Genomic DNA, 68,650 nt, shown 5'->3' with positions numbered 1-68,650 from the left:
AAAGCAGGGATTACTGCAATGGTAAAGAGCTTTACAGGGGCTGGGGTTTTCTTCCGCGTCCTACTGTTGCAGGGGTGGGGGCAGAGGAAGACATGGAAAAGGAGCTTTCAAGTTTGAACAAGTCACTGAGACTCCTGGACTGTTGCTTTGTGTGATCAGTGGGTCTGCTTGGAGTCTCCTGAAGTGCCTTCAGCCACTCCTCTGCCTCTGCACAGCACCAGCATCACCTTTGCTGAACCCATCAGGGTTGTTCTGACCTGCCCTTTTCCACCTGCAAGCACGAACATGCACGCAGCCGGCGCCCTGCAAACAGGCAGGTTTCTGTAGAGCAAAGCCGAGTGCGCAGGGGCTGGGATGAGGACTGTGAGCGCTGACAGGGCAAAGACATGTGACAGGGAAACACCTGGCAGCAGGAAGATCTCCAGGCAGCGGGGATATGATCAGGGAATGAGAAGAAACTAAAACCAGAAAGGTTGTGGGAGGGAAGAAGTCAGAAAACTCCATTTCATCCCCTCCAATGCAGACCCCTTGCTCTGAGCAAGCCCCCTTGCCTCTCTCCAACCCAGCAAAACTTCTGCCCTCAGGGCTCTGGGTCCAAAGCATGAACCTCCCCCCAGCATCTGCAGCCAGAGCTCCAGCAGAGCCGTGGGGCAGCTCTCCAGCATCTTGCCCGTTTCCCTCCAAAGAGCACAGGGCCTGAGAGCAGCTGCCCAGCAATGTTGATGCCATCCCTCAATGAGATACCATTGTTAGGACACTTGGCTGTCTCCTTGAGGTGTCCTTCCAAGCTGTGAGCTGCCCTCCAGGATGCAAAGCTGCCCCATGGCAACTTGGTGTTGCCTGAAAGCCCCATGGAGACGCGCGGAGATGCTATGACTGACGAAATGCTACTGGTCAGTAAAATGGGCCACGACTGTCCTTGGCTAGAAGTGGGTTGCTGAGTCCTTGACAAGAGGTGAGACACACAATGGTCTGCAGTGAATCTCCCCGCTCTCAGAACTGTCTGGTGGCTTTTCAGAGCAGCATGTGAGTGTGCTCTCCCTGCCATCTAAGGTCTGGCACCTGCCCCTACCACTCCCATGAACCCACGGCTGCAGGGCAGGGCTGTCTCCTGGGCAGCCAGGCAGCAGAGGCTCGCCTCCTGACGGCACACTCAGTCACCATAACCAGAGCTCCAGTCCCAAAGCTCAAGGAAGGTCTTCTGCAAAAGGGGAAGGGGGCAAGTGTAGCATGGGGAGGATCCATGAGAAATTCCTTTGGTTTTACTCAGGGAACTCTCCCGTAAGTTCTTACTGACTTTTCCCTCTTAAACAGATCCCCATGCCCTGAGGCTGCAGATGTCCAATAGCAGCTCCATCACCCATTTCCTCCTCCTGGCATTAGCAGAGTCACGGGAGATGCAGCTCTTGCACTTCTGCCTCTTCCTGGGCATCTACCTGGCTGCCCTCCTGAGCAACGGCCTCATCATCACCGCCATAGCCTGTGACCACCGCCTCCACACCCCCATGTACTTCTTCCTCCTCAACCTCTCCCTCCTCGACCTGGGCTCCATCTCCACCACTCTCCCCAAATCCATGGCCAATTCCCTCTGGGATACCAGGGACATTTCCTATGCAGGATGCACTGTCCAAGTCTTTTTCTTTCTCTTTTTGATGTCAGTGGAGTATTTTCTTCTCACCGCCATGGCCTATGACCGCTACGTTGCCATCTGCAAACCCCTGCACTACGGGACCCTCCTGGGCAGCAGAGCTTGTGTCCACATGGCAGCAGCTGCCTGGGGCGCTGGTTTCCTCAATGCCATGCTGCACACGGCCAATACATTTTCACTACCACTCTGCCAAGGCAATGCCATAGACCAGTTCTTCTGTGAAATCCCCCAGATCCTCAAGCTCTCCTGCTCCAACTCCTTCCTCAGGGAATTTGAGGTGCTTATATTTAGTGCTCTGTTAGCTTTTGTGTGTTTTGTTTTCATCGTGCTGTCCTATGTGCAGATCTTCACAGTTGTGCTGAGGATCCCCTCTGAGCAGGGACGGCACAAAGCCTTTTCCACGTGCCCCCCTCACCTGGCTGTGGTCTCTCTATTTCTCTGCACTGGCATGTTTTCCAACCTGAAGCCCCCCTCAATCTCTTCACCATCTTTGAATCTGGTCGTGGCAGTTCTGTACGCGGTGGTGCCCCCAACATTGAACCCCCTCATCTACAGCATGAGGAACAAGGAGCTCAAGGATGCAGTCAAGAAACTGCTTGGATTTATTTCAGCAGCCACAGACTGCCAGCCTTCCTCTGCAAATGGCTCCCACTCTCTGTCGTGACAGGCCAAACCTCTCTTCTTTTTTTGGTTTGTTGGTTTTTTTTTTCCTCTTGTGATGCTGTTGTCTTTAAGGAAATGTCATTATTCATCCCCTCCGGACAATGTATCCACCTGTCTTGTGTGACCCTGAGACTTTGTGTAAATGAGGAGCCAGGCTCTCCGTGTATTTCTCTAAATAAACGAACTTGCTGCAGCAACGTCTTTCTCCAAGGTCCACCCTCAGTGGAGCAGGACGGAATGGGAAATGAAAACCCCTTTGTGGCTGCACCAGGTGGGGGCAGGCTGCTCTGTCCCTGGGGCAGCAGGAGCAGCCTGAGGACCCCCCCAGAGCCCATGGTGTTGTGCTGGTCTGGGGAGAGGGGATGGCACGGGTTGGGTCTCCTGGAGAGAAGAGCAGGAGACACAGGTGTCATTTTAGCCTTTGGGTGTTTTATTTTCATTGTGCTGTCCTTTGTAACGTCTTCAAGGCCATGCTGAGTGTCCTCTCTGAGCAGGGACAGCACAAAATCTCTCCTCTCAAGCACCTGCCACATCCACAGACCCTTAGGGTCCACAGTGATCCTTACACAGCTCAGACCCATCTGAAGAGCACAAGGAGGGGTCCGAAGAGGGTGCCCAGATCAGAGTAAGGACGGGGCGAGATCAGAAGGGAGTTGACCTGGGCTGGGAAATTGCCTCCAATAGAAAAAAGCCAGTCTTCAGCTAATCCGAGGCAATGTCCTGACCCTGGCTCTGTTGGTATCCTACAGCATGCTCATGGTGCAGAGCAACAAGTCCTTGCTGTTCTGGTGCTCTGCTAGGTCTAGGAAGTGGCTGAAGAAGGACTGATGCCCCCCAGACTCTTAGTGCCATCGTTCTCCAGTGTGGAGCTGGCCACAGCAGCCTGCCTGCATGGTCCTAGAGGATCCCAGTGAGGTCGTGCTTGGAGAGTAGCTTGTGGTTAGCCTTGGTGTGAGTAGGTGTGATGATCTGGGTGGGCATTGTGAATGGGAGAAAAGGACATGAGATCAGAAGGTAAAGAAGCAGTATTTCAAATGAGATTAAGGAGAGAAAAAGCCCCAAAACGCACAACGATGGTGGGCCAGCACTGGGTCAGGGACCTGTGACTTTCAAAACTCTAATTTCTACTGAGTTTGAGGAGGAAAAAATTCACTGTAATAGTGGATCAGTGTGGGGCTAGAGACTAGAGTGTGGGGCTAGAGTAGACTCTTGTGCTATATATGGTCAACTCAGGCTGAAAAGATCAAGAGCATGTCACTTCAGGTGGCTGTGGTGGAGGTCCTCAGTTTGCCCCAGTTTGGGAAAACATCCCCTTTGAAAGGGAGCAGTGTGAAAGACCCATCAGGTCGATCCATGTATTAAGGGAAAGTAGTCTTTGTTATGCCACAGATGCCAAAGGCAACAAGCATTGGCTTGTTCCTTAGAGTACTTGAGGAGATCTAATCTGGTTTATCCATGAGCTAAGGCACTCTGAACACCATGAAGGACACTGAGTGGTGGCCTAACCCGAAGAAGGATGTAGAGCTCTGGTGTAAGAATCGTCTTTCATATGCCTGAGCAACACAGATTGGGCTGGAGTAGAAGCCCCAGTCCAGCACCAACATATTGCAGGCCCATGGGCATGCTTGGAGATTGACTGTGAAGGACCTGTGCCAGTGACAGCTTGAAACACCAAGTGCATCATGGTCAGAGTAGATCCATTGTGTAAATGAGCAGAGGCAGCCCTCCATTGCAAAAGCAAGATGGTGGCCACCACTGCAACGCTGCTGTTTAACAACTGTTCCAATGTGGGAAAGCTCGGGCTGGGAAGATTTGTTGTTATACCCGGAGCGAGATTAAGACACAAATGAGGGCATATGCCGCTACCTGGAGGACTTCATTGAAGAAAGTACCTATCAAGAAAGTAGCGATAGGAAAGGGAAAGAGAGACTAGAAAAGGAGGCAATTTAGCAAGCAGTCAGGATAGAGTTGCGCAAGACAGTCACCACCATGGATTCAGCGGCGTCCCATTGGTCCGTAGTCTTTGTGTATTCCAGCAGTGAGAGTCCCCCTCACCATTTGACCGAGCAGTCTTTTATAGGGTGTGGGGGGAGGTTGTTCCTTAGATGACGGCACGTACTGCATACCTGCGCATGCTCTCGACAGGTTGAGGTGGTCGCCCCTGCCTAGGCATACCCCCACCACACACCCCGAAGCAACGTGATTGTTCTTTGACCTCTCTTGGTCTGTCCATGGCAACTGGGCTCGGCCAATCCAGTGGGGAGTCTCGTGAAGACCTTACCAGGGTTGCGAACAAGCTTTGAGACAGTTCACTCAAGACGTGGTCCCTCACAACAACATCTTTTCTTGGAGGGTTCAACTCTACACTGTAGCGTCCGATTTCAGCACCAACGTTGTTGCATGAGCACAAAGTAACACCCTGGCTCTGTCATCCCATGGGACAAGGGAGATGGAGATGCCAGCAAAGGGATGCGTTTGGCTGTTGAATGTGGGATCCAATGTGGGGTGACACAGGTGAAAGAGACCCGCCTGGGTGCTGATTCTGGGGGCAAGGCTGTTGCAGCCACCCGACGGACTGTGCCAGGCAGGAAGGCCGACAGGGCTCATGGCCGCCCTGCTCAGGACTAGCCCTGAGCTGGGTGAAAAATCTTTTACTTATCTCCACATTGACCATCTCTTTCACCCAACACCCGTTGCCGTTCATCTTCCCACCATGCACCATGGTGGAGAGCCTGGCTCTGTATTCTTCATGAACTCAAGCTTCCCTTTGCCAGGCTGAACAAATCTAGCTCCTTCAGCCTCTGCTCACAGGCCAAGTGCTCCAGGCCCTGACCATCTTGGGGGCCCTTTGCTAAAGCTCCTCCAGCTTGCCAACATTTTACCTGTACTAGGGTTCCCAAAGCTTGATGCAGACTTCTAGATAATCCCTTTCCTCGATCTCCTGGCCATGCCCCTGGTCGTACAGCCCAGGACCCTGTTGGCCTCCCTTGCTTCAGGGCGCACGGCTGCCTCCTCTCCAGATTCCTGACCACTAAGACCTACCTTCTCCACAGGTCTGCTTCCCAGCCCGGCAGAAGCTGGCATTTGTCCTTCTGTGATTGCATGAGGTTCCTGACAATCAATGCTCTCCTCCTCCTTCAACCCTTTCCCTAAACATGGAGGCTTGAGTCCCTCAGCCCCATCTGCGTCTGCTCTTATTTAATCACCCTCCCTGTTCAGCAGCAGCCCTGAAGTTTCCTTGTTCAGCCTTGGTGTCTAATGAGCAACAACTAAAGCTCCAGGGTGAGCTCACAACCAGGGTGAGTATGGAAATGGCCAAAGAGAGAGAGGCTGGCAGGTTCCAAGTGCCCTGGGCCACCTTCCTGGTGTGTCCGTGCCACCAAGGGCACAGGCCAGTCTCTTCTCCCCTGACCCTGTATGTCTTGGATCCCCTCCATTAGAACAGGCTCTGCAGCACAAACCCACTGGGCTGTGCCCTCACCCTGCATGGTCACGAGCTATACACTGATGGCTACATCTCCTGGGCACGTTCTTGCCCAGCCCAGATGTGCCCAAACTCTCCCACCTCCCCTGCCCTCTCTCCACCTCGCCTGTCTTCACTGCCCAGCCCAGCCCAGTCTCAGCTGGACCCACGGCAGTGCCTACCGTAGGGTGCTGCAGACCTCCGGGCACTCACACCACACCCCAGACCCTCTGAAGGCCGTAGTGGCTCCTGAGGGTCACACCCAAGCATGGGCGACCTCCATAGCACAGGGAAACAGAGGTCAGTGTCACCCCGTGTCTCCTGCTCTTCTCTCCAGGAGACCCAACCCGTGCCATCCCCTCTCCCCAGACCAGCACAACAGCATGGGCTCTGGGGGGGTCCTCAGGCTGCTCCTGCTGCCCCAGGGACAGAGCAGCCTGCCCCCACCTGGTGCAGCCGCAAAGGGGTTTTCATTTCCCATTCCGTCCTGCTCCACTGAGGGTGGACCTTGGAGAAAGACGTTGCTGCAGCAAGTTCGTTTATTTAGAGAAATACACGGAGAGCCTGGCTCCTCATTTACACAAAGTCTCAGGGTCACACAAGACAGGTGGATACATTGTCCGGAGGGGATGAATAATGACATTTCCTTAAAGACAACAGCATCACAAGAGAAAAAAAAACCAAAACAAACCAAAAAAAGAAGAGAGGTTTGGCCTGTCACGACAGAGAGTGGGAGCCATTTGCAGAGGAAGGCTGGCAGTCTGTGGCTGCTGAAATAAATCCAAGCAGTTTCTTGACTGCATCCTTGAGCTCCTTGTTCCTCATGCTGTAGATGAGGGGGTTCAATGTTGGGGGCACCACCGCGTACAGAACTGCCACGACCAGATTCAAAGATGGTGAAGAGATTGAGGGGGGCTTCAGGTTGGAAAACATGCCAGTGCAGAGAAATAGAGAGACCACGGCCAGGTGAGGGAGGCACGTGGAAAAGGCTTTGCGCCGTCCCTGCTCGGAGGGGATCCTCAGCACAACTGTGAAGATCTGCACATAGGACAGCACGATGAAAACAAAACTCCCCCAAAATAGAAGAGCACTAAACACAAGAAGCCGAACTTCCCTGAGGAAGGAGTTGGAGCAGGAGAGCTTGAGGATCTGGGGGATTTCACAGAAGAACTGGCCTATGGCATTGCCTTGGCAGAGTGGTAGTGAAAATGTATTGGCCGTGTGAAGCATGGCATTGAGGAAACCAGCGCCCCAGGCAGCTGCTGCCATGTGGACACAAGCTCTGCTGCCCAGGAGGGTCCCGTAGTGCAGGGGTTTGCAGATGGCAACGTAGCGGTCATAGGCCATGACAGTGAGAAGAACGTATTCCCCTCCAACCAAGAAGAGAAAGAAAAAGAGCTGTGCAGCACATCCTGCATAGGAAATGTCCCTGGTGTCCCAGAGGGAATTGGCCATGGATTTGGGGAGAGTGGTGGAGATGCAGCCCAGGTCGAGGAGGGAGAGGTTGAGGAGGAAGAAGTACATGGGGGTGTGGAGGCGGTGGTCACAGGCTATGGCGGTGATGATGAGGCCGTTGCTCAGGAGGGCAGCCAGGTAGATGCCCAGGAAGAGGCAGAAGAGCAAGAGCTGTAGTTTCCACGTTTCTGCAAATGCCAGGAGGAGGAAATGTATGATGGAGCTGTTGTTGGATATCTGCAGCCTCAGGGCATGGGGACCTGTGCATGGAGAAAAAAAAAAAAAACGTGAGAAGTTGGGTTTGTTCAGGAGTCAACCCTGCTCTGGAGCCATGGGTTCATGGGAATAGAAGGGGCAGGAGCCTGGCCATTGTATTTGTCAGATCAAACCGCTCCTAATTCAGATGGGCTTGTCAGCATCTGCACTCCTCGTGTTAAGGAACGGGAATGGCAGAAGGCATTTTCAGAGGGGTGGGGGGTGGGGTATTTTCACAGTTCCCCCCATCTCAACTGGGGTGTCTTGTTGGCAGTGAAAAGTTAGGGGAGATTTCTCTGAGCAAAATCAAAGCTATTCTTCATTTACACACACCCCCCCCCCCCAAACTTCCTCTCCCGTTTCAGAGAGCTTTGGGCATCTTCCTTACCTGAGTGCTGGCTTGTTGTGGCTGAGGGTGCCACTGGGAGGAGAGGACTCTGCAGTGGTCTCTGGAGGACTTAGTCCTGCCCTACTGCAATAGGTTATTTGGAAGCTGGAGTGAACTGTGATTAAATCAACCTGTGATGGACTTTACAACATATTCAGCCTCAGTTCACTTGACTGCAGAACAGTGTTGGCTGTTTATTTTGTTCTAGCTGCCTGTGTCCCTCCTAGGAGCTCTTATCACAGGTAGGCAACCCTGGCATTTGTACTGCACTGCAAGCGAGATCTTGAGAGTCCTGGGAGGCAAAGGGACTGTCCCTCAGTGCAGAGTGAGGACAGCCAGTCTGCCCGTCAGTCCAGTCGCAGGCTCGGGCTCATTCCAGCTGCCTACGTGCAACTGCCTGGTTACTCCCTGTCTTCTGTGTTGGGCTCCCAGATATGACAAAGACCTTGATGGAGAGCTGTGCACTTCCATTAGGATATCCTGATGGGAGACTCAGCTTTTTCCCACCCCACTGTTTACAACGGGTTTGGACATCTCCCTGCCATGGAGGCATCAGCATGGCACGACCCACAGGGTGAGCGTCTCAGCTGCAGCTGAAACCCGCATCCCCAGAGAGCCTCCAAACAAGAACAGCAGCGCAGGAGACACAAGGGAAATGCCACAGTGCTTTTGCCAGGGGAGGGAAGGCCAGGAAGGGAAAGATGGACGCTCAGGAGAGTGTGCTCTGCTGAAGGTCTGGCTTCCAAGGAGTTGACCCATGCCCTTCAAAACCATGCCTTTGAGAGCTGACAGGGAGCTTCTCTCATTGTCCTGTCAGACTGTTCCGTTAGCACTGTCCTCTCATTCCCCGCCCATGTCTCTGCTGCCTGCAGATGTCTCTGCCGGGAGCTGTTTCAATATCCCCAGGTCTCCTCCCTGTCAGTGCTCATGGACCCCATCCCACACACTGTGTGCTCAGCTCTGCCCTGCAGACACCTCCTGGCAGCAGGACACTGCCCAGGGCCGTCTCTGTGTGTGCGGGGGCTGAAGGAGCAGCTCAGGCAAGTCCGAAGGAGAAGCATGGTCTCAGTGCCTTCTCCAGAACAGAGAACTAAATTCCCATTTCCCACTGCCCACCCAGACAAACAAGAGGGGAAAATTCAAAGCACAGACACCTGCCCTTTCAAGGAAATGTTCCATTTGTGTCCTTCTTCAAAAGGACCCTCTGCAAATGTTCTGGGGGAGATCTGGAGCTGTGAGCAGCCCTGGCCCATGCAGCGCCCTCTCAACAGCAGAAGGACCCTGCCCTGCCGGGGCTTGCTCCTTCCACTCCCAGCACCTTCCCAAAGTGCTGTGGGGAGCTCCCCGGGCAGGCTGAGTGCTGACCCTGGACGGCGGCAGAGTCCCTGCCCCAGCACACAGCCCCCTGCGGTGCAAGGACCCTGCTCTGAAGGACAGTCCTGGGCACCCCTGGGTGCGCACCTGGATTCACACCCCTGCAGCCCTCCCTGGAAGAAGGGGGTCGCCATGTCCTTTCCCTCTGATCGTGCTCTGCTCTGGAGCACGGCCTTCCTCCGCACAAAAGAAACCCTGAGAGCCATCTTGCCAAATCCGTTTATGGCATGCGCCAGCTCTAGAAGACCCCGCCAGGACACGCGTGTGCATTTCCCTGCTGCCAGAGACTTACTGTCTTATGGACTGTGAAGATTTCTTCCCCAGCCACCTCTCAGTGTCCTCCCACTACTCACTGCCATCTCCCTTGCTTCTCTTCTCTTCCCTGGCTACCTGCAGGCAGGCCCCTCAACCCCACTGCGCTTTGCAGAGGAGCTCCTCCTGGGCAGAGCTGTCTCTCGCAGGCACTGCCCACTTGCCATGAGCTCCCTCCATGCCAGGAGCTCAGCCCAGCTCAGTCGCAGAGGACGGGCCCAACGTGCCAGTTCTTCTGTCCCTTCTGTGCTCCCTGGAGATGTCCCTGGAGCTCCAGGGCTGACAGAGCCTGAAAGGAAACTGTACTTTGAAGCTGACTGAAGTAACTGCCTATAGATTCTTCCCTAATTAGTGAAAAGAGACTGATTTTAAAAGCATGAATTAGCCCAAGCTTCCTTTTGCTGCTGATGCCCTTGTAGAAGCTGATCCTGTTGACCTAAGTGTCCGTGGCCAGATGCAGTTCTGCAGGTGGGGTCTCACTGGCACAGAGTGGAGGGGCAGGATCACCTTCCCTGACCTGCTGGCCACGCTTCTGTTTATGCAGCCCAGGACGCAGTTGGCTTTCTGGGCTGCAAGCGCGCATTGCCAGCTTCTACACGATTTTTCATCCACTAGTCTTTCCAAGTCCTCTGCAGGGCTGCTCTCAATCCATTCATCCCCCAGTCTGTACCGATACTGGGGATTGCCCCGACCTGTGTGCGGGACCTTGAGCTTGGCCTCGTTGAACTTCACACTGGCCTCCTTCTCAAGCCTTTCAAGGTCCCTCTGAATGGCATCCCTTCTCTCAAGCACTAGCAACTTCAGCGCTCACGTTGGTGGTGTCCACCAACTTGCCATTGACTTCAACTCTTTGGATACGGCCTTCCAGCCAATTCCTTATCCATTGAATAGTCCACCCATCAAATCCATCTCTCTCCAATTTAGAGGCAAGGATGCTTTGTTGTGGGACCATGTCAAAGGCTTTGCAGAAGTCAAGGGAGATGACATCAGTTGCTCTTTCCTTGTCCATTGACGTAGTTGCTCCATCGTAGAAGGCCACCAGGTTAGTCAGGCACACTTTGCCCTCAGTGAAGATGACTTGACTGTCACTAACCACCTCCCTGCGTTCCATACGCCTTGACATAGCTTCCAGGTGGCTCTTTTCCACGATCTTACCTGGCACAGAGTTGAGGCTAGCTGGTCAGTAGCTCCCAGGTTCCTCCTTTTTATGCTTTTTAAAAATGGGCATGATGGTTCCCCTTTCTGCAGTCACTGGGGACTTCCTCTGACTGCCAGGACTTTTTGAACAGGATGGGGAGTGGCTTAGCAATGATGCCTGCCAGTTCCCTCAGGACCCTGGGATGCATCTCATCGGGTTCCATGGACTTGTCCAGGTTCCTCAGATGGTCTTGAAACTGATCTTGTCCTACGGTGGGTGGGAATTCACCCCCCCAGTCCTTGCCTTGAGATTCAGGGAACAGAGAGATGTGAGAAGAGCAATCGCCAGTGGAAACAGAGGCAAAAAATGGTGGTGAGTTCATCAGCCTTCTCCATGTCAGTTGTCAGCAAATGCCCTGTCGCGTCTCTTGGGGGAAGAATTCAATTGCTTTTGTCTTCTTTTTCTGACTAACGTACCTGTAGAAGTCCTTCTTACTATTCTTCCTACCCCTTGCCAAATTTAACTCCAGCTCTGCCTTAGCTCTCCCGATCACATCCCTACACTCCGGGCAGTATCCTTATATTCGTCCCAAGACATGTGTTCCTGCTTCCACTGCCTATGCGTTTCCCTCTTGTGTTTCAGTTTGACTGGGCGGTCCTTACTCAGCCATGCTAGTCTCCTGCCTTCCTTGCCCAATTTCTTACACATGGCAAGCAGCAGTTGTTGTGCTCTAAGAATGCCTTTAAAAAGGTGTCAGGTCTCTTCTGCTCCTTTATACCTGAGGGCAGTTTCCCAGGGGCTCCCATCCACCTGTCCCTCAAGCAACTGAAACTCAGCGTCCCTAAAGTTTAGGGTCTTGACTATAGTTTTGCCTGGCCTATATCCCTCGAGTTCATGAGTTCAATCAGGGCATCATCACTGCAGCTCAGGCTAACACAAATCTTTGACCTCTCCGGTAAGGTTTTCTGCATTTGTGAGCAACAGATCCAAAACCACATCTCCTCTCGTTGGGCTTTCTCTCACCTGGATGAGGAAGTGATCCTCAATGCATGCTAGATATTGCTTGCAGCATGCTGTGTCACTTTTCCAACAGACACCGGGGCAGATGAAATCCTCGAGCGGGATCAGTATGATGCTTCCTGTGAGCATGAAGTAAGAATGTTTCACAGACACCCCTTGTCACCAGCCATCTTTCACTAGATCATGCTGCTCAGAGCCTTTTCCACCTTGATGAAGGGGAGCTTTTTAGCTTCCCTTCCGTCCCTCTAGGGAAGGGAGGAAGAGGGCAAGTGAACGAATGAGCGGGTGCTTCATGGCCGGCCAGGGTCAACCCATCAGCCCCCTGAAATGTCACTAAGTGACATTTGCGTGAGCAACTGACTCCATCCATCTCCACTGACTCTCGTGAGAGCTTAGTCAAGGAGCTCCCATGCAGACGCCTGCTTTCTGTGCACATGACCTGAGGGAAAGGGCCTCCCACCTCCTGTAGGTGTGTGGAATGAACTGGAGGGAGAAGAATCGAGATGGGAAGCCTGTAACCAAAGTGCGGTTTCTGCATTGACTCACTTGCATCACTACCTCTCCACGGGGAAAACAACCCCCTCCTCTCGCTGCCTAATATTTGGGGAGGAGTAGGGGTTTTCAGAGGCAGCACTTGTCGCCTCTCTTAGTCAACCATTCTCTGGAAGGACAACTCACACAGCTGGCCTCCACGTCTTTCCCCACAGATCAGAGACATGATGCAGTTATTTTCTTCAGCCTCCTTCCAGGAGGGTTCCCCAGGAGGGACACAGGTGCTTTTTCAGCGCCAGAGACCAGGGAGCATCTCGAGGGAGCGTGTGGGGCAGAGTAAGTCACACCTTCAGCTGCACTTGTGCTCCTGGGCTGCCACAACCTCCTGGGACTGAGAGAGCTCATGGGAATGGATGCATGGCGCCTGCAGAAAGACAGCTTTGTCCAGGAGTAGCTCCTCTGCAAAGAGCGCAGGGCTCAGAGCACTGCCTGCAGGTGACAAGACAGGATGGGCAACTCGGAGGGAGATAAAAGGCAGCCCGGGGTGGGAGGACAGAGGAGGGCTTATAGCAGGGGACATCTTCCCAGTCCTGGACACAGTAAGTCTCTGGCTGCAGGGCGGTATGGCTGATGTTCCCAGAGAGCTCCTCCAAAGCTGCCACATCTGAGAGCTGATGGGACCTGTCAGGATGCCTCTCACAGCTTCTCAGGGGTGCAGGAGAAGAGGAACTACCCAGAGCAGGACAGGGAGAAAGTCTGGGAGGAAGGAGCAGCCCTGGCAGGGCAGCGTCTTTCTTCCGTCTGGAGGGTGTTATGTGGGATTGGGCAGCTCAAAGCTCTAGCTCACCATGGGGACTTTTCAAGGGGAAGGGAAAGTCATCAGGTACCTGAAAGGTCTTTCCTGACTCTGAACTGTTCTGTGCAGGATTTGTTGGTTTCTTTTCAGTTTTCCCGCATGGGCAATAGGGAGATGGAAACAGTTTTGAGGGTTTAGATTTGATAGTGAGAGCTCTAAAACATTACTTTGGAAGATCAAGAGCTCTGTGAGGAACCTCAGGAAGTGCCTTCACCCTCCCCTGACCCCCCAGCCTACAGGCAGCACCAACATCTCCTTGGCAGTGTCCACCTTTCCCAACAGGGCTCTTCTAAATTGCTCCTTAGCAGCTGCAAACACAGAGATGCTCCTGAAACGTGTCCAGCCCTGGGAGGTTTCTGGAGGGCAGATCAGAGCACACAGAGGGTGGGGTGGGCTCTGTGAGCACTGACGGGGAAAAGGCCCAGAGGCAGAAAACAGTTCTGTCTTTCGGTTGTGGGCAATGGGATCCAGGTGATTCCCTTTCAGCCTCTCCAGTGCAGATGCCTGCCTCTGAACGTGCCCCCCCCCACCTCTTGTCTCCTCTCCCACCCAGGAGAGTCCTCTGCCCTCAAAACCGTGGAGTCTAAAGCATGAGTCACCTCCTCTGCAGTCAGATCTCCAGCAGAAGAGAGGGGCATCTCTCCCACAATTGCCCTTTTCCTGCTGCACGACCAAGGGGCTGAGAGCAACAGGCCGGCATCCCTGCTGCAGCAGCAGAGCCCCGCTGCCCCACATGCAGCCCCACAGCCACCCTGTGCAGGCACCCCCTGGTGCTGGGTGCATTCAAGGGTGGGGAAACGTACCCCTGGTCTGCACAACAGATCTTGGTGCCCCAGAGGTTGCAGACAGTCTTCCTCCAGGGTCTGCCAGGGTCTGCGAATGTGTGAGCCTGAGGAAGGCTGGATGCTCCCTCCGTAGAGATGGAGCTGGTCGGCTTTCAAAGATCAGCCCTCCCCTGGACTGGCCAGGACTGGGGGTGACTTTTGCGGGTAAGAGCCAGCACACACGGGGTGGGCGAGGCTGTCTCAAGGACATGCGCTAGGCACAAGGACCGAGTGAGGGACAGCAGCAAACTCAAAGGCTGCTGGGTCTTGCTTCCGTCAGTGCAAGGCCTGACACAGGGTGCCAGCCTCTGTCCCAATGTCACTCTTTGTGAGGGACGATGGCACAAAGGGGTGGCGTGTGTCTGACACCAGCCCTTCTTCAGCCACTTCACAGGCCCCTGGTGGAGCAGCGAGACAGCGAGAACCTCTGGCTCTGCACTGTGAGTATGCTTCAGGGTATCCATGCTCTGGAAACAGTTTTCAATTAGCTGAGCATGGGAATTTTCTCTGACACAAGCTCTCGCCCAGGTCAGATCCCATCTCACCTTTCCCTGATCATTCTGGTCATTCCTGGCCCTCTCTTTGTGCTCCTCACTGGCCCTTGGGAGCTGGGTGGGAATCACTGCTCCTAAGCCCCCTCCCTGGGGCTCTGTGGATGTGGCAGGTGCTTGAAGGGACTATGGTCCATTTCCAAGGACACTCGATGCTCGGTCATGACTGAGGGTGACATGAATGACTCTGGTTTCCTCTCTTCCTTGTGCCTGCTGGGTCCCCATTTCCTCCTTGGGGCCTGCAGAGCCCTTCCTTCCTGCAGATGCCTGGGTGCACGTGCACTGTTCCTGTGAGTGACTCCACCACCTTGGGAAACTTTGTGGGGCTCTAGTCACTGCCCATCCCAGGCACATGCTGTCCACGAAGAGATCCCTGGGCTGTCCAGGCAGCTCCTGACTCCCTTCCTTAAGGACATCATCCACATGTCACATGTGTGACAGCCCTGGGTGTGTACCTCAGTGATTCTTGCTGACCGCTCATTGACTCCACTGTCACTAGACACCAATGGGTAAGTCCTAAATCAAACCCTCAGTCTCTGAAGGGCACCAACATGATAATGAGCTCTGTGATCCTGAACCCATGGAGCAACAGGTCCCTTTGGGGGACATCTGCTGATGCCTGTTCTTGTCAACAGCTTTGGGTGAAGAGTCCAGTCTCCAGGCAGTGCACTGCGGAGATGCCATTTTTATTATCAAGATGCTATGGGAGACTCGGCTCTGATGCAGTGTTAGAAAGATTTTTCATATGACAGTCAGGTGACACAGAGAAAGTTTGTTCATCCTTACCAATGAAATGAATCCAAACATTTATGTTCTACAGATAATAATAACAACATAGATAATTGAACAAAGCACACGCCTGCAATGGGATAGTATGGGGGTCATTTGTGCAGACAGAAGGCAAGTTCATAACTACTGAAAGATTTCCATTAAATCACTTTCCAAATGGCATCCTTGAGCTCCTGGTTCCTCATGCTGTAGATGAGGGGATTCACTGCGGGAGGAACCACCGAATACAGAACTGTTACCATCAGATTCAGGGATTTGGAGGAGGTGGATGGGGGCTTCAGGTAGGCAAACGTGGCAGTGCTGACATACAGGGAGACCACTTTGTGCCGTCCCTGCTCGGAGGGGATCCTCAGCCCAACTGTGAAGATCTGCACATAGGACAGCACGATGAAAACAAAACACACAAAAGCTAACAGAGCACTAAATATAAGCACCTCAAATTCCCTGAGGAAGGAGTTGGAGCAGGAGAGCTTGAGGATCTGGGGGATTTCACAGAAGAACCGGTCTATGGCATTGCCTTGGCAGAGTGGTAGTGAAAATGTATTGGCCGTGTGCAGCATGGCGTAGAGGAAACCAGCGCCCCAGGCAGCTGTTGCCATGTGGACACAAGCTCTGCGGCCCAGGAGGGTCCCGTAGTGCAGGGGTTTGCAGATGGCAACGTAGCGGTCATAGGCCATGGCGGTGAGAAGAAAATACTCCACTGACATCAAAAAGAGAAAGAAAAAGACTTGGACAGTGCATCCTGCATAGGAAATGTCCCTGGTGTCCCAGAGGGAATTGGCCATGGATTTGGGGAGAGTGGTGGAGATGGAGCCCAGGTCGAGGAGGGAGAGGTTGAGGAGGAAGAAGTACATGGGGGTGTGGAGGCGGTGGTCACAGGCTATGGCGGTGATGATGAGGCCGTTGCTCAGGAGGGAAGCCAGGTAGATGCCCAGGAAGAGGCAGAAGTGCAAGAGCTGCATCTCCCGTGACTCTGCAAATGCCAGGAGGAGGAAGTGGGTGATGGAGCTGCTGTTGGACATTTGCTGCCTCTGCGCTTCAGAGCCTGTTTAAGAGGGAAAAGACAATGAGAAGTTTTGAGATAAAGTTCAAGGAAAATACCTTCACTGAGGGTGGTGAAGCACTGGAACAGGTTGCCCAGAGCAGCTGTGGATGTCCCCACCCTGAAGTGTTCAAGACCAGGTTGGATGGGGCTGTGGGCAACGTGGTCTAGTGGAGGGTGTCCCTGCCCGCAGCAGGGGGGTTGGAACTAGATGATCTTTGAGGTCCCTTCCAACCCCAACCATTCTACATTCTAGGATTCTAGCATTCTGTGATCTGCCACTGCCCACCCAGACAAAGAGAAGAAACCTCAAAGCGCAGACACCTTCCCTTTCAAGTAAAGCTCCTTTTGTGTCCTTCTTCAAAAGAACCCTCTGCAAATGTCCTGGGGGTGATCTGGAGCTGTAAGCAGTCGTGCCCCCTCTTGATCACAGAAGGACCCTGCCCTGATGGGAGTCGCTCCGTCCACCCACAGCTTCTCCCTGCAGTGCCATGGGGAGCTCCACGGGCAGGCGGCAGAGTCTCGGTGCCCTGCGGCACCGCAGGACAGTCCTGGGCACCTCTGGGTGCACACTGAGCTGCACACCCTCGCAGCCCTCCTTGAAAGAAGGGAGCTGTCATGCCCTGTCCCTCTGAGGGTGCAGCACAGAATCCCTGCTCTGCAGCACATCCTTCTCCACATTAAGGAAACGCTGAGAGCTATCCTGCTGTGGGACGTGCCAGCCCTAGGAGACCCCTCCAGGAAACTCATGCACGTTGCCATGCAGCCAGAGACTTACTGCGTTAAGGGCTGAGAAGATTTCTCTTCCAGTGAGCTCTCAGCATCCTCCTGTTCCACACTGCCTTTCACATCTCGCTGCCTCGTCTGTCTCTCCTCGCTGCCTGCGGGCAGTGCCCACAGCCCTGCTGTGCTTTGCAGGGGAGCTGCTCCTGGTCAGAGATGTCTCTCACAAGCACTGCCCACTTGCCATGAGCTCCCTCCATCCCAGGAGCTCAGCCCAGGTCAGCAGCAGAGGACCAGCCCAAGGCAGCGCTTTCTCTTTCCTCTATGGGCTCCCTCAAGGTGTCCCTGGGGCTCCAGGGCTGACAGAGATTGAAAGGCAGGAGGGTCATCCCTGGGGAATGTTCTTGGGAGTCAACAAAAGTAATCGCTAATGGACACTCGCTAAACAGTGGAGAGGGACTGATTCCTGCAGCAGAGATTGTCCTACAAGAGCAGGAGTGACTGCGAGAGGTGTAAATGTTCCCCTCTGGACACCGCTGTTCCTGTTCCATACCAAAAAGGACACAGGGACAGGGAGGGGTTGGCTTCCCCTGTGCCGGCCAGTGGTTTAGCGGAGGCAATGCCGGCATCTCATCCCCAGCTGGAAGAAGCAGGATTCAGCTCTTCCATGCACCCCACACAGCCACAGGAGCTGGGGTTGCCCTTGGTTCGGTTCAGGGGGGGCACAAAAGTGTTGCCTGCACAGAATAGAGGCCCTGCTCTCTATTCTGTGGGCACTCGGTTGCTCACCCACACACACTTGGTGATGAGTGAGGGGCCAGGGGTGGTCCAAGACGGGTGCAAGTGTTTGCAAGTTCTGATGGAAAAATCTCTGAGAATAGCCGCATCCTTCCTGGGCATCAGCTGAGGGCCAGAGGGGGAAGGGGGATTTCCTTGGCCATCCAAAATGACACCAGACCTGTGTGTTTAGGGCACCTGAATGCACCTGGTCACACTCAGGAGCGTGCGAAGCTCTTGAGCAGACCAAACATAGGAGTGCCTCAGAAGGAGAGCCGGGACTGTTTCTGTTGAGTGCATTCACTGGAGCACCGGTCACTGCAAAGCTAAGACACGTCCACATTCCTGCACTGAAGACATCCTATTTAGTTTCGTTTATTTAATGACATTAAAATGACATTTCATTTATTTAATGTCATTAACCACGTCCAAAGGCGTCCGGTGCCTGTGTGCCGTCACCTGAACTCCAGTGCCATGGCGCAGATGCAAGGTCCATCCCTTGGTGGTGCCGCAGGACTGGGAGGCAGGTCACACCAGGGTCCCCAGCCCTGCACTTGTGTTCTCCACCCTTGACCATTCTCCTCTCTCTGAACCTCTACTCACCTGCCTGATGGAATGGAGGGGGAAGACAATGATAATGCCCACTGCGTGGATGGGCCAAAGGCTGTCCACCCCCAAAGGCTTTCTCTGCAGCACCCTGTCCTTCCTGCAGTTTCTCTCACAAGCCCCACAGCCCTGCAGACTTTCTGCAGAGTCACCAAATGCCTCCCTGGGCAAGGTGTCACTGCCCAGCCGTGTTTCTCTGGCCTTGGAGACTGCAGGGCACTCTGTGGGCACCTCAGTTCCTTGTTAGGCTGCCATTTGCCAAGCGCTCCAGCACGTGAGGCAGAGTGGGGTCCTGGGTCCCTCTTACCATGTTTGCCTGTAAGGAGTCTGTGCTGAGCCCTGGTGCCACGGCTGAGATGCTGCAGCCCAAATGTGCACAGCCACGGGGAGCCAGAGAACAGACAGACAGGAGGAACTGGAGCCTCACAGCTCTGTGACAGTTTGGGATGAAGTGAGACATGGTGGGACAGCTTCTCACCTGGGGTGCTGCAGTGGAAGGACAGAGGCTCTGCAGGAGAGAGTGGAAGGGGAAGGTGAGCATGTGCCCTGTGTGAAGGGGCAGCTCAGATCTATGGAGCTCTTCCAGGATGGTTAGCTTCTGTCACTGAGGATCCAGTACAGGTGACACTGTGTTGGCAGTTATGGACCACTCCGTGAGGGTGGGGAAGCAGGGAAGGTCTTCTGACGGTAACCCCAGCAAGACTTCAGGTCCATGAGCCAGTTCCTGTGGGGGACTGTAATTGCCCAGCCATTCACGGACCAGGTAAAGCAAGGTGCAAACACTCTGCAGGACCTCAGGGCAACCTCTTCACACGGTGTGCCTATATGGGACCTAGATGCTCACTTGGATCCAGTACTGGCAAAGACGAACGAGCTGGTCAGATATGTGATAGTCAGGAGAGAAAACCACACACACACACAGAGACAGACATACACTGGAGATGGGAATAAAAGACAGAGAGCAGAAATGATTTAGAGGCAATACTAAGAGCTCTTGTAAGTAGATGATAACAGTTAGAACAGAGAGGAAAAGAATTCTTGTCAACACTTTATGCCAGAATATAATGAGAAATTGAAACTACCTTGTCAAGGAGGAGTGAAAGAAAGAAAAACTTCAAAGACATAAATTTTACCGTCATCAAGAAGAAGAAGAAGAAGGAGGAGGTATTATTTTAGAGCACGTTACTGGGTTTAGTGAGAGTAGAAGTAAGGCAAATTACAGGGTGGGATGACCCCAGCAGGCAGCTAAGCCCCCTCCCAGCTCTTCGCTCACTCGCCTCAAGCGGGATGGGGGAGAGCATTGGAAGGGCAGAAAAACTCATGGGTCAAGACAAAGACAGTTTAAGAAGCAAAGCCGAGCTGCGTGCGCAAGCAAAGCAGAATAAGGCATGCCTATCAGTGCGCTTTCCTTCCTCAGACTTTGCTGAGGGCACTGACTAGAGCCTCCTCTTTTTCTGGAACCAAAGAACGGTTTGCCTTGGAAGAGAACTTAGAGCTCATCTGGCTGCAAGCCCCTGCCATGGGCAGAGAAAGGGCAAGGCGTCTCTGGGTGGGCTCGAACCACCAACCTTTCGGTTAACAGCCGAACGCGCTAACCGGTTGCGCCACGGAGACTCCCGAAGGGATGCCTAGAGTGCTTCCCGTCGGCAGGCGGATGGTTGGCCATTTCCAGGCAAGCAGAGCTCCACCACGCCTAATGGTGACCTGGGAAGAGAAACACCAGAACCCTGACTGTCCAGCCTTCGTCCTTCATCCTGCCTTCCCCCCAGCACCGGACTGCCCCTGCCATGGCACTTCTGGTGCCACTTCTGTCTCATTCCCTGGCCACTGCAGACCATCCCTCTGCCCTACAAAGGTGGCACCTCTGGTGACTGGAGAAACGTGGTCGTCCCCTGAGGACGGGATGGAAAGCTGTGAGAGCTTCTTAGCTTCCCAGGGACTAGTCAGCAACCGGCAGTGTGGACGGATGCGAGAGAGGGTGGAGGGAAGTCGGCGAGAAGCGAGGCGATGGCTGAGGGCTTTAGCAAACCCTCCCAACCATGCGTGAGCCCAGAAATGGAAAGCTGCTGATGTCTGTGGGTGGAGGAGGAATAGCTCTGCCCTGGGAACGTGCCTGAAGGCCCCTGCACAAAGGAGAGGTTGCCATCACGCCTGTGTGCCTCAAGCTGGGAGATGGGGAATGCCCACTGCTGGGGGGTGGCCAGACAGTGCTCAACACGCCCCACGAGCTGACCTGCCTCTCTTCCTTTCCCTCACTCCCCACACTGGGAAGGACCTCAGGAAGCCTTTTGCTTGCTTAGGGGCTGGTTCACGCTCTCAGGAGCTGCACCTCAGGAACTTGGCACCAGAGGGCTCCGTAACCTGCAAAATGCCCCAAGGAGCCAAGTCTCCCTCCATAATTCTCCCTAATTCTTCAAGTCTTGCCCGGCTGACTTGAGAGATTCCAGGAGTGTAGCCAAACTGAGAAGATTCCAGTACTAAAAAACAGTAACACAGAATTCCTCCTTCTACCGGTTTCATTCATTTTTCTGCTTACAGAACAGCCTTCCTCAGGTCCTGTTGATCCAGACAGTCTCCAGACGCAGTCCGTAACATGGAGGAAAAGTAAGACCCTTTCTGTACAACGCTGTGCGGGAAAACTCTGTCCCCCCGCCTTCTCCTCCCATAGGAGTCTTTCTTGATTTGGTATTTTGGGATCCAGGAATGCTGAATGGAGAGAGGTGGCCATTTCTGGAAGGGGGGATGGAAGGCCCTGCCGGGAATCCGGGCTGCTGCCTGGTGCAGGTCCAGGGAATCACCCTCCATGAATGCACATGTTGCTCGGGAAGCTGGCCCAAACCAGATACTAACCCCGAGAGCAGCGAGTGCTTTTCAGCCAGGGATCCAGGCATCCTTTCCTTTTCACTCTCCCCAGGAAGTTCTCAATCCACAACATTGGCTTTCCTCATTGATCTCCAACCGTGCTGAAGTTTTATTATTACTGGCATCGTCCATCTAGAAGTTGCATTTAAGCAGTCTTGGTCATTCTGTGGAATTCCTCAGGTAGAGCTGAGGCATCGTAACCGCTTTCCAGAGCATCACAGAGCTGGTGGCCCAGGAACATCTCCCGATGACTTTTAAACATCTCCATGGGTGGAGACTCCACAGCCTCAGTGGGAAACCTGTGCCAGTGCTCGCTCACTCGCCTCAAGCGGGATGGGGGAGAGCATTGGAAGGGCAGAAAAACTCATGGGTCAAGACAAAGACAGTTTAAGAAGCGAAGCCGAGCTGCGTGCGCAAGCAAAGCAGAATAAGGCATGCCTATCAGTGCGCTTTCCTTCCTCAGACTTTGCTGCGGGCACTGACTAGAGCCGCCTCTTTTTCTGGAACCAAAGAACAGTTTGCCTTGGAAGAGAACTTAGAGCTCATCTGGCTGCAAGCCCCTGCCATGGGCAGAGAAAGGGCAAGGCGTCTCTGGGTGGGCTCGAACCACCAACCTTTCGGTTAACAGCCGAACGCGCTAACCGGTTGCGCCACGGAGACTCCCGAAGGGATGCCTAGAGTGCTTCCCGTCGGCAGGCGGATGGTTGGCCATTTCCAGGCAAGCAGAGCTCCACCACGCCTAATGGTGACTTGGGAAGAGAAACACCAGAACCCTGACTGTCCAGCCTTCGTCCTTCATCCTGCCTTCCCCCCAGCACCGGACTGCCCCTGCCATGGCACTTCTGGTGCCACTTCTGCCTCATTCCCTGGCCACTGCAGACCATCCCTCTGCCCTACAAAGGTGGCACCTCTGGTGACTGGAGAAACGTGGTCGTCCCCTGAGGACGGGATGGAAAGCTGTGAGAGCTTCTTAGCTTCCCAGGGACTAGTCAGCAACCGGCAGTGTGGACGGATGCGAGAGAGGGTGGAGGGAACTCGGCGAGAAGCGAGGCGATGGCTGAGGGCTTTAGCAAACCCTCCCAACCATGCGTGAGCCCAGAAATGGAAAGCTGCTGATGTCTGTGGGTGGAGGAGGAATAGCTCTGCTCTGGGAACGTGCCTGAAGGCCCCTGCACAAAGGAGAGGTTGCCATCACGCCTGTGTGCCTCAAGCTGGGAGATGGGGAATGCCCACTGCTGGGGGGTGGCCAGACAGTGCTCAACACGCCCCACGAGCTGACCTGCCTCTCTTCCTTTCCCTCACTCCCCACACTGGGAAGGACCTCAGGAAGCCTTTTGCTTGCTTAGGGGCTGGTTCACGCTCTCAGGAGCTGCACCTCAGGAACTTGGCACCAGAGGGCTCCGTAACCTGCAAAATGCCCCAAGGAGCCAAGTCTCCCTCCATAATTCTCCCTAATTCTTCAAGTCTTGCCCGGCTGACTTGAGAGATTCCAGGAGTGTAGCCAAACTGAGAAGATTCCAGTACTAAAAAACAGTAACACAGAATTCCTCCTTCTACCGGTTTCATTCATTTTTCTGCTTACAGAACAGCCTTCCTCAGGTCCTGTTGATCCAGACAGTCTCCAGACGCAGTCCGTAACATGGAGGAAAAGTAAGACCCTTTCTGTACAACGCTGTGCGGGAAAACTCTGTCCCCCCGCCTTCTCCTCCCATAGGAGTCTTTCTTGATTTGGTATTTTGGGATCCAGGAATGCTGAATGGAGAGAGGTGGCCATTTCTGGAAGGGGGGATGGAAGGCCCTGCCGGGAATCCGGGCTGCTGCCTGGTGCAGGTCCAGGGAATCACCCTCCATGAATGCACATGTTGCTCGGGAAGCTGGCCCAAACCAGATACTAACCCCGAGAGCAGCGAGTGCTTTTCAGCCAGGGATCCAGGCATCCTTTCCTTTTCACTCTCCCCAGGAAGTTCTCAATCCACAACATTGGCTTTCCTCATTGATCTCCAACCGTGCTGAAGTTTTATTATTACTGGCATCGTCCATCTAGAAGTTGCATTTAAGCAGTCTTGGTCATTCTGTGGAATTCCTCAGGTAGAGCTGAGGCATCGTAACCGCTTTCCAGAGCATCACAGAGCTGGTGGCCCAGGAACATCTCCCGATGACTTTTAAACATCTCCATGGGTGGAGACTCCACAGCCTCAGTGGGAAACCTGTGCCAGTGCTCGCTCACTCGCCTCAAGCGGGATGGGGGAGAGCATTGGAAGGGCAGAAAAACTCATGGGTCAAGACAAAGACAGTTTAAGAAGCGAAGCCGAGCTGCGTGCGCAAGCAAAGCAGAATAAGGCATGCCTATCAGTGCGCTTTCCTTCCTCAGACTTTGCTGCGGGCCCTGACTAGAGCCTCCTCTTTTTCTGGAACCAAAGAACGGTTTGCCTTGGAAGAGAACTTAGAGCTCATCTGGCTGCAAGCCCCTGCCATGGGCAGAGAAAGGGCAAGGCGTCTCTGGGTGGGCTCGAACCACCAACCTTTCGGTTAACAGCCGAACGCGCTAACCGGTTGCGCCACGGAGACTCCCGAAGGGATGCCTAGAGTGCTTCCCGTCGGCAGGCGGATGGTTGGCCATTTCCAGGCAAGCAGAGCTCCACCACGCCTAATGGTGACTTGGGAAGAGAAACACCAGAACCCTGACTGTCCAGCCTTCGTCCTTCATCCTGCCTTCCCCCCAGCACCGGACTGCCCCTGCCATGGCACTTCTGGTGCCACTTCTGTCTCATTCCCTGGCCACTGCAGACCATCCCTCTGCCCTACAAAGGTGGCACCTCTGGTGACTGGAGAAACGTGGTCGTCCCCTGAGGACGGGATGGAAAGCTGTGAGAGCTTCTTAGCTTCCCAGGGACTAGTCAGCAACCGGCAGTGTGGACGGATGCGAGAGAGGGTGGAGGGAAGTCGGCGAGAAGCGAGGCGATGGCTGAGGGCTTTAGCAAACCCTCCCAACCATGCGTGAGCCCAGAAATGGAAAGCTGCTGATGTCTGTGGGTGGAGGAGGAATAGCTCTGCCCTGGGAACGTGCCTGAAGGCCCCTGCACAAAGGAGAGGTTGCCATCACGCCTGTGTGCCTCAAGCTGGGAGATGGGGAATGCCCACTGCTGGGGGGTGGCCAGACAGTGCTCAACACGCCCCACGAGCTGACCTGCCTCTCTTCCTTTCCCTCACTCCCCACACTGGGAAGGACCTCAGGAAGCCTTTTGCTTGCTTAGGGGCTGGTTCACGCTCTCAGGAGCTGCACCTCAGGAACTTGGCACCAGAGGGCTCCGTAACCTGCAAAATGCCCCAAGGAGCCAAGTCTCCCTCCATAATTCTCCCTAATTCTTCAAGTCTTGCCCGGCTGACTTGAGAGATTCCAGGAGCGTAGCCAAACTGAGAAGATTCCAGTACTAAAAAACAGTAACACAGAATTCCTCCTTCTACCGGTTTCATTCATTTTTCTGCTTACAGAACAGCCTTCCTCAGGTCCTGTTGATCCGGACAGTCTCCAGACGCAGTCCGTAACATGGAGGAAAAGTAAGACCCTTTCTGTACAACGCTGTGCGGGAAAACTCTGTCCCCCCCCGCCTTCTCCTCCCATAGGAGTCTTTCTTGATTTGGTATTTTGGGATCCAGGAATGCTGAATGGAGAGAGGTGGCCATTTCTGGAAGGGGGGATGGAAGGCCCTGCCGGGAATCCGGGCTGCTGCCTGGTGCAGGTCCAGGGAATCACCCTCCATGAATGCACATGTTGCTCGGGAAGCTGGCCCAAACCAGATACTAACCCCGAGAGCAGCGAGTGCTTTTCAGCCAGGGATCCAGGCATCCTTTCCTTTTCACTCTCCCCAGGAAGTTCTCAATCCACAACATTGGCTTTCCTCATTGATCTCCAACCGTGCTGAAGTTTTATTATTACTGGCATCGTCCATCTAGAAGTTGCATTTAAGCAGTCTTGGTCATTCTGTGGAATTCCTCAGGTAGAGCTGAGGCATCGTAACCGCTTTCCAGAGCATCACAGAGCTGGTGGCCCAGGAACATCTCCCGATGACTTTTAAACATCTCCATGGGTGGAGACTCCACAGCCTCAGTGGGAAACCTGTGCCAGTGCTCGCTCACTCGCCTCAAGCGGGATGGGGGAGAGCATTGGAAGGGCAGAAAAACTCATGGGTCAAGACAAAGACAGTTTAAGAAGCGAAGCCGAGCTGCGTGCGCAAGCAAAGCAGAATAAGGCATGCCTATCAGTGCGCTTTCCTTCCTCAGACTTTGCTGCGGGCACTGACTAGAGCCGCCTCTTTTTCTGGAACCAAAGAACAGTTTGCCTTGGAAGAGAACTTAGAGCTCATCTGGCTGCAAGCCCCTGCCATGGGCAGAGAAAGGGCAAGGCGTCTCTGGGTGGGCTCGAACCACCAACCTTTCGGTTAACAGCCGAACGCGCTAACCGGTTGCGCCACGGAGACTCCCGAAGGGATGCCTAGAGTGCTTCCCGTCGGCAGGCGGATGGTTGGCCATTTCCAGGCAAGCAGAGCTCCACCACGCCTAATGGTGACTTGGGAAGAGAAACACCAGAACCCTGACTGTCCAGCCTTCGTCCTTCATCCTGCCTTCCCCCCAGCACCGGACTGCCCCTGCCATGGCACTTCTGGTGCCACTTCTGCCTCATTCCCTGGCCACTGCAGACCATCCCTCTGCCCTACAAAGGTGGCACCTCTGGTGACTGGAGAAACGTGGTCGTCCCCTGAGGACGGGATGGAAAGCTGTGAGAGCTTCTTAGCTTCCCAGGGACTAGTCAGCAACCGGCAGTGTGGACGGATGCGAGAGAGGGTGGAGGGAAGTCGGCGAGAAGCGAGGCGATGGCTGAGGGCTTTAGCAAACCCTCCCAACCATGTGTGAGCCCAGAAATGGAAAGCTGCTGATGTCTGTGGGTGGAGGAGGAATAGCTCTGCTCTGGGAACGTGCCTGAAGGCCCCTGCACAAAGGAGAGGTTGCCATCACGTTTGTGTGCCTCAAGCTGGGAGATGGGGAATGCCCACTGCTGGGGGGTGGCCAGACAGTGCTCAACACGCCCCACGAGCTGACCTGCCTCTCTTCCTTTCCCTCACTCCCCACACTGGGAAGGACCTCAGGAAGCCTTTTGCTTGCTTAGGGGCTGGTTCACGCTCTCAGGAGCTGCACCTCAGGAACTTGGCACCAGAGGGCTCCGTAACCTGCAAAATGCCCCAAGGAGCCAAGTCTCCCTCCATAATTCTCCCTAGTTCTTCAAGTCTTGCCCGCCTCACTTGAGAGATTCCAGGAGCGTAGCCAAACTGAGAAGATTCCAGTACTAAAAAACAGTAACACAGAATTCCTCCTTCTACCGGTTTCATTCATTTTTCTGCTTACAGAAAAGCCTTCCTCAGGTCCCGTTGATCCGGAGAGTCTCCAGACGCAGTCCGTAACATGGAGGAAAAGTAAGACCCTTTCTGTACAACGCTGTGCGGGAAAACTCTGTCCCCCCCGCCTTCTCCTCCCATAGGAGTCTTTCTTGATTTGGTATTTTGGGATCCAGGAATGCTGAATGGAGAGAGGTGGCCATTTCTGGAAGGGGGGATGGAAGGCCCTGCCGGGAATCCGGGCTGCTGCCTGGTGCAGGTCCAGGGAATCACCCTCCATGAATGCACATGTTGCTCGGGAAGCTGGCCCAAACCAGATACTAACCCCGAGAGCAGCGAGTGCTTTTCAGCCAGGGATCCAGGCATCCTTTCCTTTTCACTCTCCCCAGGAAGTTCTCAATCCACAACATTGGCTTTCCTCATTGATCTCCAACCGTGCTGAAGTTTTATTATTACTGGCATCGTCCATCTAGAAGTTGCATTTAAGCAGTCTTGGTCATTCTGTGGAATTCCTCAGGTAGAGCTGAGGCATCGTAACCGCTTTCCAGAGCATCACAGAGCTGGTGGCCCAGGAACATCTCCCGATGACTTTTAAACATCTCCATGGGTGGAGACTCCACAGCCTCAGTGGGAAACCTGTGCCAGTGCTCGCTCACTCGCCTCAAGCGGGATGGGGGAGAGCATTGGAAGGGCAGAAAAACTCATGGGTCAAGACAAAGACAGTTTAAGAAGCGAAGCCGAGCTGCGTGCGCAAGCAAAGCAGAATAAGGCATGCCTATCAGTGCGCTTTCCTTCCTCAGACTTTGCTGCGGGCCCTGACTAGAGCCTCCTCTTTTTCTGGAACCAAAGAACGGTTTGCCTTGGAAGAGAACTTAGAGCTCATCTGGCTGCAAGCCCCTGCCATGGGCAGAGAAAGGGCAAGGCGTCTCTGGGTGGGCTCGAACCACCAACCTTTCGGTTAACAGCCGAACGCGCTAACCGGTTGCGCCACGGAGACTCCCGCAGGGATGCCTAGAGTGCTTCCCGTCGGCAGGCGGATGGTTGGCCATTTCCAGGCAAGCAGAGCTCCACCACGCCTAATGGTGACTTGGGAAGAGAAACACCAGAACCCTGACTGTCCAGCCTTCATCCTTCATCCTGCCTTCCCCCCAGCACCGGACTGCCCCTGCCATGGCACTTCTGGTGCCACTTCTGTCTCATTCCCTGGCCACTGCAGACCATCCCTCTGCCCTACAAAGGTGGCACCTCTGGTGACTGGAGAAACGTGGTCGTCCCCTGAGGACGGGATGGAAAGCTGTGAGAGCTTCTTAGCTTCCCAGGGACTAGTCAGCAACCGGCAGTGTGGACGGATGCGAGAGAGGGTGGAGGGAAGTCGGCGAGAAGCAAGGCGATGGCTGAGGGCTTTAGCAAATCCTCCCAACCATGCGTGAGCCCAGAAATGGAAAGCTGCTGATGTCTGTGGGTGGAGGAGGAATAGCTCTGCCCTGGGAATGTGCCTGAAGGCCCCTGCACAAAGGAGAGGTTGCCATCACGCCTGTGTGCCTCAAGCTGGGAGATGGGGAATGCCCACTGCTGGGGGGTGGCCAGACAGTGCTCAACACGCCCCACGAGCTGACCTGCCTCTCTTCCTTTCCCTCACTCCCCACACTGGGAAGGACCTCAGGAAGCCTTTTGCTTGCTTAGGGGCTGGTTCACGCTCTCAGGAGCTGCACCTCAGGAACTTGGCACCAGAGGGCTCCGTAACCTGCAAAATGCCCCAAGGAGCCAAGTCTCCCTCCATAATTCTCCCTAATTCTTCCAGTCTTGCCCGCCTCACTTGAGAGATTCCAGGAGCGTAGCCAAACTGAGAAGATTCCAGTACTAAAAAACAGTAACACAGAATTCCTCCTTCTACCGGTTTCATTCATTTTTCTGCTTACAGAAAAGCCTTCCTCAGGTCCCGTTGATCCGGAGAGTCTCCAGACGCAGTCCGTAACATGGGGGAAAAGTAAGACCCTTTCTGTACAACGCTGTGCGGGAAAACTCTGTCCCCCCCCGCCTTCTCCTCCCATAGGAGTCTTTCTTGATTTGGTATTTTGGGATCCAGGAATGCTGAATGGAGAGAGGTGGCCATTTCTGGAAGGGGGGATGGAAGGCCCTGCCGGGAATCCGGGCTGCTGCCTGGTGCAGGTCCAGGGAATCACCCTCCATGAATGCACATGTTGCTCAGGAAGCTGGCCCAAACCAGATACTAACCCCGAGAGCAGCGAGTGCTTTTCAGCCAGGGATCCAGGCATCCTTTCCTTTTCACTCTCCCCAGGAAGTTCTCAATCCACAACATTGGCTTTCCTCATTGATCTCCAACCGTGCTGAAGTTTTATTATTACTGGCATCGTCCATCTAGAAGTTGCATTTAAGCAGTCTTGGTCATTCTGTGGAATTCCTCAGGTAGAGCTGAGGCATCGTAACCGCTTTCCAGAGCATCACAGAGCTGGTGGCCCAGGAACATCTCCCAATGACTTTTAAACATCTCCATGGGTGGAGACTCCACAGCCTCAGTGGGAAACCTGTGCCAGTGCTCGCTCACTCGCCTCAAGCGGGATGGGGGAGAGCATTGGAAGGGCAGAAAAACTCATGGGTCAAGACAAAGACAGTTTAAGAAGCGAAGCCGAGCTGCGTGCGCAAGCAAAGCAGAATAAGGCATGCCTATCAGTGCGCTTTCCTTCCTCAGACTTTGCTGCGGGCACTGACTAGAGCCTCCTCTTTTTCTGGAACCAAAGAACGGTTTGCCTTGGAAGAGAACTTAGAGCTCATCTGGCTGCAAGCCCCTGCCATGGGCAGAGAAAGGGCAAGGCGTCTCTGGGTGGGCTCGAACCACCAACCTTTCGGTTAACAGCCGAACGCGCTAACCGGTTGTGCCACGGAGACTCCCGAAGGGATGCCTAGAGTGCTTCCCGTCGGCAGGCGGATGGTTGGCCATTTCCAGGCAAGCAGAGCTCCACCACGCCTAATGGTGACTTGGGAAGAGAAACACCAGAACCCTGACTGTCCAGCCTTCGTCCTTCATCCTGCCTTCCCCCCAGCACCGGACTGCCCCTGCCATGGCACTTCTGGTGCCACTTCTGTCTCATTCCCTGGCCACTGCAGACCATCCCTCTGCCCTACAAAGGTGGCACCTCTGGTGACTGGAGAAACGTGGTCGTCCCCTGAGGACGGGATGGAAAGCTGTGAGAGCTTCTTAGCTTCCCAGGGACTAGTCAGCAACCGGCAGTGTGGACGGATGCGAGAGAGGGTGGAGGGAAGTCGGCGAGAAGCAAGGCGATGGCTGAGGGCTTTAGCAAATCCTCCCAACCATGCGTGAGCCCAGAAATGGAAAGCTGCTGATGTCTGTGGGTGGAGGAGGAATAGCTCTGCCCTGGGAATGTGCCTGAAGGCCCCTGCACAAAGGAGAGGTTGCCATCACGCCTGTGTGCCTCAAGCTGGGAGATGGGGAATGCCCACTGCTGGGGGGTGGCCAGACAGTGCTCAACACGCCCCACGAGCTGACCTGCCTCTCTTCCTTTCCCTCACTCCCCACACTGGGAAGGACCTCAGGAAGCCTTTTGCTTGCTTAGGGGCTGGTTCACGCTCTCAGGAGCTGCACCTCAGGAACTTGGCACCAGAGGGCTCCGTAACCTGCAAAATGCCCCAAGGAGCCAAGTCTCCCTCCATAATTCTCCCTAATTCTTCCAGTCTTGCCCGCCTCACTTGAGAGATTCCAGGAGCGTAGCCAAACTGAGAAGATTCCAGTACTAAAAAACAGTAACACAGAATTCCTCCTTCTACCGGTTTCATTCATTTTTCTGCTTACAGAAAAGCCTTCCTCAGGTCCCGTTGATCCGGAGAGTCTCCAGACGCAGTCCGTAACATGGAGGAAAAGTAAGACCCTTTCTGTACAACGCTGTGCGGGAAAACTCTGTCCCCCCCCGCCTTCTCCTCCCATAGGAGTCTTTCTTGATTTGGTATTTTGGGATCCAGGAATGCTGAATGGAGAGAGGTGGCCATTTCTGGAAGGGGGGATGGAAGGCCCTGCCGGGAATCCGGGCTGCTGCCTGGTGCAGGTCCAGGGAATCACCCTCCATGAATGCACATGTTGCTCGGGAAGCTGGCCCAAACCAGATACTAACCCCGAGAGCAGCGAGTGCTTTTCAGCCAGGGATCCAGGCATCCTTTCCTTTTCACTCTCCCCAGGAAGTTCTCAATCCACAACATTGGCTTTCCTCATTGATCTCCAACCGTGCTGAAGTTTTATTATTACTGGCATCGTCCATCTAGAAGTTGCATTTAAGCAGTCTTGGTCATTCTGTGGAATTCCTCAGGTAGAGCTGAGGCATCGTAACCGCTTTCCAGAGCATCACAGAGCTGGTGGCCCAGGAACATCTCCCGATGACTTTTAAACATCTCCATGGGTGGAGACTCCACAGCCTCAGTGGGAAACCTGTGCCAGTGCTCGCTCACTCGCCTCAAGCGGGATGGGGGAGAGCATTGGAAGGGCAGAAAAACTCATGGGTCAAGACAAAGACAGTTTAAGAAGCGAAGCCGAGCTGCGTGCGCAAGCAAAGCAGAATAAGGCATGCCTATCAGTGCGCTTTCCTTCCTCAGACTTTGCTGCGGGCCCTGACTAGAGCCTCCTCTTTTTCTGGAACCAAAGAACGGTTTGCCTTGGAAGAGAACTTAGAGCTCATCTGGCTGCAAGCCCCTGCCATGGGCAGAGAAAGGGCAAGGCGTCTCTGGGTGGGCTCGAACCACCAACCTTTCGGTTAACAGCCGAACGCGCTAACCGGTTGCGCCACGGAGACTCCCGCAGGGATGCCTAGAGTGCTTCCCGTCGGCAGGCGGATGGTTGGCCATTTCCAGGCAAGCAGAGCTCCACCACGCCTAATGGTGACTTGGGAAGAGAAACACCAGAACCCTGACTGTCCAGCCTTCGTCCTTCATCCTGCCTTCCCCCCAGCACCGGACTGCCCCTGCCATGGCACTTCTGGTGCCACTTCTGTCTCATTCCCTGGCCACTGCAGACCATCCCTCTGCCCTACAAAGGTGGCACCTCTGGTGACTGGAGAAACGTGGTCGTCCCCTGAGGACGGGATGGAAAGCTGTGAGAGCTTCTTAGCTTCCCAGGGACTAGTCAGCAACCGGCAGTGTGGACGGATGCGAGAGAGGGTGGAGGGAAGTCGGCGAGAAGCAAGGCGATGGCTGAGGGCTTTAGCAAATCCTCCCAACCATGCGTGAGCCCAGAAATGGAAAGCTGCTGATGTCTGTGGGTGGAGGAGGAATAGCTCTGCCCTGGGAATGTGCCTGAAGGCCCCTGCACAAAGGAGAGGTTGCCATCACGCCTGTGTGCCTCAAGCTGGGAGATGGGGAATGCCCACTGCTTGGGGGTGGCCAGACAGTGCTCAACTCGCCCCACGAGCTGACCTGCCTCTCTTCCTTTCCCTCACTCCCCACACTGGGAAGGACCTCAGGAAGCCTTTTGCTTGCTTAGGGGCTGGTTCACGCTCTCAGGAGCTGCACCTCAGGAACTTGGCACCAGAGGGCTCCGTAACCTGCAAAATGCCCCAAGGAGCCAAGTCTCCCTCCATAATTCTCCCTAATTCTTCAAGTCTTGCCCGCCTCACTTGAGAGATTCCAGGAGTGTAGCCAAACTGAGAAGATTCCAGTACTAAAAAACAGTAACACAGAATTCCTCCTTCTACCGGTTTCATTCATTTTTCTGCTTACAGAACAGCCTTCCTCAGGTCCTGTTGATCCGGACAGTCTCCAGACGAAGTCCGTAACATGGAGGAAAAGTAAGACCCTTTCTGTACAACGCTGTGCGGGAAAACTCTGTCCCCCCCCGCCTTCTCCTCCCATAGGAGTCTTTCTTGATTTGGTATTTTGGGATCCAGGAATGCTGAATGGAGAGAGGTGGCCATTTCTGGAAGGGGGGATGGAAGGCCCTGCCGGGAATCCGGGCTGCTGCCTGGTGCAGGTCCAGGGAATCACCCTCCATGAATGCACATGTTGCTCGGGAAGCTGGCCCAAACCAGATACTAACCCCGAGAGCAGCGAGTGCTTTTCAGCCAGGGATCCAGGCATCCTTTCCTTTTCACTCTCCCCAGGAAGTTCTCAATCCACAACATTGGCTTTCCTCATTGATCTCCAACCCTGCTGAAGTTTTATTGTTACTGGCATCGTCCATCTAGAAGTTGCATTTAAGCAGTCTTGGTCATTCTGTGGAATTCCTCAGGTAGAGCTGAGGCATCGTAACCGCTTTCCAGAGCATCACAGAGCTGGTGGCCCAGGAACATCTCCCGATGACTTTTAAACATCTCCATGGGTGGAGACTCCACAGCCTCAGTGGGAAACCTGTGCCAGTGCTCGCTCACTCGCCTCAAGCGGGATGGGGGAGAGCATTGGAAGGGCAGAAAAACTCATGGGTCAAGACAAAGACAGTTTAAGAAGCGAAGCCGAGCTGCGTGCGCAAGCAAAGCAGAATAAGGCATGCCTATCAGTGCGCTTTCCTTCCTCAGACTTTGCTGCGGGCCCTGACTAGAGCCTCCTCTTTTTCTGGAACCAAAGAACGGTTTGCCTTGGAAGAGAACTTAGAGCTCATCTGGCTGCAAGCCCCTGCCATGGGCAGAGAAAGGGCAAGGCGTCTCTGGGTGGGCTCGAACCACCAACCTTTCGGTTAACAGCCGAACACGCTAACCGGTTGCGCCACGGAGACTCCCGAAGGGATGCCTAGAGTGCTTCCCGTCGGCAGGCGGATGGTTGGCCATTTCCAGGCAAGCAGAGCTCCACCACGCCTAATGGTGACTTGGGAAGAGAAACACCAGAACCCTGACTGTCCAGCCCTCGTCCTTCATCCTGCCTTCCCCCCAGCACCGGACTGCCCCTGCCATGGCACTTCTGGTGCCACTTCTGTCTCATTCCCTGGCCACTGCAGACCATCCCTCTGCCCTACAAAGGTGGCACCTCTGGTGACTGGAGAAACGTGGTCGTCCCCTGAGGACGGGATGGAAAGCTGTGAGAGCTTCTTAGCTTCCCAGGGACTAGTCAGCAACCGGCAGTGTGGACGGATGCGAGAGAGGGTGGAGGGAAGTCGGCGAGAAGCAAGGCGATGGCTGAGGGCTTTAGCAAATCCTCCCAACCATGCGTGAGCCCAGAAATGGAAAGCTGCTGATGTCTGTGGGTGGAGGAGGAATAGCTCTGCCCTGGGAATGTGCCTGAAGGCCCCTGCACAAAGGAGAGGTTGCCATCACGCCTGTGTGCCTCAAGCTGGGAGATGGGGAATGCCCACTGCTTGGGGGTGGCCAGACAGTGCTCAACTCGCCCCACGAGCTGACCTGCCTCTCTTCCTTTCCCTCACTCCCCACACTGGGAAGGACCTCAGGAAGCCTTTTGCTTGCTTTGGGGCTGGTTCACGCTCTCAGGAGCTGCACCTCAGGAACTTGGCACCAGAGGGCTCCGTAACCTGCAAAATGCCCCAAGGAGCCAAGTCTCCCTCCATAATTCTCCCTAATTCTTCCAGTCTTGCCCGCCTCACTTGAGAGATTCCAGGAGCGTAGCCAAACTGAGAAGATTCCAGTACTAAAAAACAGTAACACAGAATTCCTCCTTCTACCGGTTTCATTCATTTTTCTGCTTACAGAACAGCCTTCCTCAGGTCCTGTTGATCCAGACAGTCTCCAGACGCAGTCCGTAACATGGAGGAAAAGTAAGACCCTTTCTGTACAACGCTGTGCGGGAAAACTCTGTCCCCCCCGCCTTCTCCTCCCATAGGAGTCTTTCTTGATTTGGTATTTTGGGATCCAGGAATGCTGAATGGAGAGAGGTGGCCATTTCTGGAAGGGGGGATGGAAGGCCCTGCCGGGAATCCGGGCTGCTGCCTGGTGCAGGTCCAGGGAATCACCCTCCATGAATGCACATGTTGCTCGGGAAGCTGGCCCAAACCAGATACTAACCCCGAGAGCAGCGAGTGCTTTTCAGCCAGGGATCCAGGCATCCTTTCCTTTTCACTCTCCCCAGGAAGTTCTCAATCCACAACATTGGCTTTCCTCATTGATCTCCAACCGTGCTGAAGTTTTATTATTACTGGCATCGTCCATCTAGAAGTTGCATTTAAGCAGTCTTGGTCATTCTGTGGAATTCCTCAGGTAGAGCTGAGGCATCGTAACCGCTTTCCAGAGCATCACAGAGCTGGTGGCCCAGGAACATCTCCCGATGACTTTTAAACATCTCCATGGGTGGAGACTCCACAGCCTCAGTGGGAAACCTGTGCCAGTGCTCGCTCACTCGCCTCAAGCGGGATGGGGGAGAGCATTGGAAGGGCAGAAAAACTCATGGGTCAAGACAAAGACAATTTAAGAAGCGAAGCCGAGCTGCGTGCGCAAGCAAAGCAGAATAAGGCATGCCTATCAGTGCGCTTTCCTTCCTCAGACTTTGCTGCGGGCACTGACTAGAGCCGCCTCTTTTTCTGGAACCAAAGAACGGTTTGCCTTGGAAGAGAACTTAGAGCTCATCTGGCTGCAAGCCCCTGCCATGGGCAGAGAAAGGGCAAGGCGTCTCTGGGTGGGCTCGAACCACCAACCTTTCGGTTAACAGCCGAACGCGCTAACCGGTTGCGCCACGGAGACTCCCGAAGGGATGCCTAGAGTGCTTCCCGTCGGCAGGCGGATGGTTGGCCATTTCCAGGCAAGCAGAGCTCCACCACGCCTAATGGTGACTTGGGAAGAGAAACACCAGAACCCTGACTGTCCAGCCTTCGTCCTTCATCCTGCCTTCCCCCCAGCACCGGACTGCCCCTGCCATGGCACTTCTGGTGCCACTTCTGTCTCATTCCCTGGCCACTGCAGACCATCCCTCTGCCCTACAAAGGTGGCACCTCTGGTGACTGGAGAAACGTGGTCGTCCCCTGAGGATGGGATGGAAAGCTGTGAGAGCTTCTTAGCTTCCCAGGGACTAGTCAGCAACCGGCAGTGTGGACGGATGCGAGAGAGGGTGGAGGGAAGTCGGCGAGAAGCAAGGCGATGGCTGAGGGCTTTAGCAAATCCTCCCAACCATGCGTGAGCCCAGAAATGGAAAGCTGCTGATGTCTGTGGGTGGAGGAGGAATAGCTCTGCCCTGGGAATGTGCCTGAAGGCCCCTGCACAAAGGAGAGGTTGCCATCACGCCTGTGTGCCTCAAGCTGGGAGATGGGGAATGCCCACTGCTGGGGGGTGGCCAGACAGTGCTCAACACGCCCCATGAGCTGACCTGCCTCTCTTCCTTTCCCTCACTCCCCACACTGGGAAGGACCTCAGGAAGCCTTTTGCTTGCTTAGGGGCTGGTTCACGCTCTCAGGAGCTGCACCTCAGGAACTTGGCACCAGAGGGCTCCGTAACCTGCAAAATGCCCCAAGGAGCCAAGTCTCCCTCCATAATTCTCCCTAATTCTTCAAGTCTTGCCCGCCTCACTTGAGAGATTCCAGGAGCGTAGCCAAACTGAGAAGATTCCAGTACTAAAAAACAGTAACACAGAATTCCTCCTTCTACCGGTTTCATTCATTTTTCTGCTTACAGAACAGCCTTCCTCAGGTCCTGTTGATCCGGACAGTCTCCAGACGAAGTCCGTAACATGGAGGAAAAGTAAGACCCTTTCTGTACAACGCTGTGCGGGAAAACTCTGTCCCCCCCGCCTTCTCCTCCCATAGGAGTCTTTCTTGATTTGGTATTTTGGGATCCAGGAATGCTGAATGGAGAGAGGTGGCCATTTCTGGAAGGGGGGATGGAAGGCCCTGCCGGGAATCCGGGCTGCTGCCTGGTGCAGGTCCAGGGAATCACCCTCCATGAATGCACATGTTGCTCGGGAAGCTGGCCCAAACCAGATACTAACCCCGAGAGCAGCGAGTGCTTTTCAGCCAGGGATCCAGGCATCCTTTCCTTTTCACTCTCCCCAGGAAGTTCTCAATCCACAACATTGGCTTTCCTCATTGATCTCCAACCGTGCTGAAGTTTTATTATTACTGGCATCGTCCATCTAGAAGTTGCATTTAAGCAGTCTTGGTCATTCTGTGGAATTCCTCAGGTAGAGCTGAGGCATCGTAACCGCTTTCCAGAGCATCACAGAGCTGGTGGCCCAGGAACATCTCCCGATGACTTTTAAACATCTCCATGGGTGGAGACTCCACAGCCTCAGTGGGAAACCTGTGCCAGTGCTCGCTCACTCGCCTCAAGCGGGAGGGGGGAGAGCATTGGAAGGGCAGAAAAACTCATGGGTCAAGACAAAGACAGTTTAAGAAGCGAAGCCGAGCTGCGTGCGCAAGCAAAGCAGAATAAGGCATGCCTATCAGTGCGCTTTCCTTCCTCAGACTTTGCTGCGGGCACTGACTAGAACCGCCTCTTTTTCTGGAACCAAAGAACGGTTTGCCTTGGAAGAGAACTTAGAGCTCATCTGGCTGCAAGCCCCTGCCATGGGCAGAGAAAGGGCAAGGCGTCTCTGGGTGGGCTCGAACCACCAACCTTTCGGTTAACAGCCGAACGCGCTAACCGGTTGCGCCACGGAGACTCCCGCAGGGATGCCTAGAGTGCTTCCCGTCGGCAGGCGGATGGTTGGCCATTTCCAGGGAAGCAGAGCTCCACCACGCCTAATGGTGACTTGGGAAGAGAAACACCAGAACCCTGACTGTCCAGCCTTCGTCCTTCATCCTGCCTTCCCCCCAGCACCGGACTGCCCCTGCCATGGCACTTCTGGTGCCACTTCTGTCTCATTCCCTGGCCACTGCAGACCATCCCTCTGCCCTACAAAGGTGGCACCTCTGGTGACTGGAGAAACGTGGTCGTCCCCTGAGGACGGGATGGAAAGCTGTGAGAGCTTCTTAGCTTCCCAGGGACTAGTCAGCAACCGGCAGTGTGGACGGATGCGAGAGAGGGTGGAGGGAAGTCGGCGAGAAGCAAGGCGATGGCTGAGGGCTTTAGCAAATCCTCCCAACCATGCGTGAGCCCAGAAATGGAAAGCTGCTGATGTCTGTGGGTGGAGGAGGAATAGCTCTGCCCTGGGAATGTGCCTGAAGGCCCCTGCACAAAGGAGAGGTTGCCATCACGCCTGTGTGCCTCAAGCTGGGAGATGGGGAATGCCCACTGCTGGGGGGTGGCCAGACAGTGCTCAACACGCCCCACGAGCTGACCTGCCTCTCTTCCTTTCCCTCACTCCCCACACTGGGAAGGACCTCAGGAAGCCTTTTGCTTGCTTTGGGGCTGGTTCACGCTCTCAGGAGCTGCACCTCAGGAACTTGGCACCAGAGGGCTCCGTAACCTGCAAAATGCCCCAAGGAGCCAAGTCTCCCTCCATAATTCTCCCTAATTCTTCCAGTCTTGCCCGCCTCACTTGAGAGATTCCAGGAGCGTAGCCAAACTGAGAAGATTCCAGTACTAAAAAACAGTAACACAGAATTCCTCCTTCTACCGGTTTCATTCATTTTTCTGCTTACAGAACAGCCTTCCTCAGGTCCTGTTGATCCAGACAGTCTCCAGACGCAGTCCGTAACATGGAGGAAAAGTAAGACCCTTTCTGTACAACGCTGTGCGGGAAAACTCTGTCCCCCCCGCCTTCTCCTCCCATAGGAGTCTTTCTTGATTTGGTATTTTGGGATCCAGGAATGCTGAATGGAGAGAGGTGGCCATTTCTGGAAGGGGGGATGGAAGGCCCTGCCGGGAATCCGGGCTGCTGCCTGGTGCAGGTCCAGGGAATCACCCTCCATGAATGCACATGTTGCTCGGGAAGCTGGCCCAAACCAGATACTAACCCCGAGAGCAGCGAGTGCTTTTCAGCCAGGGATCCAGGCATCCTTTCCTTTTCACTCTCCCCAGGAAGTTCTCAATCCACAACATTGGCTTTCCTCATTGATCTCCAACCGTGCTGAAGTTTTATTATTACTGGCATCGTCCATCTAGAAGTTGCATTTAAGCAGTCTTGGTCATTCTGTGGAATTCCTCAGGTAGAGCTGAGGCATCGTAACCGCTTTCCAGAGCATCACAGAGCTGGTGGCCCAGGAACATCTCCCGATGACTTTTAAACATCTCCATGGGTGGAGACTCCACAGCCTCAGTGGGAAACCTGTGCCAGTGCTCGCTCACTCGCCTCAAGCGGGATGGGGGAGAGCATTGGAAGGGCAGAAAAACTCATGGGTCAAGACAAAGACAGTTTAAGAAGCGAAGCCGAGCTGCGTGCGCAAGCAAAGCAGAATAAGGCATGCCTATCAGTGCGCTTTCCTTCCTCAGACTTTGCTGCGGGCACTGACTAGAACCGCCTCTTTTTCTGGAACCAAAGAACGGTTTGCCTTGGAAGAGAACTTAGAGCTCATCTGGCTGCAAGCCCCTGCCATGGGCAGAGAAAGGGCAAGGCGTCTCTGGGTGGGCTCGAACCACCAACCTTTCGGTTAACAGCCGAACGCGCTAACCGGTTGCGCCACGGAGACTCCCGCAGGGATGCCTAGAGTGCTTCCCGTCGGCAGGCGGATGGTTGGCCATTTCCAGGCAAGCAGAGCTCCACCACGCCTAATGGTGACTTGGGAAGAGAAACACCAGAACCCTGACTGTCCAGCCTTCGTCCTTCATCCTGCCTTCCCCCCAGCACCGGACTGCCCCTGCCATGGCACTTCTGGTGCCACTTCTGTCTCATTCCCTGGCCACTGCAGACCATCCCTCTGCCCTACAAAGGTGGCACCTCTGGTGACTGGAGAAACGTGGTCGTCCCCTGAGGACGGGATGGAAAGCTGTGAGAGCTTCTTAGCTTCCCAGGGACTAGTCAGCAACCGGCAGTGTGGACGGATGCGAGAGAGGGTGGAGGGAAGTCGGCGAGAAGCGAGGCGATGGCTGAGGGCTTTAGCAAACCCTCCCAACCATGCGTGAGCCCAGAAATGGAAAGCTGCTGATGTCTGTGGGTGGAGGAGGAATAGCTCTGCCCTGGGAATGTGCCTGAAGGCCCCTGCACAAAGGAGAGGTTGCCATCACGCCTGTGTGCCTCAAGCTGGGAGATGGGGAATGCCCACTGCTGGGGGGTGGCCAGACAGTGCTCAACACGCCCCACGAGCTGACCTGCCTCTCTTCCTTTCCCTCACTCCCCACACTGGGAAGGACCTCAGGAAGCCTTTTGCTTGCTTAGGGGCTGGTTCACGCTCTCAGGAGCTGCACCTCAGGAACTTGGCACCAGAGGGCTCCGTAACCTGCAAAATGCCCCAAGGAGCCAAGTCTCCCTCCATAATTCTCCCTAATTCTTCAAGTCTTGCCCGCCTCACTTGAGAGATTCCAGGAGCGTAGCCAAACTGAGAAGATTCCAGTACTAAAAAACAGTAACACAGAATTCCTCCTTCTACCGGTTTCATTCATTTTTCTGCTTACAGAACAGCCTTCCTCAGGTCCCGTTGATCCGGACAGTCTCCAGACGAAGTCCGTAACATGGGGGAAAAGTAAGACCCTTTCTGTACAACGCTGTGCGGGAAAACTCTGTCCCCCCCGCCTTCTCCTCCCATAGGAGTCTTTCTTGATTTGGTATTTTGGGATCCAGGAATGCTGAATGGAGAGAGGTGGCCATTTCTGGAAGGGGGGATGGAAGGCCCTGCCGGGAATCCGGGCTGCTGCCTGGTGCAGGTCCAGGGAATCACCCTCCATGAATGCACATGTTGCTCGGGAAGCTGGCCCAAACCAGATACTAACCCCGAGAGCAGCGAGTGCTTTTCAGCCAGGGATCCAGGCATCCTTTCCTTTTCACTCTCCCCAGGAAGTTCTCAATCCACAACATTGGCTTTCCTCATTGATCTCCAACCGTGCTGAAGTTTTATTATTACTGGCATCGTCCATCTAGAAGTTGCATTTAAGCAGTCTTGGTCATTCTGTGGAATTCCTCAGGTAGAGCTGAGGCATCGTAACCGCTTTCCAGAGCATCACAGAGCTGGTGGCCCAGGAACATCTCCCGATGACTTTTAAACATCTCCATGGGTGGAGACTCCACAGCCTCAGTGGGAAACCTGTGCCAGTGCTCGCTCACTCGCCTCAAGCGGGATGGGGGAGAGCATTGGAAGGGCAGAAAAACTCATGGGTCAAGACAAAGACAATTTAAGAAGCGAAGCCGAGCTGCGTGCGCAAGCAAAGCAGAATAAGGCATGCCTATCAGTGCGCTTTCCTTCCTCAGACTTTGCTGCGGGCACTGACTAGAGCCGCCTCTTTTTCTGGAACCAAAGAACGGTTTGCCTTGGAAGAGAACTTAGAGCTCATCTGGCTGCAAGCCCCTGCCATGGGCAGAGAAAGGGCAAGGCGTCTCTGGGTGGGCTCGAACCACCAACCTTTCGGTTAACAGCCGAACGCGCTAACCGGTTGCGCCACGGAGACTCCCGAAGGGATGCCTAGAGTGCTTCCCGTCGGCAGGCGGATGGTTGGCCATTTCCAGGCAAGCAGAGCTCCACCACGCCTAATGGTGACTTGGGAAGAGAAACACCAGAACCCTGACTGTCCAGCCTTCGTCCTTCATCCTGCCTTCCCCCCAGCACCGGACTGCCCCTGCCATGGCACTTCTGGTGCCACTTCTGTCTCATTCCCTGGCCACTGCAGACCATCCCTCTGCCCTACAAAGGTGGCACCTCTGGTGACTGGAGAAACGTGGTCGTCCCCTGAGGATGGGATGGAAAGCTGTGAGAGCTTCTTAGCTTCCCAGGGACTAGTCAGCAACCGGCAGTGTGGACGGATGCGAGAGAGGGTGGAGGGAACTTGGCGAGAAGCAAGGCGATGGCTGAGGGCTTTAGCAAATCCTCCCAACCATGCGTGAGCCCAGAAATGGAAAGCTGCTGATGTCTGTGGGTGGAGGAGGAATAGCTCTGCCCTGGGAATGTGCCTGAAGGCCCCTGCACAAAGGAGAGGTTGCCATCACGCCTGTGTGCCTCAAGCTGGGAGATGGGGAATGCCCACTGCTGGGGGGTGGCCAGACAGTGCTCAACACGCCCCATGAGCTGACCTGCCTCTCTTCCTTTCCCTCACTCCCCACACTGGGAAGGACCTCAGGAAGCCTTTTGCTTGCTTAGGGGCTGGTTCACGCTCTCAGGAGCTGCACCTCAGGAACTTGGCACCAGAGGGCTCCGTAACCTGCAAAATGCCCCAAGGAGCCAAGTCTCCCTCCATAATTCTCCCTAATTCTTCCAGTCTTGCCCGCCTCACTTGAGAGATTCCAGGAGCGTAGCCAAACTGAGAAGATTCCAGTACTAAAAAACAGTAACACAGAATTCCTCCTTCTACCGGTTTCATTCATTTTTCTGCTTACAGAACAGCCTTCCTCAGGTCCTGTTGATCCGGACAGTCTCCAGACGAAGTCCGTAACATGGAGGAAAAGTAAGACCCTTTCTGTACAACGCTGTGCGGGAAAACTCTGTCCCCCCCGCCTTCTCCTCCCATAGGAGTCTTTCTTGATTTGGTATTTTGGGATCCAGGAATGCTGAATGGAGAGAGGTGGCCATTTCTGGAAGGGGGGATGGAAGGCCCTGCCGGGAATCCGGGCTGCTGCCTGGTGCAGGTCCAGGGAATCACCCTCCATGAATGCACATGTTGCTCGGGAAGCTGGCCCAAACCAGATACTAACCCCGAGAGCAGCGAGTGCTTTTCAGCCAGGGATCCAGGCATCCTTTCCTTTTCACTCTCCCCAGGAAGTTCTCAATCCACAACATTGGCTTTCCTCATTGATCTCCAACCGTGCTGAAGTTTTATTATTACTGGCATCGTCCATCTAGAAGTTGCATTTAAGCAGTCTTGGTCATTCTGTGGAATTCCTCAGGTAGAGCTGAGGCATCGTAACCGCTTTCCAGAGCATCACAGAGCTGGTGGCCCAGGAACATCTCCCGATGACTTTTAAACATCTCCATGGGTGGAGACTCCACAGCCTCAGTGGGAAACCTGTGCCAGTGCTCGCTCACTCGCCTCAAGCGGGAGGGGGGAGAGCATTGGAAGGGCAGAAAAACTCATGGGTCAAGACAAAGACAGTTTAAGAAGCGAAGCCGAGCTGCGTGCGCAAGCAAAGCAGAATAAGGCATGCCTATCAGTGCGCTTTCCTTCCTCAGACTTTGCTGCGGGCACTGACTAGAACCGCCTCTTTTTCTGGAACCAAAGAACGGTTTGCCTTGGAAGAGAACTTAGAGCTCATCTGGCTGCAAGCCCCTGCCATGGGCAGAGAAAGGGCAAGGCGTCTCTGGGTGGGCTCGAACCACCAACCTTTCGGTTAACAGCCGAACGCGCTAACCGGTTGCGCCACGGAGACTCCCGCAGGGATGCCTAGAGTGCTTCCCGTCGGCAGGCGGATGGTTGGCCATTTCCAGGGAAGCAGAGCTCCACCACGCCTAATGGTGACTTGGGAAGAGAAACACCAGAACCCTGACTGTCCAGCCTTCGTCCTTCATCCTGCCTTCCCCCCAGCACCGGACTGCCCCTGCCATGGCACTTCTGGTGCCACTTCTGTCTCATTCCCTGGCCACTGCAGACCATCCCTCTGCCCTACAAAGGTGGCACCTCTGGTGACTGGAGAAACGTGGTCGTCCCCTGAGGACGGGATGGAAAGCTGTGAGAGCTTCTTAGCTTCCCAGGGACTAGTCAGCAACCGGCAGTGTGGACGGATGCGAGAGAGGGTGGAGGGAAGTCGGCGAGAAGCAAGGCGATGGCTGAGGGCTTTAGCAAATCCTCCCAACCATGCGTGAGCCCAGAAATGGAAAGCTGCTGATGTCTGTGGGTGGAGGAGGAATAGCTCTGCCCTGGGAATGTGCCTGAAGGCCCCTGCACAAAGGAGAGGTTGCCATCACGCCTGTGTGCCTCAAGCTGGGAGATGGGGAATGCCCACTGCTGGGGGGTGGCCAGACAGTGCTCAACACGCCCCACGAGCTGACCTGCCTCTCTTCCTTTCCCTCACTCCCCACACTGGGAAGGACCTCAGGAAGCCTTTTGCTTGCTTTGGGGCTGGTTCACGCTCTCAGGAGCTGCACCTCAGGAACTTGGCACCAGAGGGCTCCGTAACCTGCAAAATGCCCCAAGGAGCCAAGTCTCCCTCCATAATTCTCCCTAATTCTTCCAGTCTTGCCCGCCTCACTTGAGAGATTCCAGGAGCGTAGCCAAACTGAGAAGATTCCAGTACTAAAAAACAGTAACACAGAATTCCTCCTTCTACCGGTTTCATTCATTTTTCTGCTTACAGAACAGCCTTCCTCAGGTCCTGTTGATCCAGACAGTCTCCAGACGCAGTCCGTAACATGGAGGAAAAGTAAGACCCTTTCTGTACAACGCTGTGCGGGAAAACTCTGTCCCCCCCGCCTTCTCCTCCCATAGGAGTCTTTCTTGATTTGGTATTTTGGGATCCAGGAATGCTGAATGGAGAGAGGTGGCCATTTCTGGAAGGGGGGATGGAAGGCCCTGCCGGGAATCCGGGCTGCTGCCTGGTGCAGGTCCAGGGAATCACCCTCCATGAATGCACATGTTGCTCGGGAAGCTGGCCCAAACCAGATACTAACCCCGAGAGCAGCGAGTGCTTTTCAGCCAGGGATCCAGGCATCCTTTCCTTTTCACTCTCCCCAGGAAGTTCTCAATCCACAACATTGGCTTTCCTCATTGATCTCCAACCGTGCTGAAGTTTTATTATTACTGGCATCGTCCATCTAGAAGTTGCATTTAAGCAGTCTTGGTCATTCTGTGGAATTCCTCAGGTAGAGCTGAGGCATCGTAACCGCTTTCCAGAGCATCACAGAGCTGGTGGCCCAGGAACATCTCCCGATGACTTTTAAACATCTCCATGGGTGGAGACTCCACAGCCTCAGTGGGAAACCTGTGCCAGTGCTCGCTCACTCGCCTCAAGCGGGATGGGGGAGAGCATTGGAAGGGCAGAAAAACTCATGGGTCAAGACAAAGACAGTTTAAGAAGCGAAGCCGAGCTGCGTGCGCAAGCAAAGCAGAATAAGGCATGCCTATCAGTGCGCTTTCCTTCCTCAGACTTTGCTGCGGGCACTGACTAGAACCGCCTCTTTTTCTGGAACCAAAGAACGGTTTGCCTTGGAAGAGAACTTAGAGCTCATCTGGCTGCAAGCCCCTGCCATGGGCAGAGAAAGGGCAAGGCGTCTCTGGGTGGGCTCGAACCACCAACCTTTCGGTTAACAGCCGAACGCGCTAACCGGTTGCGCCACGGAGACTCCCGCAGGGATGCCTAGAGTGCTTCCCGTCGGCAGGCGGATGGTTGGCCATTTCCAGGCAAGCAGAGCTCCACCACGCCTAATGGTGACTTGGGAAGAGAAACACCAGAACCCTGACTGTCCAGCCTTCGTCCTTCATCCTGCCTTCCCCCCAGCACCGGACTGCCCCTGCCATGGCACTTCTGGTGCCACTTCTGTCTCATTCCCTGGCCACTGCAGACCATCCCTCTGCCCTACAAAGGTGGCACCTCTGGTGACTGGAGAAACGTGGTCGTCCCCTGAGGACGGGATGGAAAGCTGTGAGAGCTTCTTAGCTTCCCAGGGACTAGTCAGCAACCGGCAGTGTGGACGGATGCGAGAGAGGGTGGAGGGAAGTCGGCGAGAAGCAAGGCGATGGCTGAGGGCTTTAGCAAATCCTCCCAACCATGCGTGAGCCCAGAAATGGAAAGCTGCTGATGTCTGTGGGTGGAGGAGGAATAGCTCTGCCCTGGGAATGTGCCTGAAGGCCCCTGCACAAAGGAGAGGTTGCCATCACGCCTGTGTGCCTCAAGCTGGGAGATGGGGAATGCCCACTGCTGGGGGGTGGCCAGACAGTGCTCAACACGCCCCACGAGCTGACCTGCCTCTCTTCCTTTCCCTCACTCCCCACACTGGGAAGGACCTCAGGAAGCCTTTTGCTTGCTTAGGGGCTGGTTCACGCTCTCAGGAGCTGCACCTCAGGAACTTGGCACCAGAGGGCTCCGTAACCTGCAAAATGCCCCAAGGAGCCAAGTCTCCCTCCATAATTCTCCCTAATTCTTCCAGTCTTGCCCGCCTCACTTGAGAGATTCCAGGAGCGTAGCCAAACTGAGAAGATTCCAGTACTAAAAAACAGTAACACAGAATTCCTCCTTCTACCGGTTTCATTCATTTTTCTGCTTACAGAACAGCCTTCCTCAGGTCCCGTTGATCCGGAGAGTCTCCAGACGCAGTCCGTAACATGGAGGAAAAGTAAGACCCTTTCTGTACAACGCTGTGCGGGAAAACTCTGTCCCCCCCGCCTTCTCCTCCCATAGGAGTCTTTCTTGATTTGGTATTTTGGGATCCAGGAATGCTGAATGGAGAGAGGTGGCCATTTCTGGAAGGGGGGATGGAAGGCCCTGCCGGGAATCCGGGCTGCTGCCTGGTGCAGGTCCAGGGAATCACCCTCCATGAATGCACATGTTGCTCGGGAAGCTGGCCCAAACCAGATACTAACCCCGAGAGCAGCGAGTGCTTTTCAGCCAGGGATCCAGGCATCCTTTCCTTTTCACTCTCCCCAGGAAGTTCTCAATCCACAACATTGGCTTTCCTCATTGATCTCCAACCGTGCTGAAGTTTTATTATTACTGGCATCGTCCATCTAGAAGTTGCATTTAAGCAGTCTTGGTCATTCTGTGGAATTCCTCAGGTAGAGCTGAGGTATCGTAACCGCTTTCCAGAGCATCACAGAGCTGGTGGCCCAGGAACATCTCCCGATGACTTTTAAACATCTCCATGGGTGGAGACTCCACAGCCTCAGTGGGAAACCTGTGCCAGTGCTCGCTCACTCGCCTCAAGCGGGATGGGGGAGAGCATTGGAAGGGCAGAAAAACTCATGGGTCAAGACAAAGACAGTTTAAGAAGCGAAGCCGAGCTGCGTGCGCAAGCAAAGCAGAATAAGGCATGCCTATCAGTGCGCTTTCCTTCCTCAGACTTTGCTGCGGGCACTGACTAGAACCGCCTCTTTTTCTGGAACCAAAGAACGGTTTGCCTTGGAAGAGAACTTAGAGCTCATCTGGCTGCAAGCCCCTGCCATGGGCAGAGAAAGGGCAAGGCGTCTCTGGGTGGGCTCGAACCACCAACCTTTCGGTTAACAGCCGAACGCGCTAACCGGTTGCGCCACGGAGACTCCCGCAGGGATGCCTAGAGTGCTTCCCGTCGGCAGGCGGATGGTTGGCCATTTCCAGGGAAGCAGAGCTCCACCACGCCTAATGGTGACTTGGGAAGAGAAACACCAGAACCCTGACTGTCCAGCCTTCGTCCTTCATCCTGCCTTCCCCCCAGCACCGGACTGCCCCTGCCATGGCACTTCTGGTGCCACTTCTGTCTCATTCCCTGGCCACTGCAGACCATCCCTCTGCCCTACAAAGGTGGCACCTCTGGTGACTGGAGAAACGTGGTCGTCCCCTGAGGACGGGATGGAAAGCTGTGAGAGCTTCTTAGCTTCCCAGGGACTAGTCAGCAACCGGCAGTGTGGACGGATGCGAGAGAGGGTGGAGGGAAGTCGGCGAGAAGCAAGGCGATGGCTGAGGGCTTTAGCAAATCCTCCCAACCATGCGTGAGCCCAGAAATGGAAAGCTGCTGATGTCTGTGGGTGGAGGAGGAATAGCTCTGCCCTGGGAATGTGCCTGAAGGCCCCTGCACAAAGGAGAGGTTGCCATCACGCCTGTGTGCCTCAAGCTGGGAGATGGGGAATGCCCACTGCTGGGGGGTGGCCAGACAGTGCTCAACACGCCCCACGAGCTGACCTGCCTCTCTTCCTTTCCCTCACTCCCCACACTGGGAAGGACCTCAGGAAGCCTTTTGCTTGCTTAGGGGCTGGTTCACGCTCTCAGGAGCTGCACCTCAGGAACTTGGCACCAGAGGGCTCCGTAACCTGCAAAATGCCCCAAGGAGCCAAGTCTCCCTCCATAATTCTCCCTAATTCTTCCAGTCTTGCCCGCCTCACTTGAGAGATTCCAGGAGCGTAGCCAAACTGAGAAGATTCCAGTACTAAAAAACAGTAACACAGAATTCCTCCTTCTACCGGTTTCATTCATTTTTCTGCTTACAGAACAGCCTTCCTCAGGTCCCGTTGATCCGGAGAGTCTCCAGACGCAGTCCGTAACATGGAGGAAAAGTAAGACCCTTTCTGTACAACGCTGTGCGGGAAAACTCTGTCCCCCCCCGCCTTCTCCTCCCATAGGAGTCTTTCTTGATTTGGTATTTTGGGATCCAGGAATGCTGAATGGAGAGAGGTGGCCATTTCTGGAAGGGGGGATGGAAGGCCCTGCCGGGAATCCGGGCTGCTGCCTGGTGCAGGTCCAGGGAATCACCCTCCATGAATGCACATGTTGCTCGGGAAGCTGGCCCAAACCAGATACTAACCCCGAGAGCAGCGAGTGCTTTTCAGCCAGGGATCCAGGCATCCTTTCCTTTTCACTCTCCCCAGGAAGTTCTCAATCCACAACATTGGCTTTCCTCATTGATCTCCAACCGTGCTGAAGTTTTATTATTACTGGCATCGTCCATCTAGAAGTTGCATTTAAGCAGTCTTGGTCATTCTGTGGAATTCCTCAGGTAGAGCTGAGGCATCGTAACCGCTTTCCAGAGCATCACAGAGCTGGTGGCCCAGGAACATCTCCCGATGACTTTTAAACATCTCCATGGGTGGAGACTCCACAGCCTCAGTGGGAAACCTGTGCCAGTGCTCGCTCACTCGCCTCAAGCGGGAGGGGGGAGAGCATTGGAAGGGCAGAAAAACTCATGGGTCAAGACAAAGACAGTTTAAGAAGCGAAGCCGAGCTGCGTGCGCAAGCAAAGCAGAATAAGGCATGCCTATCAGTGCGCTTTCCTTCCTCAGACTTTGCTGCGGGCACTGACTAGAGCCGCCTCTTTTTCTGGAACCAAAGAACGGTTTGCCTTGGAAGAGAACTTAGAGCTCATCTGGCTGCGAGCCCCTGCCATGGGCAGAGAAAGGGCAAGGCGTCTCTGGGTGGGCTCGAACCACCAACCTTTCGGTTAACAGCCGAACGCGCTAACCGGTTGCGCCACGGAGACTCCCGCAGGGATGCCTAGAGTGCTTCCCGTCGGCAGGCGGATGGTTGGCCATTTCCAGGCAAGCAGAGCTCCACCACGCCTAATGGTGACCTGGGAAGAGAAACACCAGAACCCTGACTGTCCAGCCTTCGTCCTTCATCCTGCCTTCCCCCCAGCACCGGACTGCCCCTGCCATGGCACTTCTGGTGCCACTTCTGTCTCATTCCCTGGCCACTGCAGACCATCCCTCTGCCCTACAAAGGTGGCACCTCTGGTGACTGGAGAAACGTGGTCGTCCCCTGAGGACGGGATGGAAAGCTGTGAGAGCTTCTTAGCTTCCCAGGGACTAGTCAGCAACCGGCAGTGTGGACGGATGCGAGAGAGGGTGGAGGGAAGTCGGCGAGAAGCAAGGCGATGGCTGAGGGCTTTAGCAAATCCTCCCAACCATGCGTGAGCCCAGAAATGGAAAGCTGCTGATGTCTGTGGGTGGAGGAGGAATAGCTCTGCCCTGGGAATGTGCCTGAAGGCCCCTGCACAAAGGAGAGGTTGCCATCACGCCTGTGTGCCTCAAGCTGGGAGATGGGGAATGCCCACTGCTGGGGGGTGGCCAGACAGTGCTCAACACGCCCCACGAGCTGACCTGCCTCTCTTCCTTTCCCTCACTCCCCACACTGGGAAGGACCTCAGGAAGCCTTTTGCTTGCTTAGGGGCTGGTTCACGCTCTCAGGAGCTGCACCTCAGGAACTTGGCACCAGAGGGCTCCGTAACCTGCAAAATGCCCCAAGGAGCCAAGTCTCCCTCCATAATTCTCCCTAATTCTTCAAGTCTTGCCCGCCTCACTTGAGAGATTCCAGGAGCGTAGCCAAACTGAGAAGATTCCAGTACTAAAAAACAGTAACACAGAATTCCTCCTTCTACCGGTTTCATTCATTTTTCTGCTTACAGAACAGCCTTCCTCAGGTCCCGTTGATCCGGACAGTCTCCAGACGAAGTCCGTAACATGGGGGAAAAGTAAGACCCTTTCTGTACAACGCTGTGCGGGAAAACTCTGTCCCCCCCGCCTTCTCCTCCCATAGGAGTCTTTCTTGATTTGGTATTTTGGGATCCAGGAATGCTGAATGGAGAGAGGTGGCCATTTCTGGAAGGGGGGATGGAAGGCCCTGCCGGGAATCCGGGCTGCTGCCTGGTGCAGGTCCAGGGAATCACCCTCCATGAATGCACATGTTGCTCGGGAAGCTGGCCCAAACCAGATACTAACCCCGAGAGCAGCGAGTGCTTTTCAGCCAGGGATCCAGGCATCCTTTCCTTTTCACTCTCCCCAGGAAGTTCTCAATCCACAACATTGGCTTTCCTCATTGATCTCCAACCCTGCTGAAGTTTTATTATTACTGGCATCGTCCATCTAGAAGTTGCATTTAAGCAGTCTTGGTCATTCTGTGGAATTCCTCAGGTAGAGCTGAGGCATCGTAACCGCTTTCCAGAGCATCACAGAGCTGGTGGCCCAGGAACATCTCCCGATGACTTTTAAACATCTCCATGGGTGGAGACTCCACAGCCTCAGTGGGAAACCTGTGCCAGTGCTCGCTCACTCGCCTCAAGCGGGATGGGGGAGAGCATTGGAAGGGCAGAAAAACTCATGGGTCAAGACAAAGACAATTTAAGAAGCGAAGCCGAGCTGCGTGCGCAAGCAAAGCAGAATAAGGCATGCCTATCAGTGCGCTTTCCTTCCTCAGACTTTGCTGCGGGCACTGACTAGAGCCGCCTCTTTTTCTGGAACCAAAGAACGGTTTGCCTTGGAAGAGAACTTAGAGCTCATCTGGCTGCAAGCCCCTGCCATGGGCAGAGAAAGGGCAAGGCGTCTCTGGGTGGGCTCGAACCACCAACCTTTCGGTTAACAGCCGAACGCGCTAACCGGTTGCGCCACGGAGACTCCCGAAGGGATGCCTAGAGTGCTTCCCGTCGGCAGGCGGATGGTTGGCCATTTCCAGGCAAGCAGAGCTCCACCACGCCTAATGGTGACTTGGGAAGAGAAACACCAGAACCCTGACTGTCCAGCCTTCGTCCTTCATCCTGCCTTCCCCCCAGCACCGGACTGCCCCTGCCATGGCACTTCTGGTGCCACTTCTGTCTCATTCCCTGGCCACTGCAGACCATCCCTCTGCCCTACAAAGGTGGCACCTCTGGTGACTGGAGAAACGTGGTCGTCCCCTGAGGACGGGATGGAAAGCTGTGAGAGCTTCTTAGCTTCCCAGGGACTAGTCAGCAACCGGCAGTGTGGACGGATGCGAGAGAGGGTGGAGGGAAGTCGGCGAGAAGCAAGGCGATGGCTGAGGGCTTTAGCAAATCCTCCCAACCATGCGTGAGCCCAGAAATGGAAAGCTGCTGATGTCTGTGGGTGGAGGAGGAATAGCTCTGCCCTGGGAATGTGCCTGAAGGCCCCTGCACAAAGGAGAGGTTGCCATCACGCCTGTGTGCCTCAAGCTGGGAGATGGGGAATGCCCACTGCTGGGGGGTGGCCAGACAGTGCTCAACACGCCCCACGAGCTGACCTGCCTCTCTTCCTTTCCCTCACTCCCCACACTGGGAAGGACCTCAGGAAGCCTTTTGCTTGCTTAGGGGCTGGTTCACGCTCTCAGGAGCTGCACCTCAGGAACTTGGCACCAGAGGGCTCCGTAACCTGCAAAATGCCCCAAGGAGCCAAGTCTCCCTCCATAATTCTCCCTAATTCTTCAAGTCTTGCCCGCCTCACTTGAGAGATTCCAGGAGCGTAGCCAAACTGAGAAGATTCCAGTACTAAAAAACAGTAACACAGAATTCCTCCTTCTACCGGTTTCATTCATTTTTCTGCTTACAGAACAGCCTTCCTCAGGTCCTGTTGATCCGGACAGTCTCCAGACGAAGTCCGTAACATGGAGGAAAAGTAAGACCCTTTCTGTACAACGCTGTGCGGGAAAACTCTGTCCCCCCCGCCTTCTCCTCCCATAGGAGTCTTTCTTGATTTGGTATTTTGGGATCCAGGAATGCTGAATGGAGAGAGGTGGCCATTTCTGGAAGGGGGGATGGAAGGCCCTGCCGGGAATCCGGGCTGCTGCCTGGTGCAGGTCCAGGGAATCACCCTCCATGAATGCACATGTTGCTCGGGAAGCTGGCCCAAACCAGATACTAACCCCGAGAGCAGCGAGTGCTTTTCAGCCAGGGATCCAGGCATCCTTTCCTTTTCACTCTCCCCAGGAAGTTCTCAATCCAGAACATTGGCTTTCCTCATTGATCTCCAACCGTGCTGAAGTTTTATTATTACTGGCATCGTCCATCTAGAAGTTGCATTTAAGCAGTCTTGGTCATTCTGTGGAATTCCTCAGGTAGAGCTGAGGCATCGTAACCGCTTTCCAGAGCATCACAGAGCTGGTGGCCCAGGAACATCTCCCGATGACTTTTAAACATCTCCATGGGTGGAGACTCCACAGCCTCAGTGGGAAACCTGTGCCAGTGCTCGCTCACTCGCCTCAAGCGGGATGGGGGAGAGCATTGGAAGGGCAGAAAAACTCATGGGTCAAGACAAAGACAGTTTAAGAAGCGAAGCCGAGCTGCGTGCGCAAGCAAAGCAGAATAAGGCATGCCTATCAGTGCGCTTTCCTTCCTCAGACTTTGCTGCGGGCACTGACTAGAACCGCCTCTTTTTCTGGAACCAAAGAACGGTTTGCCTTGGAAGAGAACTTAGAGCTCATCTGGCTGCAAGCCCCTGCCATGGGCAGAGAAAGGGCAAGGCGTCTCTGGGTGGGCTCGAACCACCAACCTTTCGGTTAACAGCCGAACGCGCTAACCGGTTGCGCCACGGAGACTCCCGCAGGGATGCCTAGAGTGCTTCCCGTCGGCAGGCGGATGGTTGGCCATTTCCAGGGAAGCAGAGCTCCACCACGCCTAATGGTGACTTGGGAAGAGAAACACCAGAACCCTGACTGTCCAGCCTTCGTCCTTCATCCTGCCTTCCCCCCAGCACCGGACTGCCCCTGCCATGGCACTTCTGGTGCCACTTCTGTCTCATTCCCTGGCCACTGCAGACCATCCCTCTGCCCTACAAAGGTGGCACCTCTGGTGACTGGAGAAACGTGGTCGTCCCCTGAGGACGGGATGGAAAGCTGTGAGAGCTTCTTAGCTTCCCAGGGACTAGTCAGCAACCGGCAGTGTGGACGGATGCGAGAGAGGGTGGAGGGAAGTCGGCGAGAAGCAAGGCGATGGCTGAGGGCTTTAGCAAATCCTCCCAACCATGCGTGAGCCCAGAAATGGAAAGCTGCTGATGTCTGTGGGTGGAGGAGGAATAGCTCTGCCCTGGGAATGTGCCTGAAGGCCCCTGCACAAAGGAGAGGTTGCCATCACGCCTGTGTGCCTCAAGCTGGGAGATGGGGAATGCCCACTGCTGGGGGGTGGCCAGACAGTGCTCAACACGCCCCACGAGCTGACCTGCCTCTCTTCCTTTCCCTCACTCCCCACACTGGGAAGGACCTCAGGAAGCCTTTTGCTTGCTTTGGGGCTGGTTCACGCTCTCAGGAGCTGCACCTCAGGAACTTGGCACCAGAGGGCTCCGTAACCTGCAAAATGCCCCAAGGAGCCAAGTCTCCCTCCATAATTCTCCCTAATTCTTCAAGTCTTGCCCGCCTCACTTGAGAGATTCCAGGAGCGTAGCCAAACTGAGAAGATTCCAGTACTAAAAAACAGTAACACAGAATTCCTCCTTCTACCGGTTTCATTCATTTTTCTGCTTACAGAACAGCCTTCCTCAGGTCCTGTTGATCCGGACAGTCTCCAGACGAAGTCCGTAACATGGAGGAAAAGTAAGACCCTTTCTGTACAACGCTGTGCGGGAAAACTCTGTCCCCCCCGCCTTCTCCTCCCATAGGAGTCTTTCTTGATTTGGTATTTTGGGATCCAGGAATGCTGAATGGAGAGAGGTGGCCATTTCTGGAAGGGGGGATGGAAGGCCCTGCCGGGAATCCGGGCTGCTGCCTGGTGCAGGTCCAGGGAATCACCCTCCATGAATGCACATGTTGCTCGGGAAGCTGGCCCAAACCAGATACTAACCCCGAGAGCAGCGAGTGCTTTTCAGCCAGGGATCCAGGCATCCTTTCCTTTTCACTCTCCCCAGGAAGTTCTCAATCCAGAACATTGGCTTTCCTCATTGATCTCCAACCGTGCTGAAGTTTTATTATTACTGGCATCGTCCATCTAGAAGTTGCATTTAAGCAGTCTTGGTCATTCTGTGGAATTCCTCAGGTAGAGCTGAGGCATCGTAACCGCTTTCCAGAGCATCACAGAGCTGGTGGCCCAGGAACATCTCCCGATGACTTTTAAACATCTCCATGGGTGGAGACTCCACAGCCTCAGTGGGAAACCTGTGCCAGTGCTCGCTCACTCGCCTCAAGCGGGATGGGGGAGAGCATTGGAAGGGCAGAAAAACTCATGGGTCAAGACAAAGACAGTTTAAGAAGCGAAGCCGAGCTGCGTGCGCAAGCAAAGCAGAATAAGGCATGCCTATCAGTGCGCTTTCCTTCCTCAGACTTTGCTGCGGGCACTGACTAGAACCGCCTCTTTTTCTGGAACCAAAGAACGGTTTGCCTTGGAAGAGAACTTAGAGCTCATCTGGCTGCAAGCCCCTGCCATGGGCAGAGAAAGGGCAAGGCGTCTCTGGGTGGGCTCGAACCACCAACCTTTCGGTTAACAGCCGAACGCGCTAACCGGTTGCGCCACGGAGACTCCCGCAGGGATGCCTAGAGTGCTTCCCGTCGGCAGGCGGATGGTTGGCCATTTCCAGGGAAGCAGAGCTCCACCACGCCTAATGGTGACTTGGGAAGAGAAACACCAGAACCCTGACTGTCCAGCCTTCGTCCTTCATCCTGCCTTCCCCCCAGCACCGGACTGCCCCTGCCATGGCACTTCTGGTGCCACTTCTGTCTCATTCCCTGGCCACTGCAGACCATCCCTCTGCCCTACAAAGGTGGCACCTCTGGTGACTGGAGAAACGTGGTCGTCCCCTGAGGACGGGATGGAAAGCTGTGAGAGCTTCTTAGCTTCCCAGGGACTAGTCAGCAACCGGCAGTGTGGACGGATGCGAGAGAGGGTGGAGGGAAGTCGGCGAGAAGCAAGGCGATGGCTGAGGGCTTTAGCAAATCCTCCCAACCATGCGTGAGCCCAGAAATGGAAAGCTGCTGATGTCTGTGGGTGGAGGAGGAATAGCTCTGCCCTGGGAATGTGCCTGAAGGCCCCTGCACAAAGGAGAGGTTGCCATCACGCCTGTGTGCCTCAAGCTGGGAGATGGGGAATGCCCACTGCTGGGGGGTGGCCAGACAGTGCTCAACACGCCCCACGAGCTGACCTGCCTCTCTTCCTTTCCCTCACTCCCCACACTGGGAAGGACCTCAGGAAGCCTTTTGCTTGCTTAGGGGCTGGTTCACGCTCTCAGGAGCTGCACCTCAGGAACTTGGCACCAGAGGGCTCCGTAACCTGCAAAATGCCCCAAGGAGCCAAGTCTCCCTCCATAATTCTCCCTAATTCTTCCAGTCTTGCCCGCCTCACTTGAGAGATTCCAGGAGCGTAGCCAAACTGAGAAGATTCCAGTACTAAAAAACAGTAACACAGAATTCCTCCTTCTACCGGTTTCATTCATTTTTCTGCTTACAGAACAGCCTTCCTCAGGTCCCGTTGATCCGGAGAGTCTCCAGACGCAGTCCGTAACATGGAGGAAAAGTAAGACCCTTTCTGTACAACGCTGTGCGGGAAAACTCTGTCCCCCCCGCCTTCTCCTCCCATAGGAGTCTTTCTTGATTTGGTATTTTGGGATCCAGGAATGCTGAATGGAGAGAGGTGGCCATTTCTGGAAGGGGGGATGGAAGGCCCTGCCGGGAATCCGGGCTGCTGCCTGGTGCAGGTCCAGGGAATCACCCTCCATGAATGCACATGTTGCTCGGGAAGCTGGCCCAAACCAGATACTAACCCCGAGAGCAGCGAGTGCTTTTCAGCCAGGGATCCAGGCATCCTTTCCTTTTCACTCTCCCCAGGAAGTTCTCAATCCACAACATTGGCTTTCCTCATTGATCTCCAACCCTGCTGAAGTTTTATTATTACTGGCATCGTCCATCTAGAAGTTGCATTTAAGCAGTCTTGGTCATTCTGTGGAATTCCTCAGGTAGAGCTGAGGCATCGTAACCGCTTTCCAGAGCATCACAGAGCTGGTGGCCCAGGAACATCTCCCGATGACTTTTAAACATCTCCATGGGTGGAGACTCCACAGCCTCAGTGGGAAACCTGTGCCAGTGCTCGCTCACTCGCCTCAAGCGGGATGGGGGAGAGCATTGGAAGGGCAGAAAAACTCATGGGTCAAGACAAAGACAGTTTAAGAAGCGAAGCCGAGCTGCGTGCGCAAGCAAAGCAGAATAAGGCATGCCTATCAGTGCGCTTTCCTTCCTCAGACTTTGCTGCGGGCACTGACTAGAACCGCCTCTTTTTCTGGAACCAAAGAACGGTTTGCCTTGGAAGAGAACTTAGAGCTCATCTGGCTGCAAGCCCCTGCCATGGGCAGAGAAAGGGCAAGGCGTCTCTGGGTGGGCTCGAACCACCAACCTTTCGGTTAACAGCCGAACGCGCTAACCGGTTGCGCCACGGAGACTCCCGCAGGGATGCCTAGAGTGCTTCCCGTCGGCAGGCGGATGGTTGGCCATTTCCAGGGAAGCAGAGCTCCACCACGCCTAATGGTGACTTGGGAAGAGAAACACCAGAACCCTGACTGTCCAGCCTTCGTCCTTCATCCTGCCTTCCCCCCAGCACCGGACTGCCCCTGCCATGGCACTTCTGGTGCCACTTCTGTCTCATTCCCTGGCCACTGCAGACCATCCCTCTGCCCTACAAAGGTGGCACCTCTGGTGACTGGAGAAACGTGGTCGTCCCCTGAGGACGGGATGGAAAGCTGTGAGAGCTTCTTAGCTTCCCAGGGACTAGTCAGCAACCGGCAGTGTGGACGGATGCGAGAGAGGGTGGAGGGAAGTCGGCGAGAAGCAAGGCGATGGCTGAGGGCTTTAGCAAATCCTCCCAACCATGCGTGAGCCCAGAAATGGAAAGCTGCTGATGTCTGTGGGTGGAGGAGGAATAGCTCTGCCCTGGGAATGTGCCTGAAGGCCCCTGCACAAAGGAGAGGTTGCCATCACGCCTGTGTGCCTCAAGCTGGGAGATGGGGAATGCCCACTGCTGGGGGGTGGCCAGACAGTGCTCAACACGCCCCACGAGCTGACCTGCCTCTCTTCCTTTCCCTCACTCCCCACACTGGGAAGGACCTCAGGAAGCCTTTTGCTTGCTTAGGGGCTGGTTCACGCTCTCAGGAGCTGCACCTCAGGAACTTGGCACCAGAGGGCTCCGTAACCTGCAAAATGCCCCAAGGAGCCAAGTCTCCCTCCATAATTCTCCCTAATTCTTCCAGTCTTGCCCGCCTCACTTGAGAGATTCCAGGAGCGTAGCCAAACTGAGAAGATTCCAGTACTAAAAAACAGTAACACAGAATTCCTCCTTCTACCGGTTTCATTCATTTTTCTGCTTACAGAACAGCCTTCCTCAGGTCCCGTTGATCCGGAGAGTCTCCAGACGCAGTCCGTAACATGGAGGAAAAGTAAGACCCTTTCTGTACAACGCTGTGCGGGAAAACTCTGTCCCCCCCGCCTTCTCCTCCCATAGGAGTCTTTCTTGATTTGGTATTTTGGGATCCAGGAATGCTGAATGGAGAGAGGTGGCCATTTCTGGAAGGGGGGATGGAAGGCCCTGCCGGGAATCCGGGCTGCTGCCTGGTGCAGGTCCAGGGAATCACCCTCCATGAATGCACATGTTGCTCGGGAAGCTGGCCCAAACCAGATACTAACCCCGAGAGCAGCGAGTGCTTTTCAGCCAGGGATCCAGGCATCCTTTCCTTTTCACTCTCCCCAGGAAGTTCTCAATCCACAACATTGGCTTTCCTCATTGATCTCCAACCCTGCTGAAGTTTTATTGTTACTGGCATCGTCCATCTAGAAGTTGCATTTAAGCAGTCTTGGTCATTCTGTGGAATTCCTCAGGTAGAGCTGAGGCATCGTAACCGCTTTCCAGAGCATCACAGAGCTGGTGGCCCAGGAACATCTCCCGATGACTTTTAAACATCTCCATGGGTGGAGACTCCACAGCCTCAGTGGGAAACCTGTGCCAGTGCTCGCTCACTCGCCTCAAGCGGGAGGGGGGAGAGCATTGGAAGGGCAGAAAAACTCATGGGTCAAGACAAAGACAGTTTAAGAAGCGAAGCCGAGCTGCGTGCGCAAGCAAAGCAGAATAAGGCATGCCTATCAGTGCGCTTTCCTTCCTCAGACTTTGCTGCGGGCACTGACTAGAGCCGCCTCTTTTTCTGGAACCAAAGAACGGTTTGCCTTGGAAGAGAACTTAGAGCTCATCTGGCTGCGAGCCCCTGCCATGGGCAGAGAAAGGGCAAGGCGTCTCTGGGTGGGCTCGAACCACCAACCTTTCGGTTAACAGCCGAACGCGCTAACCGGTTGCGCCACGGAGACTCCCGCAGGGATGCCTAGAGTGCTTCCCGTCGGCAGGCGGATGGTTGGCCATTTCCAGGCAAGCAGAGCTCCACCACGCCTAATGGTGACCTGGGAAGAGAAACACCAGAACCCTGACTGTCCAGCCTTCGTCCTTCATCCTGCCTTCCCCCCAGCACCGGACTGCCCCTGCCATGGCACTTCTGGTGCCACTTCTGTCTCATTCCCTGGCCACTGCAGACCATCCCTCTGCCCTACAAAGGTGGCACCTCTGGTGACTGGAGAAACGTGGTCGTCCCCCGAGGACGGGATGGAAAGCTGTGAGAGCTTCTTAGCTTCCCAGGGACTAGTCAGCAACCGGCAGTGTGGACGGATGCGAGAGAGGGTGGAGGGAAGTCGGCGAGAAGCAAGGCGATGGCTGAGGGCTTTAGCAAATCCTCCCAACCATGCGTGAGCCCAGAAATGGAAAGCTGCTGATGTCTGTGGGTGGAGGAGGAATAGCTCTGCCCTGGGAATGTGCCTGAAGGCCCCTGCACAAAGGAGAGGTTGCCATCACGCCTGTGTGCCTCAAGCTGGGAGATGGGGAATGCCCACTGCTGGGGGGTGGCCAGACAGTGCTCAACACGCCCCACGAGCTGACCTGCCTCTCTTCCTTTCCCTCACTCCCCACACTGGGAAGGACCTCAGGAAGCCTTTTGCTTGCTTAGGGGCTGGTTCACGCTCTCAGGAGCTGCACCTCAGGAACTTGGCACCAGAGGGCTCCGTAACCTGCAAAATGCCCCAAGGAGCCAAGTCTCCCTCCATAATTCTCCCTAATTCTTCAAGTCTTGCCCGCCTCACTTGAGAGATTCCAGGAGCGTAGCCAAACTGAGAAGATTCCAGTACTAAAAAACAGTAACACAGAATTCCTCCTTCTACCGGTTTCATTCATTTTTCTGCTTACAGAACAGCCTTCCTCAGGTCCTGTTGATCCGGACAGTCTCCAGACGAAGTCCGTAACATGGAGGAAAAGTAAGACCCTTTCTGTACAACGCTGTGCGGGAAAACTCTGTCCCCCCCGCCTTCTCCTCCCATAGGAGTCTTTCTTGATTTGGTATTTTGGGATCCAGGAATGCTGAATGGAGAGAGGTGGCCATTTCTGGAAGGGGGGATGGAAGGCCCTGCCAGGAATCCGGGCTGCTGCCTGGTGCAGGTCCAGGGAATCACCCTCCATGAATGCACATGTTGCTCGGGAAGCTGGCCCAAACCAGATACTAACCCCAAGAGCAGCGAGTGCTTTTCAGCCAGGGATCATCCAGGCATCCTTTCCTTTTCACTCTCCCCAGGAAGTTCTCAATCCAGAACATTGGCTTTCCTCATTGATCTCCAACCCTGCTGAAGTTTTATTGTTACTGGCATCGTCCATCTAGAAGTTGCATTTAAGCAGTCTTGGTCATTCTGTGGAATTCCTCAGGTAGAGCTGAGGCATCGTAACCGCTTTCCAGAGCATCACAGAGCTGGTGGCCCAGGAACATCTCCCGATGACTTTTAAACATCTCCATGGGTGGAGACTCCACAGCCTCAGTGGGAAACCTGTGCCAGTGCTCGCTCACTCGCCTCAAGCGGGATGGGGGAGAGCATTGGAAGGGCAGAAAAACTCATGGGTCAAGACAAAGACAGTTTAAGAAGCGAAGCCGAGCTGCGTGCGCAAGCAAAGCAGAATAAGGCATGCCTATCAGTGCGCTTTCCTTCCTCAGACTTTGCTGCGGGCACTGACTAGAGCCTCCTCTTTTTCTGGAACCAAAGAACGGTTTGCCTTGGAAGAGAACTTAGAGCTCATCTGGCTGCAAGCCCCTGCCATGGGCAGAGAAAGGGCAAGGCGTCTCTGGGTGGGCTCGAACCACCAACCTTTCGGTTAACAGCCGAACGCGCTAACCGGTTGCGCCACGGAGACTCCCGCAGGGATGCCTAGAGTGCTTCCCGTCGGCAGGCGGATGGTTGGCCATTTCCAGGGAAGCAGAGCTCCACCACGCCTAATGGTGACTTGGGAAGAGAAACACCAGAACCCTGACTGTCCAGCCTTCGTCCTTCATCCTGCCTTCCCCCCAGCACCGGACTGCCCCTGCCATGGCACTTCTGGTGCCACTTCTGTCTCATTCCCTGGCCACTGCAGACCATCCCTCTGCCCTACAAAGGTGGCACCTCTGGTGACTGGAGAAACGTGGTCATCCCCTGAGGACGGGATGGAAAGCTGTGAGAGCTTCTTAGCTTCCCAGGGACTAGTCAGCAACCGGCAGTGTGGACGGATGCGAGAGAGGGTGGAGGGAAGTCGGCGAGAAGCAAGGCGATGGCTGAGGGCTTTAGCAAATCCTCCCAACCATGCGTGAGCCCAGAAATGGAAAGCTGCTGATGTCTGTGGGTGGAGGAGGAATAGCTCTGCCCTGGGAATGTGCCTGAAGGCCCCTGCACAAAGGAGAGGTTGCCATCACGCCTGTGTGCCTCAAGCTGGGAGATGGGGAATGCCCACTGCTTGGGGGTGGCCAGACAGTGCTCAACTCGCCCCACGAGCTGACCTGCCTCTCTTCCTTTCCCTCACTCCCCACACTGGGAAGGACCTCAGGAAGCCTTTTGCTTGCTTAGGGGCTGGTTCACGCTCTCAGGAGCTGCACCTCAGGAACTTGGCACCAGAGGGCTCCGTAACCTGCAAAATGCCCCAAGGAGCCAAGTCTCCCTCCATAATTCTCCCTAATTCTTCCAGTCTTGCCCGCCTCACTTGAGAGATTCCAGGAGCGTAGCCAAACTGAGAAGATTCCAGTACTAAAAAACAGTAACACAGAATTCCTCCTTCTACCGGTTTCATTCATTTTTCTGCTTACAGAACAGCCTTCCTCAGGTCCTGTTGATCCGGACAGTCTCCAGACGAAGTCCGTAACATGGAGGAAAAGTAAGACCCTTTCTGTACAACGCTGTGCGGGAAAACTCTGTCCCCCCCCGCCTTCTCCTCCCATAGGAGTCTTTCTTGATTTGGTATTTTGGGATCCAGGAATGCTGAATGGAGAGAGGTGGCCATTTCTGGAAGGGGGGATGGAAGGCCCTGCCGGGAATCCGGGCTGCTGCCTGGTGCAGGTCCAGGGAATCACCCTCCATGAATGCACATGTTGCTCGGGAAGCTGGCCCAAACCAGATACTAACCCCAAGAGCAGCGAGTGCTTTTCAGCCAGGGATCCAGGCATCCTTTCCTTTTCACTCTCCCCAGGAAGTTCTCAATCCAGAACATTGGCTTTCCTCATTGATCTCCAACCCTGCTGAAGTTTTATTGTTACTGGCATCGTCCATCTAGAAGTTGCATTTAAGCAGTCTTGGTCATTCTGTGGAATTCCTCAGGTAGAGCTGAGGCATCGTAACCGCTTTCCAGAGCATCACAGAGCTGGTGGCCCAGGAACATCTCCCGATGACTTTTAAACATCTCCATGGGTGGAGACTCCACAGCCTCAGTGGGAAACCTGTGCCAGTGCTCGCTCACTCGCCTCAAGCGGGATGGGGGAGAGCATTGGAAGGGCAGAAAAACTCATGGGTCAAGACAAAGTTTAAGAAGCGAAGCCGAGCTGCGTGCGCAAGCAAAGCAGAATAAGGCATGCCTGTCAGTGCGCTTTCCTTCCTCAGGCTTTACTGCGGGCACTGACTAGAGCCGCCTCTTTTTCTGGAACCAAAGAACAGTTTGCCTTGGAAGAGAACTTAGAGCTCATCTGGCTGCAAGCCCCTGCCATGGGCAGAGAAAGGGCAAGGCGTCTCTGGGTGGGCTCGAACCACCAACCTTTCGGTTAACAGCCGAACGCGCTAACCGGTTGCGCCACGGAGACTCCCGCAGGGATGCCTAGAGTGCTTCCCGTCGGCAGGCGGATGGTTGGCCATTTCCAGGGAAGCAGAGCTCCACCACGCCTAATGGTGACTTGGGAAGAGAAACACCAGAACCCTGACTGTCCAGCCTTCGTCCTTCATCCTGCCTTCCCCCCAGCACCGGACTGCCCCTGCCATGGCACTTCTGGTGCCACTTCTGTCTCATTCCCTGGCCACCGCAGACCATCCCTCTGCCCTACAAAGGTGGCACCTCTGGTGACTGGAGAAACGTGGTCGTCCCCTGAGGACGGGATGGAAAGCTGTGAGAGCTTCTTAGCTTCCCAGGGACTAGTCAGCAACCGGCAGTGTGGACGGATGCGAGAGAGGGTGGAGGGAACTTGGCGAGAAGCAAGGCGATGGCTGAGGGCTTTAGCAAATCCTCCCAACCATGCGTGAGCCCAGAAATGGAAAGCTGCTGATGTCTGTGGGTGGAGGAGGAATAGCTCTGCTTTGGGAACGTGCCTGAAGGCCCCTGCACAAAGGAGAGGTTGCCATCACGCCTGTGTGCCTCAAGCTGGGAGATGGGCAATGCCCACTGCTGGGGGGTGGCCAGACAGTGCTCAACACGCCCCACGAGCTGACCTGCCTCTCTTCCTTTCCCTCACTCCCCACACTGGGAAGGACCTCAGGAAGCCTTTTGCTTGCTTAGGGGCTGGTTCACGCTCTCAGGAGCTGCACCTCAGGAACTTGGCACCAGAGGGCTCCGTAACCTGCAAAATGCCCCAAGGAGCCAAGTCTCCCTCCATAATTCTCCCTAATTCTTCCAGTCTTGCCCGCCTCACTTGAGAGATTCCAGGAGCGTAGCCAAACTGAGAAGATTCCAGTACTAAAAAACAGTAACACAGAATTCCTCCTTCTACCGGTTTCATTCATTTTTCTGCTTACAGAACTCCAAGTCCTATTGGTCTCCAGAGCCTGGCTCCGTCCTCTTCACACCTTCCATTCGGGTATTTATATACTTCGATAAGATGCCCCTCCTGAGATGTCTCTTCTCCACGCTGAACAGTCCCAGGTCTCTCAGCCTCGTCTCGTGGGACACATGCTCCAGTCCTTTCACCATCTTCATGGGCCTTTGTTGGACTCTCTCCACTATAACCATTGCTCTCCTCTTGTCTCCAAAGGCCATCATTTCATTGGAGAAGGTTGTCAGGTCAGTCAAGCACGACTTCCCCCTGCTGAATTCATGCTGACTACACCTCATGGTTTTCCTGCTGTTGATGTGCCTGGAAGTAGTTTCCAGAATTCGCTGCTCCATCATGTTCCCATGGATGAAGATGAGGCAGAGCGGTCTGTATCTCCCTGGGTCCTCCTTCTTGCCCTTCTTGATTGTAGGACCGACATTTCATTTCCTCCACTCTTCGGGCACTTCTCCCAGGCACAGACTCATAGAATCATAGAATCCTTTAGGTTGGAAAAGACCTTTAAGTTCATCAAGTCCAACTGTTAACATCACACTGCCAACTCAACCACTAAACCATGCCCCTGAGCCCTACGTCTACACATCTTTCAAACACCTCTAGGGATGGTGACTCAACCTCTTCCCTGGGCAGCCTGTTCCAATGCTTGGTAACCCTTTCAGTGAAGAAGTTTTTCCTAATAGCCAACCTAAACCTTCTCTCACACACCTTGAGGCCGTTTCCTCCTGTCCTATCACCTGTTACTTGGGAGAAGAGACCAACACCCACCTCACCACAACCTCCTTTCAGGGAGTTGTAGAGAGCAATAAGGTCTCCCCTCAGCCTCCTCTTCTCCAGGCTAAACAACCCCAGTTCCCTCAGCCTCATAAGACACGTGCTCCAGACCCTTCACCGCTTTGCTGCTCTTCTCTGGACACGCTCCAGCACCTCAATGTCCTGCTTGTACTCAGCGGCCCCAAACTGAACACACCACTCGAGGTGCAACCTCGCCAGAGCTGAGTACAGGGTGACAATCACTCCCCAGGTCCTACTGGCCACGCTATTTCTGGTACAAGACAGGGTGCTGTTGGCCTTCTTGGCCACGGGGGCATACTGCTGGCTCATGTTCAGCAAGCTGTCGACCAACAGCCCCAGGTCCTTTTCCACGGGGCAGCTTTCCAGCCACTCTTCCACAAGCCTGTAGCGCTGCCTGGGGTTGTTCTGACCCAAGTGCAGGACCTGGTGCTCAGCCTTGTTGAACCTCATACAATTGGCCTGGGCCCATCGATCCAGCCTGTCCAGAGCCCTCTGTAGAGTCTTCCTACTCACCAGCAGATCAACACTCCTGCCCAACTTGGTCTCGTCTCCAATCTTACTGAGGGTGCGCTCGATCCCCTCGCCCAGATCATTGATACAGACATTAAAGAGAACCGGCCCCAGTGCTGAGCCCCGGCGAACGCCGCTTATGACCGGCCACCAACTGGAGTTAACTCCATTCACCGCAACTCTCCGGGCCTGGCCTTCCTGCCAGTTTTTTACCCAGCAAAGAGTCATGATGATGGATCACAGATTATCAAGAGTGGCTTTGCAATGACATCTGCCAGCTCCCTCAGTATGCAGGAGTACATCCCATCAGGGCCCATGGACTTAGGTATGTCCCGTTGGCTTAAGTATTCCCTGACCTGATCCTCTTCCACTAAGGTTATGTGTTCCTTGCTCCAGCCTTACCCCCTGGCCTCTGGGACCCGGCATTCCTGAAGGTTGGTCTTGCTGGTAAAGGCTGAGGTGAAGGCGGTGTTCAGTACCTCAGCCTTTCCTCTGTCCTGTGTCACAGGGTGCCCTGCCTCATCCAGCAGCGAGCCCTCATTTTCCCTAACCTTCCTTTCATCACCCATGTACTTCTAGAAGCCCTTCTTGATGCCTTGGACATCCCAGGACAGATTCAATTCTCCTTGGGCTTTGGCTTTCCCAGCCCTCTCTCTGCGCGCTTGGACAATGTCTCTCTAGTCCTCCCAGGTTACCTGTCCCTGCTTCCACCCTATGAAGGCTTCCTCCTTCTGTCTGAGTTTTGCCAGGTAATCCTTGCTCGTCCCTGCAGGCATTTTTGCCCAATTGCCTGGACGTAAAATCATGTAGCTGCCGTGAATTAGCTTTGGCATTGCAGGGACGTCCGTGAGACAAGTGCCATCACAGTCAGTGTAGTTCGAGAAAATACAGCTGATGGAGACTCTTCAGGAGAGAGGTTGAGCTCTCCCGATGGCACATGACGCTAACTGGTCAGCTGAATACTTGTACGTGCTGCCATGAACGGGATGGATGAGAAGAGATTCCGTTGCCAATTCAATTGGGCACCTGCTGTCGTTTCAGTTAGAATCAGGGAATCATAGAACAGTGCAGGTTGGGAGGGACCTTGAAAGATCATCTGGTCCAGCCTTTCATGGCAAAGGGACCCTAGGTGAGATTGTCTAGCTCCCTGTCCAATTGGACTACAAACCCGGAAGGAGATGCCTTGATTGACTCCGCTGAATCACTTCCCTCGGTCTGGATAAATCAGGTCCCTCCTCATAACCTTCCTGGTTTCCTACCTAATGCTGGGACAAGAAGAGTTGATTCTCATGGCCAGCTCTGTCTCTGATAGGAGAAATGGCAGTGCTGGCAATGAGTGTCTCTCCCCAGCTGAGGGAGGGAACATCAGGGATTCCTTCAGCCTGTTTCACAGCAGGTTCCCCTGGAGCCACAGGGGCACCTCGAGGGAGCCTAGGGGGGACAGAGAAAGTGGCACCTTGGGCTGGTCCTCTGCTGCTCAGCTGGGCTGGGCTCCTGGGATGGAGGAGGCTCATGGCAAGCGGGCGGTGCTTGTGAGAGGCAGCTCGGCCCAGGAGCAGCTCCCTTGCAAAGCACAGCAGGGCTGCGGGCACTGCCTGCGGGCAGCGAGGGGAGAGGAGGGGGGTGAGGCAGGGAGAGGTTGAAGTCAGCGTGGGGTGGGAAGATGCTGAGAGCTCACTGGAGGAGAAGTCGTCACAACCTTCTGCTTGGTAAGTCTGTGGGTGCAGGGCAATGAAGCTGTGGTTCCTGGAGGTGTCTCCTGAAGCTGGCACATGCAACGGATCTGCAGTGAGGACTCAGGGCAGCAACTCTGCCACCTGCCAGGGTCAGCACTCAGCGTGCCCGGGGAGCTCCCCATGGCACTGCAGGGAGAAGCTGTGGGAGAAGGAGCGACCCCCAGCAGGGCAGCGTCCTTCTGCTGTTGAGAGGGTGCAGCGTGGGTCAGGGCTGCTCACAGCTCCAGATCACCCCCAGGGCATTTCCTGAGGAATTTTTCAAAAGGAAAGTCAAAGCAGGGATTACTGCAATGGTAAAGAGCTTTACAGGGGCTGGGGTTTTCTTCCGCTTCCTACTGTTGCAGGGGTGGGGGCAGAGGAAGACATGGAAAAGGAGCTTTCAAGTTTGAACAAGTCACTGAGACTCCTGGGCTGTTGCTTTGTGTGATCAGTGGGTCTGCTTGGAGTCTCCTGAAGTGCCTTCAGCCACTCCTCTGCCTCTGCACAGCACCAGCATCACCTTTGCTGAACCCATCAGGGTTGTTCTGACCTGCCCTTTTCCACCTGCAAGCACGAACATGCACGCAGCCGGTACCCTGCAAACAGGCGGGTTTCTGTAGAGCAAAGCCGAGTGCGCAGGGGCTGGGATGAGGACTGTGAGCGCTGACAGGGCAAAGACATGTGACAGGGAAACACCTGGCAGCAGGAAGATCTCCAGGCAGTGGGGATATGATCAGGGAATGAGAAGAAACTAAAACCAGAAAGGTTGTGGGAGGGAAGAAGTCAGAAAACTCCATCTCATCCCCTCCAATGCAGACCCCTTGCTCTGAGCAAGCCCCCTTGCCTCTCTCCAACCCAGCAAAGCTTCTGCCCTGAGGGCTCTGGGTCCAAAGCATTAACCTCCCCCCCAGCATCTGCAGCCAGAGCTCCAGCAGAGCCGTGGGGCAGCTCTCCAGCATCTTGCCCATTTCCCTCCAAAGAGCACAGGGCCTGAGAGCAGCTGCCCAGCAATGTTGATGCCATCCCTCAATGAGATACCATTGTTAGGACACTTGGCTGTCTCCTTGAGGTGTCCTTCCAAGCTGTGAGCTGCCCTCCAGGATGCAAAGCTGCCCCATGGCAACTTGGCGTTGCCTGAAAGCCCCATGGAGATGCGCGGAGATGCTATGACTGACGAAATGCTACTGGTCGGTAAAATGGGCCATGACTGTCCTTGGCTAGAAGTGGGTTGCTGAGTCCTTGACAAGAGGTGAGACACACAATGGTCTGCAGTGAATCTCCCCGCTCTCAGAACTGTCTGGTGGCTTTTCAGAGCAGCATGTGAGTGTGCTCTCCCTGCCATCTAAGGTCTGGCACCTGCCCCTACCACTCCCATGAACCCACGGCTGCAGGGCAGGGCTGTCTCCTGGGCAGCCAGGCAGCAGAGGCTCGCCTCCTGACGGCACACTCAGCCACCACAACCAGAGCTCCAGTCCCAAAGCTCAAGGAAGGTCTTCTGCAAAAGGGGAAGGGGGCGAGTGTAGCACGGGGAGGATCCATGAGAAATTCCTTTGGTTTTACTCAGGGAACTCTCCCGTAAGTTCTTACTGACTTTTCCCTCTTAAACAGGTCCCCATGCCCTGAGGCTGCAGATGTCCAACAACAGCTCCATCACACATTTCCTCCTCCTGGCATTCACAGACACGCGGGAGATGCAGCTCTTGTGGTCTGGTTCTCTAAGTGCCTTCATGGGAACTAGGGGTCGAAGCTCCATTTTAAAATGTTAAGCATGTCACACATTTGGTAGGGTGGGGGAATGAGCTGTCTTGTTCCTCTTTCAGATGAGGGAGGAGGAGTTCCATAAGAAAATGCAAAGGTTTTTCGCAGAGAAGTATCTTCCAATGTGTCAGTGACTTTTCCTCCTTGAACAGGCCCCCATGCCCTGAAGGCAGCAAATGTCCAACAGCAGCTCCATCACACATTTCCTCCTCCTGGCATTTGCAGAGTCACGGGAGATGCAGCTCTTGCACTTCTGGCTCTTCCTGGGCTTCTTGTGTTTAGTGCTTTCCTATTTTGGGGGAGTTTTGTTTTCATCATGCTGTCCTATGTGCAGATCTTCAGGGCCGTGCTGAGGATCCCCTCTGAGCAGGGACAGCACAAAGCCTTTTCCACGTGCCCCCCTCACCTGGCCGTGGTCTCTCTATTTCTCTGCACTGGCATGTTTTCCAACCTGAAGCGCACCTCAATCTCTTCACCATCTTTGAATCTGGTCGTGGCAGTTCTGTACGCGGTGGTGCCCCCAACATTGAACCCCCTCATCTACAGCATGAAGAACAAGGAGCTCAAGGATGCAGTCAAGAAACTGCTTGGATTTATTTCAGCAGCCACAGACTGCCAGCCTTCCTCTGCAAATGGCTCCCACTCTCTGTCGTGACAGCCCAAGCCTCTCTTCTTTTTTTGGTTTGTTTTGGGTTTTTTTTTTCCCCTCTTGTGATGCTGTTGTCTTTAAGGAAATGTCATTATTCATCCCCTCCGGACAATGTATCCACCTGTCTTGTGTGACCCTGAGACTTTGTGTAAATGAGGAGCCAGGCTCTCCGTGTATTTCTCTAAATAAACGAACTTGCTGCAGCAACGTCTTTCTCCAAGGTCCACCCTCAGTGGAGCAGGACGGAATGGGAAATGAAAACCCCTTTGCGGCTGCAC

At 54.6% G+C, this 68,650-nt stretch overlaps 1 protein-coding gene and 11 non-coding genes across 12 annotated transcripts; 1 reads left to right on the top strand and 11 right to left on the bottom strand.

The window, feature by feature from the left end:
* Positions 1–1,337: 1,337 nt before the first annotated feature.
* Positions 1,338–2,312, top strand: LOC142598715 (olfactory receptor 14J1-like). The gene has a single exon (XM_075737995.1). The coding sequence runs from the start codon at positions 1,338–1,340 to the stop codon at positions 2,310–2,312; it is 975 nt and encodes a 324-aa protein (XP_075594110.1).
* A 17,604-nt stretch (positions 2,313–19,916) lies between these two features.
* TRNAN-GUU (transfer RNA asparagine (anticodon GUU)) lies at positions 19,917–19,990 on the bottom strand. Its single transcript has one exon. It is a non-coding gene; the product is annotated as a tRNA-Asn (tRNA).
* Positions 19,991–21,824: 1,834 nt separating this feature from the next.
* TRNAN-GUU (transfer RNA asparagine (anticodon GUU)) lies at positions 21,825–21,898 on the bottom strand. The gene has a single exon. It is a non-coding gene; the product is annotated as a tRNA-Asn (tRNA).
* Positions 21,899–23,732: 1,834 nt separating this feature from the next.
* Positions 23,733–23,806, bottom strand: TRNAN-GUU (transfer RNA asparagine (anticodon GUU)). Its single transcript has one exon. It is a non-coding gene; the product is annotated as a tRNA-Asn (tRNA).
* Positions 23,807–25,642: 1,836 nt separating this feature from the next.
* TRNAN-GUU (transfer RNA asparagine (anticodon GUU)) lies at positions 25,643–25,716 on the bottom strand. The gene has a single exon. It is a non-coding gene; the product is annotated as a tRNA-Asn (tRNA).
* Positions 25,717–27,551: 1,835 nt separating this feature from the next.
* Positions 27,552–27,625, bottom strand: TRNAN-GUU (transfer RNA asparagine (anticodon GUU)). Its single transcript has one exon. It is a non-coding gene; the product is annotated as a tRNA-Asn (tRNA).
* A 3,746-nt stretch (positions 27,626–31,371) lies between these two features.
* TRNAN-GUU (transfer RNA asparagine (anticodon GUU)) lies at positions 31,372–31,445 on the bottom strand. The gene has a single exon. It is a non-coding gene; the product is annotated as a tRNA-Asn (tRNA).
* A 3,745-nt stretch (positions 31,446–35,190) lies between these two features.
* Positions 35,191–35,264, bottom strand: TRNAN-GUU (transfer RNA asparagine (anticodon GUU)). The gene has a single exon. It is a non-coding gene; the product is annotated as a tRNA-Asn (tRNA).
* A 1,835-nt stretch (positions 35,265–37,099) lies between these two features.
* On the bottom strand, positions 37,100–37,173 carry TRNAN-GUU (transfer RNA asparagine (anticodon GUU)). The gene has a single exon. It is a non-coding gene; the product is annotated as a tRNA-Asn (tRNA).
* A 1,835-nt stretch (positions 37,174–39,008) lies between these two features.
* Positions 39,009–39,082, bottom strand: TRNAN-GUU (transfer RNA asparagine (anticodon GUU)). Its single transcript has one exon. It is a non-coding gene; the product is annotated as a tRNA-Asn (tRNA).
* A 1,835-nt stretch (positions 39,083–40,917) lies between these two features.
* On the bottom strand, positions 40,918–40,991 carry TRNAN-GUU (transfer RNA asparagine (anticodon GUU)). Its single transcript has one exon. It is a non-coding gene; the product is annotated as a tRNA-Asn (tRNA).
* Positions 40,992–42,826: 1,835 nt separating this feature from the next.
* Positions 42,827–42,900, bottom strand: TRNAN-GUU (transfer RNA asparagine (anticodon GUU)). Its single transcript has one exon. It is a non-coding gene; the product is annotated as a tRNA-Asn (tRNA).
* Between the last annotated feature and the right edge of the window lie 25,750 nt (positions 42,901–68,650).

Source organism: Balearica regulorum, chromosome 30, assembly GCF_011004875.1.
Source record: "Balearica regulorum gibbericeps isolate bBalReg1 chromosome 30, bBalReg1.pri, whole genome shotgun sequence".
Classification (NCBI taxonomy): Eukaryota; Metazoa; Chordata; class Aves; order Gruiformes; family Gruidae; genus Balearica; species Balearica regulorum.
The sequence above is the reverse complement of the archived record's forward strand: the minus strand, read 5'-3'. Positions and strand labels throughout refer to the sequence as shown.

Excerpts from the sequence above, each read along its gene's own strand:
- LOC142598715 (XM_075737995.1), top strand. The coding sequence starts at position 1,338 with ATGTCCAATAGCAGCTCCATCACCCATTTCCTCCTCCTGGCATTAGCA.